Below are 71,921 nucleotides of genomic sequence, written 5' to 3' on the forward strand. Positions count from 1 at the left end.
GAAGGTGGGGTAGAATACAGGATGGTCACGGCGCCTGGCAAGGCCTGCATGTGGCGGTGCATTGCTGGCCCAGCGGGTCACAACTCATACTGCTGGCCCGCAGATCTCAGGACCCCACCTGCAGGCCTGCGGAAGCTGGCGGCCAGGGCCCAGGGACCCTGTTCTACCACCAAACAGACAAGCCCCTCGGCCTGTCGTGAAGGACCCAGAAAACTGTGACCTGGAGCTCACCCAGTGGAGCTGTGCTCTGGGGGAAGAGACTAGAAAGAGTGCCTGAGACGGCCCCGATGAGAAGAACCTACCGCCGATGATGCGGACACTGCAGTGTGGCTGGGAGGGGGCCTCCAGACACAAAAAAGGGACAGGAGAAGGAGGCAGCGCAGGTCCCTCTTCAATCAGGGACCGCCCCGCTTCACTCTCCATCCTCGCCGCCACCGCCACACCACGGGCAGAGGCGGAGGCGTGCTCATCCGCCAGCAGGGACCTGGCCGTGGAAGCCCCCTACCCTTGCACTGCCACTCCCCTGCAGCAGGGCTAACTCCCCTGCAGAGACGCAGGCTGGGAGGGAGGAGACCTCAGGCATAGGCTCGGCCCGCCTTCTCCTGGGAGAGAGCCGGGAATCCAGGAAGAGGCGCATGGGCTTGAGATGCGGCTGAGCGTCCGCCTTCTGGGACGGCCGGCCAGCCAAGGCCGGCAGCGCCCCCTGCTGCCCGTATTGAGCTGTACACACTCAGGGAGTACGGAGGAGAGAGATACAGCAGCGAGCGGGGAGCGGAGGTTCCGAGGCCGAGGCTGACAAGGAGGATGGGAGGTGAGGCAGAGAGGTGACCTGGGCAGGCAAGGGGGCTCAGCAGGAGGCCATCCCTGGTCTGATGAGATAGTTCCATTGTCCCCAGTCGTAAGAGAGTTCCCAGAGCTTAGCAGAAGTCCGGCTGAGGCCGTGCTCCCTGGGGTTAGAATGGATGGGATTGGTGAGAATGCAGTTGTGAATTGGGGTCGAGGGGTGGTGGTTGGTGGACTGGTGAGGTGGACCCCCAAGATTCCCACCGCCACCCCTGGGGAACAAGCCCCTCCCTTGAGTGTGGGCAGGCCCTGTGACTGTGACGGGCTACCACCCCCATGATGATATCACCTTATATGGGAAAAGGGATTTCGCGGTTAGAACGCAGTACCCGACTCAGCTGACTCTGAGTTAATCCAAAGGAAGATGCTCCCGGGTGGGCCTGACCTAATCAGGCGAGTTCTCAAAGGAGAGCAGAGCCGTAGCAGGGTTCTTCTGCCGGCCGGGAAGAGGCAAGCTGTGAGAGGAGGGCCGTGTGCCAGGCACCTGGGGGCAGCTTCTAGAAGCTGAGAGCAGTCCCTGGCCAGCAGCCAGCTAGAAAAGGGGATGTCAGTTCTACAGCTGCAAGGAAATGACTTCTGCTAACAACCACGTGAGTTTGGAAGAGGACTCGGAGCCTCAGGTGAGATCGCATCCCTGGCTAACATCTTGACTCCAAGGGGGTCTCACCTGGGGAGAGACCCTGAGCAGAGGATGCAGCCATCACAGACCTGGATCCTGACCCACCGAAACTGTGAGATGATAAATGTGTTCTTTGAAACTTCCAAGTTGGTGGTAATTCGTTGAGCAGTGATAGAAAACTAATACAGAGGTGTAAGGTGTAACCTCAGAGGGGAGGTGTGGCATCTTCATCGGGCCAGACTCACAGCGCTGCATGGCCTGTCCAAGGCCAGCTCCTCTGGGGCAGCCTGTGTGGACCTGTGAGCTGTCAGCCCCCAATGAACGTGATCTCTCCTCAGGGCATCCCTTTACTGCACGCTGCAGGCCATGTGGACTCAAACACTGATCTCTCCTCTCCCCTTTAATGAGGCATTTATAAATATATTTTAATAGTTACATTAAGCTCTCTCCTAAGCAATTTTGCAACAAAATACAGCTTTGAATTTGGGTGGTTTTTTTTTTTTCAAGGATACAATACTCTTAGTACAAAGCATTGTTATAAAATGTGCAAAGTAAGGTTACTATGATTTCAAAAATCAGGCTCCCCATGATTATCAGAACCAGTGGAAGAGTAGAAGCCCAGATAATGCCACACATAGGCCACTGCACTATTGTCATATTTCACTCAAGGCTCACTCAGTAAGTATTTATTCAGCATCCAGATGTGCCAGGCACTGTTGGCAGAGCTGGAGATGAGGTGATGAAGACCAACACAGAGCCCACTCTCACAGAGCTTAGTAAGAGGAACCAGACAATAAACATACAAATAAATTAATTAAATAACTTCAGATAGTGAGAGATGTCATGAAGAAGATAAACAAGATGCATTCATTTCCTATGGCTGCTGGTAGCAAATTACCACAAATGCAGGGCCTTGAAACCACATAAATTTATTATCTTACAGTTCTAGAAATCAGATTTCTAAAATCAAGGTGTCCTCGGGACTGCATTCATTCCGGAGGCTCTAGGGGAGAATCCTCGCCTTTCTTAGCTTCCAGAAGCCACCTGTGTTCCTTGGCTCATGACCCCTTCCTTGCACACCAAGCGTTTGCTTCTGTCATCTGTTTTAATCACCTCCCCTTCACCCTGTTCATGAAGGAGGGATTCCTACCCCAGGGTTATGGGGATGGATGAACACACAACACCCAACACAGGACAGATGAGATAAAAAGCAGTTTATTGGTCACACACACTCACAGCCCGGGAGAGGGGGATACTGCATACCCTGCAGGGGCACATGGGGGTTACACTCAGAACAGAGTGAACAAGCAGGGCGGTGGAAGGCAGGCTCTGTAGTAACAAGAGGGTGGGGTGGCCCCTGGTTCCCACGGGAGAATGTGACGGGCTTGTCTGAGTAATTCTACCAGCCGGGAGGGAATGGAAACCCACTACTCAGGGGTAAGCAGGAACTGAGCCTGATCTGTTTGATAAGGGGGCGGGGGGGCTAGGTGTTTAGCTGGGGGACCTTATCCATAGGAACAGAGTGGGGAGGGAAACTTGCTGTTGGGCCATAAGAGGACCACCAATTTCACCAGATGTCAAGACCACATGATCTCGAGTCTCATTTTATGTCTTACACCACATGGTCACATCTATTGTCAGGAAGTGGTTGAGTCAAAATTTCAACCTGTATTAATCTGACTCCAGAGCTGTGGTTCTAACCACCTCACTGCTCATCCCTCTTGCCCTGTGAACCGTGGCAGCCAGTGTGCAAAGATGGCCCCCAAGGAGCCACACCCGCCAGCATCAGTGCCCTGGTGACGTCTGCTCCCACACTGAGTCTGCATTGCCGCTAAGACTTGACTAAACCAATAGAATATGCTGAAAGTGACACTGTGCCTGTTCTGATCCTAAGAGGCCCTGGCAGCCTCTGCTTCTGCCCTCTTGGCAGCCAGCTGCTGTGTAAGAAGTCCAACTACCTCTTGTGGAGAGAGGCCACACGGAGAGACCCTAGAGGGTAAGATCCCTCCGTGGAGACAAAGGCCACAGGGAGGAGCACCAAGATGGCAGAGACGTCATCTTGGAATGTTCTAGCAAAATAGAGCCCGCAGAGACTGTACTGCTAGCCAACCTCATGGAGCAGAAGAGCTGCCAACTCACACCAGCCAATCCACAGCCCAGCGTGAGAGAATACAGTGGTGGTTGTTTTAAGTCACTAAGTTTTGGGGTGATTTTTTACTCCTACATAATTAAAATTCCAGTTTATATCTTCTCTTAGCTAACTTTATAGCAGTACCATTAGTGAAGCATAAATACTTCAAACCAGTGCTGTAGTAAGGAATACGACCTAATTCTCTCTGGGTGAGAAGAGCACTTGGGTGAATATACTCGTATATCAATAAAAAAGGGTGAAGAAGGACCTCTAGCTGTATTGCGTTTTTCATCATATATATTCACGTCTATGGATATTTTTATAAAGGTGTCCAGTGACTGCTCGCTCACTCTTTGCATATTTCCCATGTTTTAAAAAATATATTCTGTCCTAATGTTTGATTATTCTGAAGCCTTTCAAGAGAGAGTTACCTCATAGATGTCCTTCCAGAAAACACCAAATCATGAGCTAAACCGATTAGCTAACCTAGACCTGAGGCGATGTGTTAGGCTCTTTGTACGCCTCCGAAGAAAGATGGCCTGTGATTCTAGATGGTGCTGTCATTGTGCGGTCCCTGGTCTAAAAACATTCTAAAAGCCAGAGTAAGTGTCTCTAAGTTTTTTCAGATGCTAAAGCTGCTGGTCATCAGTGGTCCTCTCACCTCTTACATGGTTTGCGATGCAGTGGCGTTTTAAGGCCAAGCATTGTATTAAACTGAATAGGACCTGCTCACAGTTTCCTCTCATCACCGACTCAGGTCCTCTCATGGGCAAGGGAGAGCCTGGGATACGTCACCCCTGCCCCATCATTTAATCCCCCCAAGAAAGATATTCGAGGCTGACCCGCTGATGTGTGTTTATGTCTCGCACCATCAGAGATGTGCTTTCCTTCTTTCAGAAAGAAGTCTTGAAATGCTTATGTGGATCAGGCCCTTGTTCCCTGCACACGTTTCCACCCAGCCCTCTCTCAGGAACTCCAGAATTGCCTATCCGGCAGGGCTCATTGATTTCCCACCCGCCCTCTCTCAGGAACTCCAGAATTGCCTATCCGGCAGGGCTCATTGATTTCCCACCCGCACTTCCAGATCTCAGCCCTGCCCACCCAGTGACAAGCTAGGGCCATGGAAGGCGGCCTCTGTCTTCTTATCCCCGACTTCAGTCACTTTTGCAAGTCCCGATCCCTCTCTGTTCTATCTTTAGGATGTGCCCCCTGTGTTCCTACCCCATCAGACGCTCACCCTTTCTCACTTTATTATAGGCAAAGCCTCGCCCATCCATTCTCCACACAACAAACAGCTCGAGTGAGCTTTCTAACACGTATGTCTGATCTTCATACCTCCTTCATCTTCATCCTAAAGTCCAAACTCAGTCTCCTAAGGTGCATCCATTTACACTGGGAATTCTTTCTCACCTCCCGCAGAGACAGCAATCACACTGGGCATCTGCGCTTCTCTGGACGTGCGTGCCATACTTCCACCTCTGTCTTCACCTGCGATGCCTTTCTCTGACTTTCCAGCTTCTAGTTGTTCTCAGGGAACTTCTCAGGCATCATGTCCTTTGGGATGACTTGCCTGCCACTTGCCTGTCCCATCAAATGGAACTGTGTGTCCCTGGGACTTGCCTGGCGGTCCAGTGGTTAAGACTCCGAGCTCCCACTGCAGGGGTGGGGCATGGGTTTGATCCCTCGTCGGGGAACCACATGTCCCTGCTCCGGCTCCTGCAGACCCACTGAGTTCCCAGCACGGCTCTCACCCCATTGATCTAGACCCCAGTGGTTGGCCTCCCTTCCAACCTCCAGCCAGTTCGCCAGCTCTTTTGATTTATTTGTCTCTGGTTTCTCAGCACCTAGCAGAGGCTTGGAATGAAATCATCACTCAATAGCTATTTGTTGAATGAATTGCTTACAACCCAGCTCGAACCCTTTTCCTTTAACTCTGTATGGATGTAGTTCCCTCAAGCACTATTGAGTGGGCCGTGTCTGTGTGGGAGGCCTCCCTTATTTCCTCGTCCTTCCCCTGCCCCCGCCCGCAGCCCAGCCCTAAGCAACCAGCCATCTACTTCCTGTTTCTATAGATTTCCCTATTCAGGAACTTCATACAGACAGAATCATATAATATGTGATCTTTTGTGACTGGCTTCTTTCACTTAGCATAGCATTTATTAGGTTCATCCACATTGTAACATGTATCAGTACTCCATTCCTTTTTACGGTTGAATAATATTTCATTGTATAGATATACAGCATTCTGTGTATCCATTCATCAGTTGATGGACATTTGGGCTGTTTCCATTTTTTGGCTTTTATGTATAATGCTGCTACAAATGTTTATGTGCAGTTTCTATGTGGACAAATGAAGTTTTGTTTCCCTTGGGTAGATACCAAGAGTAGAATGGCTGGGTCATATGGTAACTCTATGTTTAAGCATTTGAGAAACTGCCTTTCTGGTTTCCAAAGCAGTTGAACCCTTTTATACACCCACCGGGAGTGTAAGAAGGTTCTGATTTCTCCACATCCTTGCCAAAACTTATTGTTTATTGTTATCTGATTTTTTCATGCTGGTCATCCTAGTGGCAGAAGTGACATCTCATCGTGGTGTGTGTTTGCATTTCCCTGATGACTAGTGATGTTGAGCATCTTTTCCTGTACTTATTTGGCCATTCATTTTGATTTGAGAGAAGGGGATCTCATCTTGCAGAACATTCTACCATCTCCCTCTCCCTCCCCCTCTTCCTCACCCTGTATCCTCCTGAATCCCACCCACCCACAAACGCTCACCTAGGTCCAAACTACATAGAGTGGCTTCCTCTTCCTCTGAAGGCCCTGCGCCAGTCAACACAAGGTCCAGGGCTCAGGGTCTGCCACCCATGGGCTCACCTGATAAAGGCTGGACTTCTGACACCAGCTGCTTAGATGAAAATTTCTCTATCTTGTTGCATCTGTGTAACTGGAATATGGGAGGGGCTTACTAGGAAATAACTCTTGGTATTTACATGTGTTTGAATGTGTGTGTTTCCTGCTTTGGAGTGTTACAAATTCACAAGGTGAAGAGCTACTCCAAAATTTCAGAGCGAAGGAAAGAGTTTGGTGGCATATGTTGAAATTCTGGACCCCCAAAGAGCTCACTTTTTGTAAGGATGTACTTCCCTTAAAGTAAAGCAAGTGGTTTTCTAAAGAAGGAGACTTTGGAAGATGAGAACCTCACCCATGCCTGACAGTAGCCATGGTGAGATTGTATGGAAAACTCAGAAATTCTAGAGCCACCTTTCTTAAGGCAAACTGCCTGGCTTAATAAGGAGTATTGTGACCTCTGATCGTGTGGTCATCTGACCAGCCTTGGCTGAGTTCCAGTCTCAGGCCAGTGCCCTTAACAGCTCTTTGCACTTCACTTGTCTCGGTAGAGAATAATCGACAGTATGTCCTCAATGTACTCTTGTTGATTGATGGAGGGACCAAGTCATCGGGTGGGGTCAGGTGAGTGAGTACAGGGGACGGGGTTGGGTGGGGCATGGGTTTTCCTCATTGTCGCACAATGTGAGCTCCACCCAGGTAGCCACTAGGGATTATTAGGAGTGACCAACAACAAAAACTCTATGGTAATTCTACACCTGTATGAAGGACAGGACATGCCCTGAAATGAAAAGACCAATCTGAGTTTTGGTCTCTGTTCCTGGTTGGTTCAAAGAGATGAGAAACTAACAAGCTGGGTGACTTTGTCAAATGGGCAAACCACCCTCAGACTAGTTTCTGCACCTGAATTCATTCATTCATTCATCTCTGAACAGTTATTGAGTACCTGCTAGGTGCCCAATACAGGGCAAAATGATGGAGCTAGAGATGAGTCAAAATCCTTATAATCCAGACAGGATGAAACCCAGCAGGACCCTGTGGGACCCTCCCGAGTACAAAAGCCTTTCTGTGTCCCCCATTTCTTGTGTGTAGGAAAATGGTTTCAGCCTCTTAGACCTTCCCTGAGTTCCAAAGGGCAGATTCAAACAGTCACTAATTAGAGGAATGAGGCAATGCAGAAACAAAGGAAAAGCAGTCAAGAAACAGTAGTGCAGGGATGGGGCAGGGTCCTGGTTCCTCCTGGGGGATATACATGGCAATATGCCTCTGAGTTCTTCTATTGGAACCAAGGCCTCCACCCATGAGGACTCCAGACTGGTTGGAATCAGAAGGCTGAACACCAGCCTGTTACCTCACCACCAGCCAATCAGAGGAAGGTCACATACGCTGCAGCCCACCCCCAAATTTTGCCATTAAAAACTCTTCCCCCCAGATCGTTGGGGACTTCGGGCTTTTTTAACATGAGCTGCCTGTTCTCCTTGCTCGGACTTCCAATAAACTTTTCTCTGCTCCAAACTCTGATGTTTTGGTTTGTTTGGCCTCACTGTGCATCGGACACACAAACTTGGGTTCGTCAACAAGGACTGAATGCAAGAGGAAGGATTGGGCCATTCGACCTAAGGGGACCCGGGAAATGTTCCTTCAGCAACGTGATGCTAATGTTGACTCTTGGCAGACAGGAAGGACTCTGCCACATGGATCAAAAAAGGAAAGGTGTTTTAGATGGTTGGCACAAAAGCAAACTCATAGAAATGGAGTGCTTATCTCGTCTGTCCCCAGCTCCCAGGGCATCAACATTCCCACTCTTACCGAGGTATGGGACTTCCAGGTCCACACCCACTGGTTGGTGATAACACCAAGTTCAAAGCCCACCTTGGGATCTAGTGCTCCCCAAGGCTTACAGAGGTTCCAGATTATTATTGAGCTCACTCCTCCTGGAGTCCAGAGTGTAGCTGAGGTGTACCTTGACTGAAGAGTAACAGATGCTGCCCATCATTAGCTTGCAGAAGTCATGGACACTCCGACTGCAGAGTGGGGGCCTGTGGGGATGAGGTCGTAGTTCAGGGGTGGGTTCTCTGTCTGGGTTTGATCGTGGAGCACTAGCATGGAGCCCATGGACCTAGAGCTTTCTTCTGTGTACCCACCTGTACGGTCCCAGGCTCTAATGGCTCTTTAAGACTTCCCTGTTCTCACCAACCACACCTCTTGGACCCAAAGACTGTAACCCTTCTCATCCACCTCCACCCGGCCCTCAGGGTCCTGAAACTTATTTTGCAGGCCCTGAAACCTGCAAGAGCTCATGATCTCATCTTCTTTCTCAGACAGTTAAGTATCAACCTCTAGGACAATAACAAGAGTGGAGTTCAGGAGATGGGCATTTCCTCCCAGACCAGTGGGTGCCTGTGCACACTTGCATGCTAAGAAACCCCTTTCCCATTCCCCGTAGAGCTGTGAGCAGCAGTCCTCAAGTTCTACCTGGGAAGTTGCTCTCATCTTCTCCTGAAGCAGACGACTTTTGTGTTTAAGAATGTGGGGGACCTTTTTCCATTGCTTTTTCTTTGGGCAGTAACTTACTATAGCGGGTAACCCTGACTTGCCTGGTCCTACTCTCTGCTGTGATATGTATATGAGTTCCTGATCCCCCTTCCATGAGATTTGGGATGGCCTCCACTGGTCAGCTCATGTGTGCTTATTGGGCAATCCAACTTCCATGGCAGTGCAGCTCCTACCTGGCATTTACACATGCTTATCCCACTTCGCTAGAGCAGGAGACAGCAGTGGCAGACCAGAACCGGTCCTGTAGCTTTGGGTCAAGGGTGCCTGAGTCTGGAGTGATGCCCCCGAAGTCTCACCTCCCTCATCCACTCCCAAGCAGAATTTGGCAGGCAACACCTAATGTTAAGAAAAATTAAAATTCTCATGCCTTTGTCAAAGCAGGAAGTTACAACTTGGAGCCAGAGAGACAGGGAGTCAGGGTACCATCCTCCTTGATGTTCACATTTCAAAGAGACGGCTCCAAGGCCCCCAGGAAAGACGTCTCTGGGGAGTCAAACTGGTACAGGGTTATTAGGTTTTTTTGAAAGTCTTACACACATCTCAAAGAGATAGAGAAAGGATTGTAAAGGAAACACCCTAAGAAAGGGAGGGAAGGAGTTCTCTTTCCCTTTTGGCACCAGGGAAAATCTTTTCTTTCCATTTGTAGTTACCCTTACACTGCCTAGGGGAAAAGGAGCAGGCGAAGATCTGCTGAGGGGCCGAGCTGCCTGGGAGGATGGTCCCCCAAGCGGAAGTGCCCCTGTAGTCCAGGAGGACTGGCCCTCCTTTTCCTGTTTGCTGGTTGCTTCACTTCTCGGGCCACTGGTCAGTCCGGGGGCTGCTGTCTATCGAGGTCTCACAAGCACCCTCCCAGATCCGGGTTCCCACATTTCCCTTCCTCATCCCCATCCCCATTTCTCTGTCTGAAACCTGCCGTATGCTGCATGGAGTGACCTTGGAAACACAAAAGTCTTTCTTCTTTTTGAGCCGCTGGAATCTGCAAATAGTTCACGAAGGTGTCACCAGGTCTTGGGGAAGTGAACTAAAACTCTGGATACCTGGGACCCTCCCCAGACTGATTAAATCAGAACCACTGGGCAGATTTTGTTTTTGGTTTTTAAAAAATATTTATTTATTTGGCTGTGCCGGGTCTTAGTTGTGGGATGTGGGATCTAGTTCCCTGATCAGGGATCAAACCCAGGCCCCCTACATTGGGAGTGCAGAGTCTTAACCACTGGACCAGGAGGGAAGTCCTGACTGGGAAGGTTTTAAAGCTCCCAAATCTTTAAAGGATTCTAAAGTGTAGCCAAGGTTGAAAACTGCTGGCAGGGGCAGAAAGTGGAGGGATCTTTTGTGTATTATTAGGGAGTCCAGACTGGAGCCTTTTGAGAAAGGGAAGACCTTTGAATTTTCGTAGGGAGAAGGATAGTACTGATAGATTGGGGATTTTGAAAGATGCTCTGGCAGCCGTGTGAAGGGTGCACAGGAGAGGAACAAGCCCAGGGGACCAGGTAGGAGACTGTTGGGTGATCCAGATGAGAGCCTGGGCTGGAGTGGAGGCAACAGGACAAAGAAGAAGACCCTCAAGGTCGTCCTTTCCCTGTCTCTCTGCTCTTAGGTTTCCGCAGCCTCTAAGTCAGTTTCCAGAAGAACAGGAGTTAGCGTTCACATCTAGAAGTGAGGCAAATGTCCCCTCATGAAGGGGCAGAAACATCTGCTTATGTCATCCATCAAATTCAAGTGTAAGGTAATTCTAAGAGAGCAATGATAAGGGAGAGAGATTCTGGATAATTTTATCTGTTCTCAATTGTACGTGTTTTTGTAACATGGTTACATTACGTAGGCATAGGAAAGCCAAATTCATGATAGTGAAAAGCATCGTTAAACAATTTCTTCTCGTGGTTAACATTCTTGTGGCAGATTTGAAGTTCCTGGGATGGAATGCTGGAGATTAAACCCGGGACTGCTGTCTTCAGTTTTCTTTGCCTTGTTTCTAACGGTCTGTGAAGGAGAATGACCAGTTTCCCAATCTACTTGGCAGTAGAATTCCCTAAAATGGAATAGTAGAGCCGTTAGTGTGGGGCTTAAGTCCTGGGAGCGGGCTGAGGTTCACGGAAATCTCAGGTGTGATCTAATCAGTCAGTATTTCTTCCCAGTAGGGGGCAGTGTTTGCTGCTCAGTCCTCCACAATGATGTAAGGTGCCACCTGCAGGGACTGACTGGTATCTTCTCTTCCTAATTCATCCTGTTAGTTCCTGTTTCCAACCATTGCCACAGGAAAATGTTTCTCCTGTGTGAGAATTCAGCAAGAATGATGGTTGCATCTCTTTTTCATCTGGAAAACCTCGATCTACTTTTGCATTTTCCTCTTATCAGACATTTCGGCGACCCTTGCCAGTTAACCACTCCCTCCTTCTGGAGACGCTTTATTTTCCTGACTCCCAGGATGGTGTTTTTCCTTGCTCTTCCTCCTACCTCTTGCTGTTCCCTCTTAGTCTCCTCTTCTGCTTTACTCTCCGGAGAGACTGAATATACAAATGGACAATAGTCAGATCATATATAAAAAGAGAACTCTGGGGGGGGGGGGGGGGGGGCTTCCCTGGTGGCGCAGTGGTTGAGAATCTGCCTGCTAATGCAGGGGACACGAGTTCGAGCCCTGGTCTGGGAAGATCCCACATGCCGCGGAGCAACTAGGCCCGTGAGCCACAATTGCTGAGCCTGAGCGTCTGAAGCCTGTGCTCCGCAACAGGAGAGGCCGCGATAGTGAGAGGCCCGCGCACCGCGATGAAGAGTGGCCCCCGCTTGCCGCAACTAGAGAAAGCCCTCGCACAGAAACGAAAACCCAACACAGCCATAAATTAATTAATTAATTAATTATTTTAAAAAAACTTAAAAAAAGCACTAGGCTTCTACTTTCTTAAAAAAAAGAGAACTCTGACCCACAATCTGCAGCAACCTGTCCAGGAAACCAACCCCTTGACTACAGTAACCAGCCCCGGAAGCCAGCCTGCTGTCAGTCCGACATGTAGGCAGCTAGACTGCCATCTCCAGTAACAATACAGGAAGTTCATCAATAACTTCTGCAACAACTGACCCCAAATGGCCAGGACTTAATAACTGACAGCTTTCCAATTTTTGTCCCCGCTTCCAACTTAAGGCCAACAGAGAAAGCCAAATATGCACCCTAAGCATTCACATAGGATGCCCCGCTCTAATTACCCCACCTCCAGCTTCCCCAGGCCCACAGCCTCAAATCAGGGACACTGAAGCCGTCCCTTTCTTCCACTACGAGGTTTTCCCGCTCTTCTGCCTGCCTGCCAAAATGCAAGTGATGGTGGCCAACTCCCTTGCTGCAGAAAGCTCTGGAATAGCCTTTGTTTTTCTCATTTGGTTCCACACTCCTCTGTGAAGCTCGAATCCCTGGAGTGTCTCCAGACTTGAACCTCAGACCTCTCTTCCCTAGCTACCCTTTCTCCATGGGGGTCTCGTCACGTCCCCTGGCATGAAGTACCATCAGTATACGGATGACAACCAAGTGTATGTCTCCTGCCTGATTCCTCTCTGAGCTCCAAATTCAATATACAAGCGCCCACTTCTAGACTTGGACTTTGAAAGGCATCCCAAATTTCCCATGTTCAAAAGACAAACTTCCTAAATTTCTCCCTCATCTTTACCATCTCAGCTCATGACACCAACCTCCATGCAGCCACTCAAACTTTGCTGTCAACCCTAGCTGACGTCCTACATGCCTCTTCTCATCTGTTGGAGTCCTGGGCTTTGCCACATTATTCAGAGCCATTCAGTGACTTCTGAGAGCTCAGCCTCAAAACGTTTCTCTCTATTTTTTTGTTGTTCTCCCCTCCCCCACTCCTCTGCTACCAGCCGAGTTCAGACCCCATCATATCTCACATGGTCCGTGCTACAGAGTGAATGAACAAGCAGCTGGGTTGCTTTCTCATCGACCTCCAATATCTGACTGTTCCCAGTGGTTCTAAAGAGCCTTGTCAGCAGATGTAATTTATCTTCCAGGAAAATTTGAGATTACATTTCATGAAAGATTTGTTATTAACAAGGGGGTGGTGAAATGTAAAGGTAATTAATCTTTGAGTTAGGCTCTTCATAAAAAAAAAAGCCAAAAGTTTCCATATTGCAAAAGATTTACACATCCATTCATCCTCAGAAACACTGAGGCCAAGTATTGACCACAAAATACTTATTAATTCTCCTATTATTAGGAGATATTATTAATATCTCCTATTATTATTAGGAGATATTATTAATATCTCCTGTTATTGTTCTATATGGTATTGGTTGCATGTTCTTATACACCTTTCTCTCTCTCTCTCTCTCTCTCTCTGTATATATATGTACAAATATATGCAAGTGTACTAGGAAAAAGAATAGAGGTTAAAATCATGATTACCCACGTAGCTGAACCCAACTATATCACAACTTTACATCTTGCAACATGTATTCCAGATATTTCATATTTATAAAACATTATAAAGACCCTCCACACCCCACTCCTTCATTCTATTTCCATTCTTCCCTCTGCAGAGGCAACTGCTATCATGAGTTTACTATTTTTGTTTGTTTTTGTACTTAGACTAAATTTTATAAGTCTGTAAGTAAGATATAGTTTGTTTTACTGATGTTATGTTTTTTAAATTGGTATATTTTAGGTATTATTTGGCAAATTACTTTAAAAATTCAACATTGTTTTTTATGTTTACCCATGTGGAAACATATTCTGATTCATTCTTCATGCATCCTTGTTTCCTTTCCATCACTGAGGTTTATTGAGTTGTACAGAAAAGTAGACAAATAATGAGCATCAGCTCAATCAATTTTCATAAAGTGAACATATCCATGTGACCACAAACTGGATTAAGATATTGAATATTAATTACACCCCAGAAGCCTTCACATGACATCACCTGGCCATCATCTGCTCCACTTCCCCAGAGAAAACATTTTCCTAACTTCTTACACCATAGTTGCCAGTTTAAGAACTCTGTATGGAAGGAATCAGAGTTTGTAGACTTGTGTCTGACTTCCTTTGCTCAACTTTATATTCGAGAGATTCATCTATGTTTTTTGCATAGAGGTAGTTTGTTCATTTAAAATTTTCCCTTTAACAGACTATACTTTTAGAACCATTGTAGACTGTCAGAAAAATTGGGAAGATAGTACAGAGAGTTCCTATATACCTCATCCAGTTTCCCCTATTACTAACCTCTTACGTTAGTATGGTACATACTAATGTAACCAATATCAATACCTTATTATCAAAAGTTCATAATCCATTTCGATTTTCTTAATCTTTACCTAATGCTCTTTTTTTCTGTTCCAGGATCCCACATGACATTAGTTGTCAGGCCTCTTTAGGCTCCTGGTGGCTGTAGCAGTTTCTCAGACTTTCCCTCTTTTGATGCCCTTGAGAGTTCCTATGAGGTCTGGTCAGGTATTTTGTATGGTGCCCCAATATTGGGATTTGCCTGGTGTTTTTCTCATGATAAGACTGGGGTTTAGGTTGGTGGGAGCCAGATCACAAAGGTGAAGTGCTATTTTCATGACACCACAGCAAGCATATGTACTGCCAACATTATTGATGACTGCTGATAGTGGCCTTAGTCACCTGCCTGAGGTAGCGTTTGTCCGGTTTATCCCCTGTAAAGTGACTCCTTTTCTCTCCCTTTCTATGTTGTACAGTTTGGAAGGAGGTCATTCTGCACAGCCCGCACTTACAGAGTGAAGAGTTTTACTCCCTCTCCTTGGAGGCAGAGTATCTACATAAATTCCTTGGAGTTCTTCTGTATGGGAGATTTGTCTCTTCTTCCTCATTTACTAATTTATTCAATCATTTATTTACATCAGTATGGACTTGTGGATATTTACTTTATTTCCTGGGTTATAATCCTTTGACCCCTGGCACTCTTTCAATGGGCTACTGTGGTCCTTTGTCCTTTGACATACCGGTCGATGTTTTATTTTGTTTTGTGTTGAGCTCTTCCTCACTTTCAGGGACTACCAAGTTATCCAGGCTCATCTTGTATATGTCCTGCCTAGTCTTAGAATCAGCCATTTCTCCAAGGAGCCCTGGTTCATCTTATTGGAGAACGGTGTTAGAAACCAAAATTTGGGTACTAAGCCATGCTTGTTGATACTGGGGTGTCATTTCTTGTTAGACTTCTCCGATGACAGAGCAAAAAATATATGTGTACTAAGTGGTGTATATATAGTGTAACTATAAACCCTTGTATATGTAACCATCTGTATCTATATTAAGCAAAGCATGAGTTCGTATTGATATCTCAAATCCATTACTACATGGATCCTACCCTTGTTTATCCATAAACTCCCATTCTAATACTGAGAAACCTGGCTCCACCATCGGCCATACGTTGATGTGATTGTTCCAGTCTAGTATACATATATAGCTGTATCAGAATTGTTAACCAGTACCCAGAGGGAAATAGCTTTATCCACTAGTGTACAGAGCTCATATGCAGTTCCTTTTGCCTTTAGTCTTAGAGGTCTCACTCATTTCCAAAGACACTTAGGTCAACACCTCTCCCCACCCCACCTACCCATCCCTTTCAGTGAGGTTGTTTCATGTTTGTAATAGTTAACTTGAGAACTGCAATAGTTAACAAGTTAGGGCTTCCCTGGTGGTGCAGTGGTTAAGAATCCACCTGCCAATGCAGGGGACACGGGTTTGAGCCCTGGTCCGGGAAGATCCCACGTGCCACGGAGCACCTAAGCCCGTGCGCCACAACTACTGAGCCTGTGCTCTAGAGCCCGCGAGCCACAACCACTGAAGCCCACGCGCCTAGAGCCCGTGCTCTGCAACAAGAGAAGCCACCGCATGAGAAGCCCGCGCACCGCAACGAAGAGCAGCCCCTGCTCGCCACAACTAGAGAAAGCCTGCGTGCAGCAACGAACACCCGATGCAGCCAAAAATAAAATTAAAAAAAAAAGTTCACTAGTTAACTTCTGTTGTCACAGTCTGCATTCCTTCCTGAGTTCCCCCAACTTCTTAAATGATTTTTTAAAAAATTTGCAGTCATCAAATTTCACTCTTTGTTCTATAGATTTTGACAGATGCATAGTATCTTGTATCAACCATTACTGTAATTTTACTGCCCTAAAAACTTACATTACAACAATTTTACTGCCCTAAAAATCCCCTGTGTTATTCATCCTTCCCCCCTTCCTCCTGAACCCTGGAAACAACTGATCACTTTACTGTGTCTACAGTTTTACATTTTCCAGAGTGTCATATAAGTGGAATCATACTATATGTACCCTTTTCATACAGACATCCTTTACTTGGCAATATGCATTTAAGTTTCCTTCATGTCTTTTCATGGTTTGATAGTCATTCTTTTTATTGCTGAGTAATATTCCATTGTATGGAGGCACCACAGTTGGTTTATTTGTTTGTTTAATCAGTTCCTGATAAAAGTGTGTTAAAATTCCACCCTGTTCATAGATTTGTCTTTTTCTTCTTTTTTGTTCTACAATTTTTGCTTTATAAACTGATGATACATTTAGTACATACAAATATAGAATTTTTATATCTCTCTGATGAATTGAGTCTTGTCATTATGAAATGCTCCTCCTTATCTCTAATATGCTTCTTAGTGTATTTTGTCAGTTATTAGCATACTTATGCCAACTTTATTTTGTTTAGTGTTTGCATGGCATATTGTTTTCTGTTCTTTTGCTTTTAGCATTTCTGTACCCTTATATTTAAAAGGTGTCTCTTATAAAGCACATATAGCAGGCTTTATGTTTTTATCCTGCCTGATAATCCTTGTCTTTTAATTGAAGTATTCTGTCTTTTATATGTAATATAATTACTGATGAATCTGGGTTTAAATCTACCATCTAAATAATTATTTTCTGTTAGTTTCACTTGTCTATGTTCCTTTTCTTTCTTTCCTTTTTTGGATTACTGAAGTTTTTATTTCATATTTCCCCATAGTTAATTTATTATCTATGCATTCTTTCATTATTATTTTAGTGACAACACCAGAGATTACAACATGCTCCCCATAATTAATTTATTATCTATGCATTCTTTCATTGTTATTTTAGTGACAACACCAGAGATTACAACATGCTCCTCATAATTAATTTATTATCTATGCATTCTTTCATTATTATTTTAGTGACAACACCAGAGATTACAACATGCTCCCCATAATTAATTTATTATCTATGCATTCTTTCATTATTCTTTTAGTGACAACACCAGAGATTACAACATGCTCCTTGAATTATTAAAATCTTTATTTTGCTTTCAATTTTAAAGGATATTTTCTTCGGGTATAGAATTCTAGGTTGGCAGTTATTTTCTTTCAGCACTTTGAAAATGTCATTTCTTTTTTTCTGGAGGGGGAGATTCTATCATTCCTTTTGAGAAATAAGACATATATTTTATTGGTGATTCTTTAAGTTATGTATCTTTTTCTTCCCCCATCTCATTTTAAGATGTTCTCTTTGTCTTTTGTTTGCTGCATTTGTATTATGATGTGCCTACAGGTGACTTTCTTTGAAGTAATTCTGCCTGACGTTTTTAATATTTTTTTAATCCGTGGCTTGATTTTTTGAAATCAGTTTTGGGAAATTCTCAATCTCTACCTCTCCAAATATTTCTTCTGCTCCATTTACTTTCTTCTCTACTTCTAGGACGCCAGCTGCACTTGTGTTAGTCCTTTTCCCTATATTTCTTATACTCCTTTTTTGTACTTTCCATTATTTTTTTTTCCTTGTGCTTCACTCTAGATGTTTTTAACCTACTTCTTCTAATTCATGAACTCTTTCTTTAGCTGTGTCTAATCTACTACTAAATCTATTCACTGAATTGATATCTTTTTATAGATTCTAGCTTTCTGCTGAAATTGTATTTATTTATGAATTAACTTTGGGAATTTATTTTTTGCTGGAGAAATATTTCATCTAAATATTCAAATTATGTTTCTCAAGTGGCTTTTCATTTAGTTGATCCTTTCTATTTTTCTTTGTTCTCTTTTTTGTTAATTTCTGTTCTTGGCTTAAATTTTAATTTATTCTACTTCCTTTAGTGTAGCTCATAGTTTTGTTTTGTTTTTTTTTGCCACGCTGTGCAGCATGCAGGATGCTGACCAGGGATCAAGCCTGTGCCCCAGGTTAGTTCCCTGACCAGGGATCAAACCCATGCCCTGCTGGCATTGGGAGCATGGAGTCTTAACCACTGGACCACCAGGGAAGTCCCTCCTCTTTTGCTTTTGAGTTAAGTTTCATTTATTCATATTATTTTTCTTTTTAAAAATGTATTTAATGCTATAAATTTACCTCTAAGAACCACTTTATGAACCCAGAGGTTTTCATATATAGCACTCTCTATGTCATTTAATATCTTATTGTTTCTACTGTGTTTACTTCTTCAACCAATGAGTTAAGTAGACATATATTGGTTTTTTGGTTCTCAGATATAAGGTTTATTGACTATGTATTTATTATGGATGCCTAACTTTTTTAAAAAATAAGAAACAGGATTTGTTTTTCTATCAAATCTCTAATCCATGCTCCAGCCAATGCATGGAGCGTAAATCAAGCCCCATGTAGACTCTTGGTAAAAACATTTGTAACTTTCTACAGGGCAAAAAAAAATCAGCTTTTTTTTTTTTTTTAATTGGAAAAAAATTATATTTTGGAAGAACTCACTACATAAGGTGACAGAATTCCAAAATCAAATTACATGAAAATATACATCGCAATTTCTTTGTACAATAGGTGAGAAAAATCTGCAGTATAGAGAATAGAGGCAAAGAAATATGAAGGGCTGAGGAAAAGGGTATGTGGGTAAACAGCATTTTAAATAGCAAACCCAGAAGTTAAGTAGAAAGCCTGTAGCTGTGCATGATTTATTCATCCAATATTCACATTAGGTAACTGAGGGCAAAAATAAAACCAAATCAGAATTTTTTACTGTTTGGGGTACATTTCAATAATTTTAAATCTGAATTGAATTCAGAACCAACTCTTTTTAGTTCTTGGGGATAATGACTGAATTCAAGAGCTCTCAACAACGAAAACATGTTATTGAACTATCCAATCCAAGAGATGGATGCAAGTAGAATACAAAAGGGACAAAGCACCTAGTGACAACCATTCCTCTGAAGTCATCATTAAAAATCAAGTAGTTGCTTATTGAGTGTTTCAGTATTTGCACTAAATGATTTGAAAACTTCCTGGTAGACTGAAGAGATAAAAGCAAAGGGAAGTGTGTCAAAACGAAGAAGATACAAAGTTTAGTAAGTGAAAAGAGTTTAATGAAGCCTCAATAGTTTACAGGAAATTAAATGGAATCTTTTAATCCTAATTGCTTTTTATCTGACATGCTTTAAGGAGTCTTTTAGAACTGATAAGAAACAACGAATAGGGAAAGAAAACCTGCTAAAATCTTTTTAGAATTTACATGATTCTTATTTTACTACAAGAAAGCATTATTGGGTACAAGGTATGTTTGTGGATGTACATGAACAGTATATGTATTTTCCGGATCATGTTGTGCTATGTACAGGTCTTTACAATTCTTCCTGAAGGTTAAAACAGTTCTTTAGAATTCAAAATGCATAATCATCTGTAAGTTGGCACTTGTTAGGCTCTTGTCAGCATTGATACTGACATGTTTTATTGCAGCCCAGTTCCAGCCAGTGTTTGCCAAATTGTTACAACAGAAGTCCAGCAATAGGTGGGTAGAGTGCAGGAAAAACAGTGCCATGTTTCTCAATCGGGGGACCCTGAAATGAGTGAAGTTACAGCTGTTGAATAAATGTCACTCAAAAGCAGTCTCTTGCTTTTTCTTACACAGCGGGCAACCTTCCTTTTGAATTCTCCATTTCTGTCTTCCCTCCATTCTTTCGCAGCATCAACATAGGCAGGTGAGACTCCATTAGGGTCTGGCAGCATAGAAATGACACTAATCATGATGGTTTCCACGGTGTGAATAGGCAGCCAGTGTTCCTCTGGCTTTTCATAGCCATATTTATCTTCCCCCGGCTCGTGAAGAATAGAAATGCATGCATCACCATTTTTATCAACATTTGGGTGCCAGATTTCTGTAACGAATTTCATTTTAGGAGGCCCAAGGGGATAATCTTTTGGGAAAGTGAGATGAGCCTGAAAAACACCACCTTCATAAAGTGTATCTGGAGGACCAATAATGACTTTCCATCGATAGAGAGCACTGTCATCTATTCAACCTGCTGAAAAGCCTTCCACTGGATTTTTGTTGAGTCCTGCCAGCAGTCTTCGCAGTAGCAGTGCCAACTGCAGCTCCCTCATCCGCCCCGCCAAGGGCCCGGGCTGGCGCCGGGGCTTCCGAAGGACTGGGGACAGGCTCTGGGGCTGCTGGAGCTGGGTGTGCTGAGGAACCCAGGTCCACACGACGGGAGCGCCGAAGCCCACGGAGTCTGCTCGCTTCTGCTTTCCTCACAGCGCCTCACGCCCGGAAGGGGAGGGTGTCCGTGCCGCCGCGGTGCGCACAGGGCAGCATTTTTTTCTTTTAAAGAATATTCTAGATGTTTTTGTGGAGATGAAAAAGTTCACATTTTACATGGGTCTGTGCTCTCTTCGTTTATGTGCTCAAATGTTCCCTCCCTGCTGTCACTTCTGCACGGAGAAGGCATGGATCATCGCTCTGCAGCTGCACTAACGCTTCTATCTCCACGTCGCTGCACTAACGGTCCTATCTCCACGTCGCTGCACTAACGCTCCTATCTCCACGTCGCTGCACTAACGCTCCTATCTCCACGTCGCTCCATAGTTTGGTAGCCTGGAACCATGGTATGATTTCACTTTATAATGCCCCAAGAGCAACTGGAAAGTTCTGAATTAAAGTCTTCAGACCTTTTTTGAGTGCCTACTCTTAAATCACCAGGAAGTGATTCTGCTGGTTCTGAGAAACATAAACGGTGCTGGGAGAGGAGTTTTCCTCTGAAGTGGCAGGAGGATGTTTTCTAGGAGTCAAGGGAACCAATTTCTCCTCTGCTTAGACTACTTTTGGTAGGTGTGGCTCTCAGGCCCTGGGAATGGATGCTGTGCTCTCTTCTGACAGGTGCTGCCATGGAAGAACCAAGAGCAGTAGATCCAGGAAAAGCTGACATCCTAGTTCAAAGGCTGCCAGGCAGAAGTATTCTCACTTACTCTTACTTACGGGAGAGTCAGTCTTTTGTTCTATTCAGGTCTTCAACTGATTGGGTAAAGCCCACCCACCTTTGGGAAGGGCAATCTGTTTTATTCAGTCTAAAGATTTAAATGTTAATCTCATCCCAAAACACCCTCACAGAAACACCCAGAATAGTGTTTGAACAATTATCTGTACACCATGTGGCCCAGTCAAGTTGACACATAAAATTAACCATCACATCATAATATTAATATGAATACTACTAACATGTTAATTACACCTGCTGATTTTCTCATATTATCCTGTGTTAAACCAACCTGGCATTCCTGGATAAACCTATCTCTATTGTGATATAGTGCTTATTTTAGAATTGCTGGATTCAGTTTGCTAATACTGTATCTAGCATTTCTGCATCTATTTTCAGAAGTGATATTGGCTTGTGATTTTCCTTTTTTGTCCTTTTTTATCCGGTTTGGTATGAGTGTTCCAGCTTCATAAAATGAGTCAAGGATTTTTGACTGTCCTTCATATTATATTTCTTCACATGTTTTAGAGTTTTGATTTTTAGGCTCATTTTGAGTGGGTTTTTGTTTTTATTCTTTTCATTTTTCTGCTCACCTGCCTCCACCCCACCCAATGAGCTTTTCCCTGATGATCATTTTGTGATAGCTTTCACCTGGACTCTGTGACTTCATCCTGGACCAGATTTTATAAAGGCAATTTGGGGTTTCTGTCCCATAGTGATTGTGGGGACATCCATGCCATCATGAGGCCAGCATGTGACTAGGCTCAGTTTTTGGCTGGGGCTTGGGTCTCCAGCCCCACATTCCTAGACTCTCATTCTTCTAAAATATTGGTCTCCAGGCAATGGAAAGCCATGGGGCTCCCACCCCAGTTCTTGACTTAAGCAATGTACTTAGTTCCTGTCTGCCATCTTGGGTGTTTGTGTCTTGGGTTTATCCCATAGGAGCCAAACTCCCTGCTGATTTTAGACAAAGAGCCCCCTGGGTCAGAGGCTTCCAGGCGTTTTCTTCTGCCTCTGTTGAGCCAGATATCTCTTTTTAGCTTTCTATTTTTATACCTTATCTGTCATGGCTTTGTGTTCAGGCTAAAGGATGGATCAAAGCAAGAACTCATTGAGCTGCCTTGTTCAAAACACTCTTCCCTATCTTTCTTATTTTCAATTTGCTGCCTTGTCTCACAGGGATTTAAAGAAACTATTTTACTTCATGATGCCAATGCAATGAGTCAGATAGAGCAGGTATTCCTATCACCCCGAGTGACAAATGAGCAAAACAAGAACAGAGAGTTCAAGTGCTTTAGTTCAGGTTTAGGGAATAGCTGGTTACCTGCAGAGCCTGTTCCCCCAGAGCCCATCCCAATTTTACTTTTTACTCATTCTTGCTGCCAAGAGAAATAGAACACTGAACGATCATGACATTCATTAAAGACAATTCCCTTGACCAATTTTTCAATGCTTTTGATACCTTGAGCATTTTGTAACTTCAAGAATAGTATCAGAGGAGAAAATGTCTGATCTGCTGTCACGGCCCTGGATTTTAATTTAGATAGTGTCATTCCCACTTATTCCTCCCATTTACCTTCCTTGTACAAATTTCCATGCTCCAAAATTCAATTCAATTCAGTTCAATTCAGCAAATGTTCATTGAGGCTCTGTCGTGCTCAGACACCACCAGGTGGTATGGTCTGGTCCATGACTGGTCCGGAAAGGGGCGTCCGTCAAATCACACATAGATGAGCAACTAGTTTTCCACTCAAGAAATATCTAGGAATCTCTTTCCACATGCCAAGCTCCTTGCTGGTCGTAGTAGATGACTGAAAAGCAAGTCCCTTGGTAGAGCCTGTCCCTTGGTAGAGCTTACTGCTGGAGGACAGCCGACATGGTCATTGATTACTGACATGTGAGGCAGAAAATGAAGAGTGGTGAAGTGGACCATGCAAGGATGGATGAAGAGGGTTGGACTGGGCCAGGAGATCAGCCCAGAAACTCTTGTGAGATTCCTGGTAAAAGTCAATACAGACTGGCCTTTGGTAGGGGCTTCAGAAATGAAAAGAAGTCCTGAGATCACTGTTGGGGGTGGAGGGCGTAGTCATAGGTGACACCCTGGTGCTGTTGGAACCTGCACAGCGGTCCCCAGCAGAGAGAGAAGATCACTTCTGCCAGAGAGAGAAGATCACTTCTTCCAGAAAGTCTTTGGGTGTGTTTGTGGGAACATGGGGGAGGTTAGCAAGAGAAAGGATATTTTAGCTCTAATCTGCAAGATGGGTGAATTTGAACATATATTTGATTGGGTGCTCTACAACCTACCCATAGAGGAACTCAATAAATACTGAATTGAACTGACTAGTCATCCACGGAAAAGATTTATTTATTGGGAAAAATTGTAAGGAAAGGGATCCGAGTTTAAACTAGGACACTACTTAGAATAAGGATTCAGTTTGAAAATAAAGATTGTTATCAACCAACAAGGACCTACTGTCTAGCACAGGGGACTATACTCAGTATTTTGTAATAACCTATAAGGAAAAGAATCTGAAAAGAATATATAAATATAACTGAATAAGTGTGCTGTACACCTGAAACTAACATGATATTATAAATCAACTTTACTTCAATAAAAAATTTTTAAATAAAATAAATGACAATTTTAAAAATTAACAAACAAAAGACTGTTATCAAATCTTTTCACTGTTTACAAATTTTGCACTTAAAAACGAACTTTTTGGCCAACCCAATATTTTGGAATTTGCTTTTCTAAAGATTTCCTTCGAATATTTTTCCTCTCATCCCCTTTTGAGTCATGCCAGACACCACCCCTGATTTCTTCACTTTTTCCTTCAATCCCCGTGGAGGACCTGCAGAAACCCACATGAATCCAGACTTTCAGTCTGAGGTCCTGGTTGAAATAACACAGAGACCATGACAATGGCTGTGGACAGTCAGTTTCTAAAAAAAAGTGACCTTCACACACATTCCCAGAAAGGCTGCCTGTGCTGGTTTTAAATTCAGGCTTGCCAATGCATTTCCATTTCAGGCACTTTGGCCACAAGAGTGCTTCTGTGTTATCAGGAATTGGAGGTACACTGAAATAATCTCAGACATGCAAAGAACTGAATAGATGCTAATCTCACTCCTGCGTCTCCTTGTTCTTTGGCTGAGTAGAACAGCCTGCATATTGTTACCTCCGTGATTTTTAAATCCACAGCATTTAAAAGGATTAGACATATGTCAGTGTAAACTGGACGGATTGAGGGTTTTTTTTAAAACATAAGGACTATGCTTGTATTCAAATGTTAAACACTGTATGTGTAGATTTAGTGTTCTTTCTTAGCCATAAATAACATTCCAGGCAGTAATTAATTTATCCATGTTCCTATCAGCACAGCATTATTCCAGGACATAAAGGGGTGGAGAGAGGTGGGGGGCGGGGGCAGAAATCAACACTGTTATTTCTTTTGGAAAAGCTTTCTTAATTGGATTTGTGCTCTTTTCATAACAAGGTGAAGGCTGTGGTTATTTGTCAAATGCAAGGGCAGCTGGGATGCCTGAATCCATGGATCTGTAGCCAGCTACGTCGTCTTCTTTGAATGACTGGAGGGTGACAAAAATTAGTGCAAGTGCCCCCGAGACCTGGGCAGAGGCAGCTTAAGTGACTATTTTAATGGACAGTCTTGCCGTCCACCCACCAGGCAACACTCAGTGGCATCGTGCACTGTAGAGACCCGTAGAATTGATGCCATAGAGTTGAATTTGTTTTATGGGAAAGACAGTCCTTGCCCTAAATCAGCAGTTCCTAACACAGTAGCCAAGAATCATCTAGCACATCAGGGGTCCATAAGTCTGCGGAATTGTAGCTAAAATGTTGCACACGTGTGCATTTGGGGTAAGGGTTGGGGAGAGCCATAGCTTTTCTCAGATTCCCAAAGGAATCCTGAAAAATCCAGAACCACTGCTCTAAAAGGACAAACAGAACATACACACCTGAAACAGCCAAAAAGCACGTGCAACACGACATCTGAGCAAGGCCAAAACAAGTCAATGAGGAAGTGAGTGCCCAGGTGTGCAAAGTGAAGGAACAGCCAGAGAAAGGGCATTGCAGGAACTTTTTCCTGGAAGGGAAGGGCCTAGAATAAAAGTGACAAACTCAATACCTACAAACCAGGCAGGACATTCCATAAGCGGGGCCTGCTGAGTGTCCTTGTCAGGGAGAGCTTGGAGTTTGCATTTTTCTGGAAAGGGGCTGGTGCCCTCAGCTCCTGCCGCTTTTTCTTATGCCAAATATGGGCATAAGTTTCTAAATCCACTGGGTTTTATGAGAGAAGCCAAAGTCTAGGTATTTAGTATAAGAGCTCTCAATTTTTTAAATCTAAAAAACCAATTCAAAATTAAAGCAAACAGGGACTTCTCTGGCAGTCCAGTGGTTAAGACTCCGCACTTCCACTGCAGGGGGCATGGGTTTGATCTCTGGTCAGGGAGCTAAGATCCCACATGCCGTGCGGTGCAGCTAGTCTAAGACTAGCATTCCCTAGTCTTAGACCTTTGCTGAAGATCTGGGATTTGAAAAAGTCCTGAGCTCCAGCTGGAGGACGATCATCAACCTCTGGTCTGTTAAGCTGGAAGCAGAGGGCCGACCCCACGAACAAGGGCCTGGAGCAGGGAGAAAAGATGGGCAGTGCACAGAGGATGGAGGTGCCTCGTTCACTGGCCCGGGAGCTCAGAGGAGCAGAGCACTGGGAAGTGAGGTTGGGGAGCTCGAATGGCCTGTAGGGCCCCAAGCAGGCTGGGAGTGGTTTCTTTCTGGAACAGGATCGGCCCTCAAGAGGGTTTTAGGAGAATGCCAGGAGAATGCCGTGTTTGGGAAGGATGCATCTTGTGTGCAGGACTCCCACCTAAAGAGGAGTCCTGGGAGGAAACTGAAGCTGGCTGGCCTCCTGTGACCAAGTGAATCAGGCGGGAGATGTTGGCTAAGGAAGGGGGACAGAAAAGATGCGAGCATTGAGTGGCCAGTAGAGAAGACGCAAACACGTCCAGCCATCTGCGTGGGATGGTGATGGAGCTGGGGCGGCACTGGGGGGGCCACGCCCCAGGCAGCAGGGCCGGGCTCTCTTCCATCATTGTGTACCTCCTCACCCGTCACTGGGGGCAGGATGGGGACTTCAGTGACCTTCCTCCTCCTTGTCTTTCTCGTGAGGAGGAAGTATTGCAATTTTCGCGTACTACGGCACCCAGGTTATGCTGTGGCTGCTCAAGAAAAGTTGCTGGCTTTCCAGGTGTTTCTCACTGACAGGTGAGAGCTGCCCTCGAGGATACTAGAAGCTGTGCAGTAAGGGTCAAAAAAAAAGAAGGAAGGGGTCCTAAGGGAAAGGAATGTTCCCCAGGCTAACACAGGGGCATCTGGATGCCAATGGAACAGCAGCCAGAGAAAACGGCAAAGAGCTATCGGCATGATCCTGGGCTCCGTATGTGCATCCTGGGTGGGTTACAATGAAGACAGTCCTCTGGTGACGGGGCCTTTACTTCTCTGGCAGCATGTGGAAAGGGTTAGGAACATGAGCAGGAATTCCAAGCTGCGAGTTGAGATTTGAGGTTTTCCTAAGAAAGAACGAGAAGCGGCTGGAGCTCTGGCTTTGGATGTCACCTGCATTGAGGTGGGAGCTCATGGAAGACGACGATAAACCCACCAAGAGGAGCAGAGCCCACATTTGCCATCCCCTCTCCCAAGGGACAGTTCCCAGTGAGGGGACCAAGAGGAATGCAGAAGGTGGAGGAGCCAGAGAAAAAAGGGAAATGACCCAAGGACTTTGTCGCTCTGTTGTTATGTTTGTTTAAGACCAATCACACCTGTATGACGGGAAGAGGCGAGAATGAAATAGTAAAAGGAAAAGGAAGAGGAAGAGAAAAGAAGCCATTTCAAGTTCTCCAAAGGCAACAGAATACAGTCTCTTATCCGTAATTGTGTTTTATCATTACGAATAGGGAATGACAACAACGGTATCACTGCAATAAAATAATTCATCACACGTGGGATGGAGAGAACCAGGGAGAGAAATAAGAATATCACCACTCATTAAGACTCTGTGCTTGCTTCCACTGCAGGGGGCACGGGTTTGATCCCCGGTAGCGGAACTAAGATCCCGCATGCCGCAAAAAAAAATCACCACTCACAGAATACTTTACTTTTTTTTTTTGGCTGCGTTGGGTCTTCGTTGCTGCGCGTGGGCTTTCTCTAGTTGCGGTAAGCAGGGGCTTCTCTTGTTGCAGAGCATGGGCTCTAGGTGCGTGGGCTTCAGTAGTTGTGGCACACGGGCTCAGTAGTTGTGGCTCGTGGGCTCTAGAGCGTAGGCTCAGTAGTTGTGGCGCACGGGTTTAGGTGCTCCACGGCTTGTGGGATCTTCCCGGACCAGGGCTCGAACCGGTGTCCCCTGCCTTGGCAGGCAGATTCTTAACCACTGCGCCACCAGGGAAGTCCCTACTTTACCTTTTTGAAGACACTTCCAAACACACAGTCTGCACAGTAACTGGGAGACAGGTGGGCAGACATCGACCGCCCCATCCCCTGACAGGCGGGTCTCTGCAGTTGGTCTGGAGCACGCTGTCCATGCATGTTTACCCGGCCCATGGGTTATTACTGAAAGAGTAGCACATAAATTCTACAGGACAAACATTTTTGCTTCAATGATCCATTTTTTCCTTCCTGGTGGAGTCCTTTTGTGGAAAGGTGAGCAAAAAGATACTAAATACATACAGCACGACCTTGAGGGGGTAGAATCCAGAGAATTTTCAGATAAAGTTTATGTATTTTTTCCTAAATATTAAAGAATATAGTTATTGCAAAAAAAAAAAAAGGAAAGGAAAACATAGAATGTATAAATAAGAAAATAAATACCATGTAAGCCCATCACTAGCACACAGTATTAACATCATGATGTGTTTTCTTACAGTCTTTTGAAATAATGCATAGCATCTTGTATGTACAATTTAGGGTTTTGTATTTTTCACTTAACATTACAAATATTTGTAAACATTATCTTAATGACCACATAAAACATTCCAGTATGTAGAATAATATTCTATCATACGTACCATAATGTAACCACTTTTCTATTTTGAGACATTTAGATTCTAGTTATTTTAAGTAAAACTACAAAGAACTTTTCTATGCATAAAGTTTTTCTACAGTTCAGATCCCCTCCATAGAATAGATTTCACACAGTATAAGTACACATCAAGGCTATGGACATTTTAGAACTTTCCAGAGTGGCTGTGTGGGTTTAGACTAGCACCCGTGGTGCAGGGGAGCGCCAGCTCTGCCTGTGCTAGCTGGGCTGCGTCCTAAAGTGCCACATCCAATGGACCCCTTCCCAGAGCCTTCAGTGGCCTCCTCCCCAAGAGAACCCCCAGGTGGAGGCTCAAGCGGAAGTGACTGGCCCAGGAAGACTAGGGGGGTCCGAGAAAATGTCTTCTATCTCTAGGTCAGGAATCTAATTTCTCTGTTCCCTGCCTGCAGACCGCAAGCCTAGACCTTATTCCCCAGGGCTTTCACAGGACTGTCGTTTGGGAATTGCCCGTCTCACGCTCGCCACTCCCCTACCCCCTCCAAGCTGGTAGGCAGCTGCTGTGAAATTTGCCTGGAGGTTCCTGGGGCCAAGGCTCAGTTTGCTCCTGGCGGCCTGAAAGGCTGTTCCCACTGCCCCAGGAACTTCGGAGCTGGGGTGCCAACGCGTGGGTGGCTCCAGCCACCGACACCTGCGCACTGGGACACCTGTCTGTCTGGTCCACAGCTGCACCCCCAGCTCAGGACGGGACACCTGTCAGTAGGTGCTCAATAAATGCTTGCCGAATAGATGCATGGCCACTGCTGGGGTTCAGGACGCAGCTGAAAGGAGTCTGCTGGGGCTTTGAGCTTATTTGAAGTTCTTGTTTGGAGATGTGTGAAGGAGTGTTTGGCGAGTGCTTGGCCGACAGTGGGGGTCTCCGGGACGGACTTCTTTTGGCCACTGCGGCTTCTTCCTCAGGAAGGTATATCTGGCTGGCTGGCTGGCTGGCAGTTCTTCTACAGACTCTCTGCCGGCTCTGCACTTACCCCGCGTGCAGAGCGCTTGCTGGAGACGCAGGGTGCGGAGGATCCGGGGGGCCCCGGGGGCCGCGGGCTCGGCGGGGACGCGCGGGGACGGGGCGGGGCGCCCTCTGGCTCCGGAGGCCCCGCCCGCCCCGCCGCGCACTTGCCCGCGGAGCGCGGGCGCGGCCGTCGGTGCCCTGCGCTTGGCTGCCGTGGACCCCGCTGCGCTCCCGGCTCTCTCCGCGCCCCGAACCTGGTAAGTCACGGGCTCCTGCCTCCCGGCTCCTCGCCCGGCGCGCGATGCCCCAGGCCGGCGACCCTGAGCGGGCTCCAGGCACCCACTCTCAGCCCCCGGGCCACAGCGGGCGCCCCCAGGCAGGAGGCGCCGCGACCCCCTTAGTGGGAGACAGAAAGGTGGCTCGGCCTCACGCCTCCTTTCCCTCTGCCTTCTACACTTCTAGAACGCATGCCTAGAAAATCGTCTCACCACCAAACAACGACAACATTTTCCCATTATTATTAAATTACAGTCGTTCCTGGAGAAAATTGGGAAAATACTTAAAAGCATCCAAAGAAAACTAAAACCGCCCATGATCCCAGCCCCCCGCTTGGTTTCAAAGACCTCCAGATGGGGCAATATTTGCAAACACACCCGGCCTCAAAGGGAATCTTTTGTGGGTTTTTTTTGGACCAGAAATATTTCTTGGGCCTTGGCATCTCCCCAGGGAAAAGGCATGGGACACGCAAAACGTTACTGGTATCTGATCTTGATTGTAGTAACTTGGGAAAATGTGGAACTTTTAGAAGAAAGTGGACCCAGTAGCAGTCACGTGATATGTACTGAGTATATCACATGTTAATCCACCCCACCCCATCCCCGCTCCCTGCCCCCGACCCTCGATTTTTCGGACTGCTATATGTGAACTGTTTGAGTCCACTTTTAGGTTAAGAAGGAGCTTCCAGCTCCATTGAGGAAGGGCCTTGTCAATAACCACAGGTGTCGCTTACGGTCACCATGGTGGGGAACTTTGCTGTGATCACACCGTTGCTTTAATTCATGTGATGAGTGAATTGCCAGAAGGCACTGTTGACTCTGATCTATGGGTTCCTAACCAGGGGGCGAAACCCCTCTGCACGCTCTGCTCTGTTTCATGCTGCTCAACAGAGATGAACTGAGGATGGCTCTGAGGAAGGCATTCTCAGTTTCCAGAATATTCAGGTATGTCTTGCTTTTGACAGGTTATTCCAAAGTGGATTGTTTTGAAAATAAAGTACCCTGTGAAGACATCAGAGGGATTCACTCCTGTCATCTTAAGTCTCTGAAGGCAGAGCTGGTGAGACAGTTTCTGCGTGGTTCGGGCTTTCCGGTAGTTGAGTGGGACATTCACTCACTCATGCATCCATGCATGCATGCCTGCATCTGTGAGTATTTCCTGTGCTCCTGCCACATGCCAGACACTGTTCTAGTCTTCGGGATACATGGAAACAACACAGGCAAAGATCCCTGCCCTCAAAAGCTTACATTTTGATAGGGAAGACAAACAATAGACAATGAACAGAATAAATAAGAAAAACTATACTAGGTTCAGGTGATCAAGTACTATCGATAAAAAGGAGAGCAAGATAAGAGTTACGGGAATTGGGGAGGATGGGTGAAAATTATGCTGTATTACTGACACTTACTGATGGCTTTAAACCTTTTTAGGAATAAGGTGGGTTGCAGATATATATAGTTATTAATATAGTTATACGTAACTATATTAAAAATATAAATTTTAATATACAAAATAAATAATGCTAATAAAATAAATATACATAAAAATAATGTAAATTTTATTATATCAAAACAGACTACGTTGAAAGAGGTTTTCTTTTGGTTACACCAAGCTCTTTCCAGAGTGTATTCTATTTTGTTGATTATTTGCTCTCACATTCACATTGTAGTTGTATTAAATTTAATACTTTGCATGCCCATTTAATTCAGCAAACCCATATGGACTCATTCTGGGGGCTGGAGTGAGGACAAGGTGAACGATACAGTCTCTGATCTTCCTGAGCTCCTGGAAATGCATAGACAAGCCTACAAATGATTACAACACAACTTAGAATCTGAGCGGTACAGACTGGGCACTATGAGGGCTCAAAGCAGGGGACGGGACCTCTGGAAGGGGCTTCACAGGTTGGCATAGTGTGCTTTTGGAGGACCAGTAGAATTTTGGCAGGCAGTCATGGTGGTCATGACTCTCTTGCAGAGAGAGCAACAAAAGCAAGAGATAGGAAAGTTGTGGGCTTGTTTCATGCCTCCCCAGTCCCATCATCCCCAGTTTTCAGATGAGGAAACTGGGGGTCCCCAAATTCATTTAATTTGCTGAGGGTGAGATTCTTCCTTCTATGTGACTTCAGCTCCCTTCCCAGAGTCTGGGAATCCTGCTGCCATCCATTCTCCATGCCAAAATGCTCATCCTTTTTCCCATATTGAGTTTGACCGGGTCCCTCTCATCAGCTCCCTGGTTCACATTTCCACCCTTCACACCCCAGAGCTCCTCTCTGTCACCCACAGAGAGGTCTGGGACGCTCTTAGTCCTGTGACCAGACTCAAGAACCACACCGCACATCCAGCAGGGAGGAGGCAGAAAGCCCTTTTCAGATCTTTGAGGACAGTCAAATGCGGTGCCTCTATATAGGTTTCATCCTGACTTTTTGAGACCTTGGCCACCTTAGTGATTCCTCTCCCAGGAGAGAGGAAGGTGAGAAGCCCAAGACAAAGCCAGCTGACTGCCTGGAAGAGTCTGGGCCCCTCTTTGCTTCTTTGCTGCTAGGAGGTAAATATATCTCCAGAATTTGGACATTGTGTTTCGATAAAGATGAAGGCAGTTGACAGTTATTTCCAAGGAGAATTGGCTCACAGAATTCTTGACTCAGTAAGATCATATTCCCCCAAATTAAGCTTATCCATAATTGTTTCTACCCTAATTCTGCTTCCTGAAACAAAAAATGATGATTTCAAAACTGGATGCTCTTTTGAGGAAATGCTGACAAGAATGGCAGGAATGTCATCCCCATCCCACCTAGATAAGCAAGCTACGGTACCGTCTGGGAGCCGCGAGGAGTAGCTAGGACTGAGCCAGGGCTGGAACTCGGATCCCTGACATTCCTCGTTCCCTGACTTGCCCCCAGAATCTGTCCCTCTCAGCAGAGAGCTTGGAGTCAGCCATGAAAGCCTTGCCCTTTCAGTAAATGCGTAAGAAAGAATGAGAGGTGCGGTACTAGGGAATCTGTTCTAAAAGCCTGTTATCGGTGCTGATATGAGACGGATCTGGAACTCCTGGGAGAAAGGCAGAAGGGGCGGTGTGTGCCGGGAACAGCGTGACATCACCTACTTCCCCCTCTCCCCTGGGTGCAGTTGGAGCGTTTGCAGGAGCCCGGGGTGCTGGAGGCCCACTTGCTGTCCTTTTGCAGCTCAGCTCGGCTGCCCACAGTCCCGAATCCTGAGTGATTTTCAGTAGACCAGCAGCTCTGGGACTAAGCTTTGACAGAAAAAAATTGCACTAACCTTCGTTGGGGGCAGTGTCTATGCCTCCTGAAGAGGCTCAAACCCAGGCAGAAGCAGAAACTTCTAGACCCCCTCCCCACTTCCTTCTTTCTGGGCCCAATAAGGCCAGTTTGAGAATGTTTAGCACAGGCTGAGTATCAAACTGGTTGTGTTTGGAGCTGGACCTCCCTGGTTCCTGCTGCTTCTTCCTCCTCCAGCCCCCTATTCCCTGTGCGAGCTACAAAAAGCTGTGGTTCTAGCCGGTGGGGCAGAGGGGTCTTCTGATGGCATATGTAGGTCAGAAGCCAGTTCCCAATTAGGTAGACTCAGTTTTACCTGATACAAGTAGCCGGCTCCTTGGTTCCTTTGAGCTTAAATACAGATCTGCCTTCTCTCTGCAAGGTCCTGAGAACTCCTTTTTCTATGCTAATAAAATGTGAGTCCATGGCTAAAAGATTAAAGTTTAGATGTATTTTTGATCAGAGACGTGACCTTGGGCAAGTCAGCTCACCTCTGTGGAAACCAGTTTTCTATGAAGTTAAGACTGTTGGATCAGCTGGTCTCCAAATCCATTTGAGTCCAACGGTCTTAACTGTGGCCACTGGGCAGTGCTTTGGCATTATAATGGATGTGAACTTGGAGAATGGGACATAAACCCACAGCTGTTGTGTGGATTGGGTTCTGTGTCGTTTACACCATGCTGATTATTAGAGGACGTTGCCAAACTCATTTTGTGACTCATTACGCAAAAACACCATGTGACCCAGCATGCAGGCCTTGGGGGCACAGAAGGCATTTAGCAAAAGCGATACAATAAATCAAGTGTAAAGTCAGCAAAAGATTTTTCGTTAAAAATGCAGAGTTGTTATTTGAAAGGCAGTTAAGTAACTTGGCTTTTCTGGTCCAGCATAAAGTTATGACAGGCTTATCATAATTTGAGGTGCCAACGTGAGTTAGGACAGGGACAGCTGAGGTCATGGTGATGACTTGAGAATTTCTTTCCGCAACTCCTGTTCAGATTTTCTCAGGGACATGCAAGACTGAAAAAGAAAATCTGAAAAACAAACAGGATTGGAAAATTATGCTATGAAGTTATTATTTCTCTTCTTATATAATTCTTCCGGGTACTCTGCAGCACAAAAGACTGATTGGTTAATTTCCTAAGGGCCCACATCATAGCCCAGTGGTTCTCAATCTTGACTGCAAAGTAGGATCACCTGAGAAGCTTTGAAAAGTCCCAATGCCAGACAGGAACCCAGACCAAGGTCTGTCTTCCTCTTCTTATAAGGCCACCGTCCTATCAGATTAGGACCTTACCTTTATGACCTCATCTAACTTAATTGCCTCTGAAAGACCCTACCTCCAGGTTCAACTGCATTAGGGGTTAGGGCTTGAACATATGACTTGGTGGAGAGCACAATTTGGCCCATAGCATATAAATTAAAAGGCACACGTACGACACAATGTGTGTATTAAGGGAACTCGTTCTGGTGATCACCTATGGAGGTAGGGACTGGCAGTGGTGAATAGAAATAAAAGTAAATCAATTTATCATTTGATCAGTCAAGAGAGGGCATTATGCAGATCCCAGGTGGCACACACCATGACGGAGTACTCCTCCGTCATACTCTGGTAGGGCACCCCTCTTACTGAGATTTTAAAAAATTGTGTGGGAGGTGTGTGTGGCGGGGGGCGGGGGGTTTGGGCCAATACATATTTTTTGATTTCAGGTTGCACTTTTCTTTTAGAAAGTTTTCCTGGGAAGTTTACTCTCCCACAGTGAAACCTTGACTATCAGGATGATCCTGTCTAACGCCACGGCTGTGACACCCTTGCTGACCAAGCTGTGGCAGGGGACAGTTCAACCGGGCAACAACACATCCAACCTGGCCCGCAGGTCCCTGGGCCATGATGACGGCAAGCTGGCAGCACTCTACATCCTCATGGTGCTTGGCTTTTTTGGTTTCTTCACCCTGGGCATCATGCTAAGTTACATCCGCTCCAAGAAACTGGAGCACTCCCATGACCCGTACAATGTGTACATCGAGTCTGACACCTGGCAGGAGCAGGACAAGGCGTACTTCCAGGCCCGGATTCTGGAGAGCTGCAGGGCGTGTTATGTCATTGAAAACCAGCTGGCTGTAGAACGACCCAATGCATACCTTCCTGAGATGAAGCTGTCATCCTGACCCCGAGACTGGTCGGAATTGGACAAAGCCTCCCTGATGATCTGATTTTTCCAATTACATGTTCCTTATATTCTTTATTGCATGAGTATAATTCTTTTTTTTTTTTTTCTATCATAAGGGGTGAAAGGTGGGTTAGTAACACTATATTTCTAAAATCACTTTCCTTCTATAATAGGCTGTGAGCCATTCCCCAGTATGTGTGCCTGCCTTGTTAATTTCAGCAACATCCCTGAGATCATGGCCTCTGAGAATAAGAGCTGTATTTCCCTGACTCCCTTGCAGCTAGCAAGGTCCTGTGTATGAAGTTATGGCCAGTAGAAGTGGGAATGATGAGTGCAATTTCCCAGTGAGCCTTGAAAAGGAAAGGATGTGTCCTCCACTCCCCTTTCCCCCTTCCCCGTGGCTGGGACACGGATGAGGTGGTGAGCCAGCTTTGACTCTGGAAAAGGACAGTGTATTCACAGATGGCAGAGCAATAAGAGTCTGGGTCCCTGGGCCATGGCATGGGGCAGGGTCTGGTCAATCACCAGCTCAGACTTTAGAGGAAAGGGAAACTAACTCCGATCTTCCTTGGGCCAGTGTTATTTTCATTTTTGTTAAAGTAACAGAATCAATATCTTAACGAATACGCCTTCCTTATGGGACTGAGACCAAAGGCATAATGTTTCCATATTTGTTGCAAGCACACTTCCCCACTTGCTACGGGACAAGACTTACTCTGCCCTTTTCACTCATACCCTCACCATGGTGGCTTTATCCTCCCCTTCCTCTCCTGTCTCCTATTCCCCCCCATGCCCACCCTTCACACACACCCCCCCCAAACACATGCTCATACCCACAGGCACACACATGCACACAGAAACACACAGAGAAACACACACAGATACACAAGGACACACACACACACACTACCTACTCACATAGCGCAGTTGAGATGCAGAAGGAAAAAAATCCTGCTTCAGAATGTGTACCAAGGGGAAGGTACTCAGTTTTCATGGCAGGAGGGAGGGCTGCATCCACCACCTCAAGAGCTCAGGGGAAGGCGTGGGTGTGGGCAAGGGGCAACACACGGGACTGAGGTGGCAGGGCCTTTTGAGGTAACGTGCCCGTCGTGGTTGAATTGTGACCCCCCCCAAAACATCCTCTTAGCCCTTCAAGTCCTAACTTGTGAATGCGACCTTATCTGGAAATAAGGTCTTTGCAGATGTGATCAAGGAAAGTAAGGTCATTGGGGTGGGCCCTAATCCAATGTGACTGACATCCTTATAAGAAGAGGGAAATTTGGGCAGAGATAGGAGTGATGCAGCTGCAAACCAAGGACCACCAAGGATTGAGGGCCACCACTGGAAGCTGGGAGAGGAAAGGAAGGATTCTCCCGGACAGCTTTCAGAGGAAGCAGGGCCCCAAGACCCCGTGATTTCAGACTTCTGGCCTCCAAAACGGTAAGACAAGGGGTTTCTCTTGCTCAAAGCCACTCAGGCTGGGCTAGTTCGTTCCAGCAGCCATGGGAAGCTCACGCAGTGCCTCTCCCCTGACCACCCCGCCAGAGACAGTGCTTTCCTCCTGGCCCTTCTCCTCACAAGACAGAGATTCCCTTGGAAACTTCCCTCCCAACTGAGAGGTGGGGAAGGGATTCAGGGGTGGAGGCAGATGGTACCAGGGACTTGCTCACGGCAGTGGAAGGAGCCTCGTGAGCATGGCCTGGCCTGAGGGACTCAGAGGACGTGTGACCTGGGTCTCAGCCTTCTTCCCCGGCTGCCCTCGGTCACCTGTGCCATCCTGGACGCTCGCCTGCCTAGGCATTGCTTAAGAGGGTGGAATACTTAAATAAAGCATACTTGTTAGAAACCTGCACATAATATAAATTAGAAGCAACACGGAAGCATCGCTGGCCATCCTCCAATAGACGAATGGGGCCCAGTCCTTGCTTCATGTAATAGACAGCGATTCCTTTGTGGGGTTGGGGGCAGGGCTCCCAATGGGACATCTCTTGGGCAGAAGCCTGGCAGAGTTACTACAGTCCTCGAGACCAGTGGTTATTTGCGTCAGAGTCCTTTGAAAATCTAATGAAAGCTATGATTCCCCCCAAATTGCACACAGACACATTTTACCCACAATCTCGGGGGTTCTTGGGCCCCTGGAAGCCCACCTATGACTGCTGGCATCTCCTGGCCGCGTGTGACTTCCCTGCTGTGACAGACACAGTTGGCCCCTAGCGAAGGAAAGCAGGCTGGGCGCGAGAGTTTGGAGAGGGACCCAGAGCGCACGTGGTCCACAGCGTGATTCACAGCGGCAGGCAGACTTGGGTGTTCCAGGCACACAGACTAGTTCTTTATCACCGGTTCACTTTCCGCCTGAGATTCCTGCCCCTTTTAAGGCAGAGGGAGATCCCATGAGCTTTAGTCCTCCCCGTCCTTGAAGGACCAGGCATTCAGCTCACTTCCCCACACCCCTCAAACCTCTTATAAGCCACACATGTTCAAATGCTTGTTACCATATTTAAAATTTTGGGTGAGCATTCGTAGAATGCTTGCTTTGAGCCAGGCACTGTTCTAAGCCCTTTCAAACTAGAATCTCAGTGCTCTGTGCGCAATATTTTATGTGTTCATTGAATAGGACAACACGCCTTTTGAGGTATTTAAAACATCTTTTAAAAAAATTAGAGTCTTTTATCATGATGTGTAGTGTGTGTTTTGTTAATACCACTATGATCCTTTTAGAAAGTGGATGTGGGTTCTTGGGGGGGCTCCGGAATAAGGAAGTATGATTGCCCATGGATAAACTCTGCCTTAGACACCCCTGATCCTACAAGTAGAAAGCAAGGGAGCAAAGCCCCAGGTGGAGCTGCAGGCAGACTGCCGAGCGCCCCCTCCCCTATCACCCAAGCCTCCTGCTAAGGGGGTGGGAGGCCGCCACTGGTGCTGAATCCCAGACGTGCTCAGCCAGCCAGCAGCTTGGGCAGACTCTTGATGGACTTGTGAGTTTTTACGAGAAGTTGGAAATCTGGATATTTATTTGAAATCTCCTGATTTTTGAATGTGGGCAACTAATTCAATTTTATCTTTTTAAATGTGTGGGCCAAACAAGCTATGACCTTGAACTGAATTCTGCTCAAAGACCACTGATTTACAACCTCTGCTTTAAGGAGAAAGAATAGCTCTGGGCCAGCCCCAGGCCACACTTGATAGAAACCAGAGTCAGGGAGGGGAACCTGCATCTGAAGGACTGCCTGCCATGGTGGCAGAGGCAGGCGGAATCAGTGACAGCAACCCCCGAGGTGTGGGTCTGGCCAGTGGACCCTCAGATCCCAGCCCTCTGATAGGATGCTGCATCGGGCTGTCTTTACCTGGCACCTCCCATTCAGATGCCAGGCCCCTCACCCTCTGTCCGTATAGAAGAGGGCATTACAGCTCCAATTTTGCTCTGCAGATTCTTGAATCCAGTTGTGGAGTCCGCCCTGGAGAGGTGGATCCACTCTACGAGCAGACAAACCAGGCTTGTCTACAAGACTGAGGGCTGACCGTGGACTGGGGTACACTAGCCAATACGAAGAATGGCATGGCACCTCACCTCTCCTGGGGGCAAGCAGCCTGGCTAGGCGAATGGCTCCAGATTAGATATGCCCCACGTGCAATTCACCAGACAGTTGGCCTTGGAGAGCAAGCTCCCTGAGGTTTAACTAGACCATGGCTGTCACTTAACTGCTGAGAAAACTGAGGCTCAGCGAGGTTCAAGGACACACCCAAGGTCATGGCTTGCCTGAAGGAGAAAGCCAGCAGGAGGTGTGCTTCCCTAACTTCTGCCCTCGCTGACAAGCCAGGGGCTCCTGGGGGTCTGTGAGGTGGGGAAGGAATGACGGGGCTCTGATTTTATTCTTTTATGCACACTAACTCGACTTGATCATTCTTTATGGGATATCATTTAGTAATATCAGACAATTTACTCTCCAAAAGGATCCTCCTGGTTCCCTCCCTTTCTAGGCCCTTTAATGGCTATTGTTGTTCTCCTTTTTAGCCCTTGTTTGTTTAACCTTTTGGTTTAGTTTGTGTCTTTTAGGCTCCAACAGTTTGAAGTAAGGCTCATGATGGCTCAAGGAATTCAGCCAATTCCAGAGGAGAGTGGCCCAAATCCCTACAGGTCCTTGGAACAGTCAGTGAGGGATTTCTATACCTCTAGGATAGGCTAGGGTCTGTGGCCCCCATCCAGCAGGAAGAAGTTTCAGAAGAAGAGACCTTCGGCCCCTTACCCCTTAAGAATAAGGGTGTAGGGTCTCTCAGGGGGGAATGAGACAGGCTGGGACCTGGGACCCTTTGCTGCAGGGTCTTGTACTTGCACCTGGACACACCTCTCCTCAGGCAACAAAATACGAAGAAACTGTATGGGCTGAGTATAACTGCATGCATGCACAGTTAGGGCAAATTCTGGACAAAAGATACAAAGAGACCAAAAAACTCAACTGTCAATTTTGAAGAGCCCACAAGCAGGGGGTCCAGGGCACTGTGCATGCCTCCTGCCTGCAACACCATCTCAGGGGTGGGCAAAGCACCTAAGCCACCACTCTGCCCCGACCCCTGGACACACCCTTATTCTCATCCCATATATGGAACAAGCTCGCCCCCCCTCAGCGAGCAAGCAAGCAAGGGAACCTATTGTTTGTTCTCGCTCCCCCTTGCTGCAGCAGGGGCCCCATAAAGCGTTGCCTGAAAAAAAAAGTATCCTAATACCGTCTGTACCGTATACCTGGAGGTCTGCTTAGAGAGACAGAAGGTAGTCCAGCATCTGAGCGGGGCCATTTAAAAAAAAAGGCAAACTGAGCCAAAAAGAAGCCAATTGCAAATTCTGATAATATGGCTTGAAATATTGTCTTTGCCCTGGCTCTGAACTTCAGTTTTCCCTCAGGATACTATGGTAATTCGATAGTAGCCATAACAAGAATTAGAAATAAGCTGACAGGCAGAGAAAACTGTTATGGATTCCACAATCTCTGACTCTCCAGACAAGCCTGTGTGTGACTTGTGTGTTAATGCGTGTGACTCGCTCCAGAGGATGCCCGATCTTAAATCCACATCAGTAGATGGCTTCTCTATGGGCACATAAATACTAAAAAAAAATGAGAAGTAAATACTAAATCAGATTAAGGGAGATAGCCAAAGGCTATGAGAGCTTGAGGACAAAAGAAATGTACAGAAAGCTAAGGATGGATTGAGAAGGGGTGGTAAATTCTTTAACTGATTCATTGGATACACAAACAAATCTAAATACAGATACAAAAAGGAGTCAGGGACTTAGAGCAATTGGCCCCTCAGTTTCCTCGGTGTGTCCACTTAAGGTCAATAAAGCCAGGTGTCTTAGATATTTCCAGAAATAGGGGGTTTTGTCTGCCAGTCTCCACGGGCGGAGGAAGGCGCCCTGGGTGTGGCTGCCCCCTGGTGGTCAGGTTGAGAATTTCCAATGCACGTGGAGCCCTGAGAACCTGGAGCCAGATGGGTGCCTGCTTGGGGCCGGTGAGGTTCTCCGGGGGGGCTTCAGATATTCTCTGGAGGCTAAACTTCTACTCACTCATCAAGTTCAGCAGGACAGAGCCCACCACGGTCATCATTACAAAACAGGAGGGAGAGAGAGAAGCAGGCCTCTGGAAGGGCCTTGGGAGGCACCTCCTCCGAGCAGGGGCCCTGTGGGCTCAGAGTCCTCAGGAAGTTGCTAGGACCCCTTCTCCTTTCCTTTGTGCTGGAACCTGTTCACCCCCAACCCCCTTTCTAGAAATCTCTTCATCATCCTTTCCAGCCTTTGGGAAACCATCTCTCACCCAGACCTCAGCCCCTTTCCATTCCAGGCCTGTGACCACTCATGCTCTCACCGAAGAGGCTCAGCAAATTTGGGGTGACAGTAACCTAAGTGACCCCGTTCAGATATTGTCACAGGGAGGAGGAATGGGGGAAGTGGTCGCTTGTCTAGGGCCCCCCCATGGGTTTTTTTTTTAAATTTATTTATTTCATTTATTTATTTTTGGCTGCATTGGGTCTTCATTGCTGTGTGCAGGCTTTTTCTAGTTGCGGCGAGCGGGGGCTACTCTTCGTTGCGGTGCAAGGGCTTCTCATTGCAGTGGCTTCTCTTGTTGCGGAGCACGGGCTCCAGGTGCGCGGGCTTCAGTAGTTGCGGCACGCGGGCTCAGTAGTTGTGGCACGTGGGCTCAGTAGCTGTGGCATGTGGGCTCAGTAGCTGTGGCTCACGGGCTTAGTTGCTCCATGGCATGTGGGATCTTCCTGGACCAGGGCTCGAACCCGTGTCCCCTGCATTGGCAGGTGGACTCTTAACCACTGCGCCACCAGGGCAGCCCCGCCCCCCCAACTGGGTGTTGTCCCTCTCACACCAGACAGTCTCCAGAAGCAGGCTCCTCTCAGACTACAGTGATCCAGTGCAGTGGGAGGGAGTGTGAGGAGGGAGGATGGGGGCTGGACTCAGCCCCGGGGGCAGGAAGTCTTCCCCCAGGACGAGGAGGGGGCTCTGGGCTAACTTGGCAATGAAAGACCTTAAGGTAGCATGAGGAATGGAGAATGTGGCTTCTTTGCAGAAAACCCAGGAGATCCATAGAAAAGAACCCAGGTTTCCTAACTGCTTTTTTTTTTTTTTTTTTTTTTTTATTTATTTTTGACTGTGTTGGGTCTTCGTTTCTGTGCGAGGGCTTTCTCTAGTTGCGGCAAGTGGGGGCCACTCTTCATCGCGGTGCGCGGGCCTCTCTCACTATCGTGGCCTCTCTTGTTGCGGAGCACAGGCTCCAGACGCGCAGGCTCAGTAGTTGTGGCTCACGGGCCTAGTTGCTCCGCGGCATGTGGGATCTTCCCAGACCAGGGCTCGAACCCGTGTCCCCTGCATTAGCAGGCAGATTCTCAACCACTGCGCCACCAGGGAAGCCCCTAACTGCTTTTTAAACATAGCTTTTCTGTGAGAATTCAGTGGGCGATCATATTAATTTCCTGTGGCTGCCATAAACGATGACCACAAAATTGGTGGCTTGAAACAACAGAAAGGTATCCTCTCATGGTTCTAGAGGCCAGAGTCCAAAGTCTGGGTGTCAGCAGGGCCTTGCTCCCTCTGGGGCTCTGGGGGAGGACCCTTCCCACCTTTTGCAGCTTCTGGTGGCTCCTTGGCTTGTGATCACATCACTCCAACCGCTGTCTCTGTCTCACTTGGTCTTCTGCTCTGTGTGTGTGTCTTCTCCTCTTCTTATAAGGACATCAGCCATCAGATTTAGGACACCACCCCAGTTGCTACTGTAAACCCAGTTGTGATTTTTCTCAAGTGATGTTTTTACTGCATATTCTCATCCTTCAACCACGGACTTTTTCATTTATTTTGTGGCTGATCAGTCAGGGTCCAATCAGGAAAAGACAAACCTCACTGTTTTGGCGGAGAAATTAATAGGAAGAATTGCTTAAGCAGGTGTTAAAGAACTGAAAAGGCGAAAATGGGAAAACAGGCAGAGAAAACTAGGAGGTCCTAACGGCAGACAGCAGCCAGCAAACAGAAAGATAGGAAAAAGTTGAGGGTCTTGTTACCCTGTCTCTTCTTTGAAGCCTATTGCCCTGCAAATCCTCCCACAGGCTGCCTGAAGCAGGGAACTGGAGGGAAGATTGTTTATTCGGGGCTAAAATGTAAACTAACCCATGGGGGCCTTGGATGTCAGAAGCTGCCTTCCAAGGTTCCATGCTGGACACATGCTAGGTCAAAGCTTCTTGCCTGTTTTACTTTAAAGGGTGGCCTTTCTGATATTTGTGGCAAAAAGAAAAGAAAAGAAAAACTCCAAAGTTTCAGCTATTAAGCAAGTCCTCAAGAGCTGGCAAGACTGAACCCCTCCTGGTCAGGGATGTGTGAATTCAGGGAGCAGCTGAGGGCACGCACACGCGGGCTAATGCTGCATCAAAGGAGGAAAAGAAAGAGAGAGAGCACAACATCACTACATAGTCAAGTCAAAGGGAAGGAGGGAGGCCCACGCAGTGCCAAGGAGGACACGAGGGAGAAGGTGCATTTTCCCTGTGCCCATGTGTTCACAGGACCTTTGGGAGAAATTGAAACAGGTGTGGAAATTTTGTTTTTTGATGCAGCCAGAGGAGGATGAGAACATTTGATGGCTGCATTTTTCAAGCTGATTTCTTGGATCAAAGACTTTGGGGCCTTATAGAGCACTGAGGTATTCAGGGTGTCACTTCCCCCAGCTCATAAAGGTCACAAGATGTCAGGACACACTGAACTTGGGAAAGACTCAAAGTGGATGTACTAACAGGGCAAACCACAGCCATTGACCCTGTGCATGTCCCACTACTGGACAGCGCTCAACTCCGTCGGACAGCAGACCACAAAACGCACATCACCAGTAAGGTACAGAATCATTGGGTTTTGGAGACAGAAGGAACGTTCTAGACTAGGGTTTGGCCAACAATGGCCCACAGACCAAATCTGGCCAACCACCTATTTTTTGTTGTTTGTTTTGGTTTTGGTTTGGGGGTTTTTATGTTTGTTTGTTTGTTTTTTTGGCCACACCACAGGGCTTGCTGGATCTTAGTTCCTCAACCAGGGATTGAAGCCGGGCCACGGCAGTGAAAGCGCTGAGTCCTAACCGCTGGACTGTCAGGGAATTCCCCTGTTTTTGTAAATAAAGTTTTATTGTAACACAACCACACATTTATTTACATATTGTGTAAGGTTGCATTCCTGCTACAGAGGCAGAGTTGTGTTCTTGTGACAGAGATCATATTGAATCACAAATCCAAAAATATTGACTATTTAGCCCTTTACGGAAAAAAAGGAGGCTGACCCCTGTTCTAGAACGATCCTGAATTTTTTGATGACTTGGCCATACTTGGTAACGTTGACACCATAGGGCTCAGGGGATGCACATTCTGGAGCATGCAAGTACAGGAGCCAGAGGTGAGAGGCAGGTAGGCACTCTCTGGGGTCAAACTGAGGCAGGCCCAGTTCTTCCAAGTTTTGTCTGTTAAGCATGGAATACCAGAATTGGATTTTTTTAAAAAAAATCAATGACTATTGAGTTATGTACTTTACATTTTTTTTAATGCTTTTGTGTGCATTATGTGTGAAATCCACGTATCTAACTATTGTTCTAGAAAACACAAGCAGCTCCCGCGTGGCTGTCTCATCAGCGCCTTCTACTGAAAACCCTTGAGCTGGTCACCCAGGGAATCCGTCTGGGACAGCTCCCTGGGGATGGCCTGCTTGTTATAGCAGCCTCTCGCCACAGGGTGGCAGAGCATCCATGGGTACCTCGGAGCCCTGCCCCGCAAGAATCCCGGAGTCCAGAGTCTTCAGGGGCCTCTTGGAGCCCCTTGGAGAGAGAACGTCTAGTGGTGGTAACATCAGGACAGCCTACACTGAACTACTGAATCAGTAATTACCGGGGGCACAGAATCAGAGGGAGAATGAATTACTGAATTTCAAAGGGCTTTTGCAATAAAGTCAGGGCAAGCTGCACATACATAGTTTTCACACCTCTTGTGATTCTCTCTTGTGAGGCAGGCTATTTCTCTTACACAAGGGAACATTTCTACAAGAAGATGCAAATCAGGGACAGAGATGGACGTCTAGGGGATTGGATTTAAAATGTTTGGAAGCAAGACTTTCAAACATACTAGCATAGAAACAGCTGATTCCATGTAAAGAGTTGATGTGTTCATTGCAAACTCCTCACTCTTAAAAAAATAGATTTGCCTTTTCAATAGGTAACAGACACATAGTAAAAAACAAACAAACAAATTATTTAAAAGGAAACTGCCCAGAGGACAATAATAGGATTCTTAGGTCTCTTTTCAGAAATATTCTTTGCATATACAAGAATATACAGCTTTTACATACAAATGGTGGACAACACACCAATCTACATCACGCTTATTTTTTTTCCTACTTATCAAGATTTTGAAGATTGTTCCTCTTCAGTACACGGACATCTGCCTCACTCCTTTGAATGCTTGACTAGGATCCCATCGCATGGATTTCGGTACTGTCCTTACCAGTCCTCTCTTGATGGACATTTAGATGGTTTCCAGTCTCTTGCTTGCAATGACCAGACCTGTACCTATGTCCTGGAAATATGCTCCCATCACACCTAAGTCCTCCAAATTCCCAGAAGATGACTGAGTGGTCAGAAGGTATGTGTGCTATAAAATTTTAATAATGCCAATTATCCTCAATAATAATAATAAAAACTGACTTCTACGAGTTGTCACTGTGTCGGACACTGTTCAGACTGTTTTGTATACCGTGGCGAACACACTGTGGATGGATAGACCCACTTTGCAAATGATCTTTACTTGTCTACCAGTAGTAAATGAGGTCTCTTTATAATTCTGATTTGCATCTATATTGTTATGAGCGAGAATGAGTATATTTTTTCTGTTTAAAAGACACTGTTACTTCTTTTCCTTTTTTTTTTTAATCTTTTTTTTTTTTTTTTTTGGACTTCTTTTTCTGTGACTAGCTGTCCATGTGCTTTGACCATCTTTCTGTTGAATGGCTGACCTGTTTTATTTAATGTTAAAAAACTTTTAAATATTAACAAATTTGACACTTTACCATATGTGTTGCTAATGCTTCCCCCAAGTTTATCATTTATTTATCTCTTGTCTCGATTGATAGTATTTTGCTTTTGCCACGAAGGCTTTTTTTTTTTAAATAAATTTATTTATTTATTTATTTATTGGCTGCGTTGGGTCTTCGTTGCTGTGCGCGTGCCTTCTTTAGTTGCGGCGAGCGGGGGCTACTCTTTGTTGCGGTGTGTGGGTTTCTCATTGCGGTGTCTTCTCTTTGTTATGAGCACAGGCTCTAGGCACGCGGACTGCAGTAGTTGCGGCACGTGGGCTCAGTAGTTGTGGCACGTGGGCTCTAGAGTGCAGACTCAGTAGTTGTGGCACACAGCCTTAGTTGCTCCTCGGCATGTGGGATCTTCCCGGTCCAGGGCTCGAACCCGTGTCCCCTGCATTGGCAGGCAGATTCTTAACCACTGTGCCACCAGGGAAGTCCACATGAAGGCATTTTTAATTCTTATGTAGTTGGATTTATCAGTCTTGTCTTTTGTGGCTTCTGACTTCTGTGTCATGCTTGGAAAGACTGCCACAATCTGAGATTATAAAAATAACTCTCCCATGTTTGTTCTAGTTCTTTTATAGCTTTATTTTTAAAAATTATAATTTAGCTCCATCTGGAATTTATTTTGGTATAGCAAAGCAGAGATCCAATTTTACTCTTTCCCAGATGTTTACCCAGTTGTCCCATGCATTTATTAGATAATCAATCTTTTCTACACTGATTTGAAACATTCTCTTTATTTTATACTATTTTCCTGAATGTTTTTGAATCTATTTCTGGAATTTATTCTGTTCTACTGGTCTGTCTGCCTGTTTATATGCTGGAATCAAGCCCTTTTAATTTCTGTGGCTGTACAATATGTTTTAACATCTTGCAGGGATATTTCATTACTGTTTTTTTTCCTATAATTTTCTTGGCTATTCTTGCATGTTCAATTTTACATATAAATTTTAGACTCAACTTGCCTGTGTGAATTTGAATGGAGCAAGGCTCTCAAAGTCTTTGTCTAAATAAGAAATTTAGCAAATTTATTTACCTCACGCTTCTGGTGAAAGAGGAGGGAAGCCAAACAAAGAAAGTTAACAAAGATATTTCCTTTGAGGAAACAGTTATCAATTTATATCTCTTCCAGGGTCAACATAATTAAGTAAAACGACCAGTTCGAATGATAGCTTTGGGGGAAGTCAAGTTTACTTTTCTCAGAGGCAACTTTGAAAATCCTGGGGATTCACCTATTCGTTTGTTGGAATAATACCTGCAAGGATGGGTGTTTATGATGAAGGATGCTGTCTGGTGTTCTCTGCAGCTGCAGGGGAAGAAGGACCATTTTCTCCTTTTGATTTTGCTGTGATTTTTCAAGCCTAAAAGTTGGAATTCTATTCGTTGAAACTGAAAGAAAGATGGGCCTGAAAACACGAAATATATAATTGGAAAGGAAAAGACAAGAATAAGATCATTAACAAATGGAGTAAGGGCTCTGAAAACTTGGCATTCAGTGTAGTTTGGAAAACAAAACAAAATGAGAACAACAAAAAACCAAAAACCTCTGTTGATCTTTTGTTGGGATTGTACTAAATCTATAGATGAATTTGGAAAGAATTATCATCTTTACACAAGTGAGTCTTTCTAAGAATATGAAATATTTGCATTTAGTCAAATCTTCCTTTTTGTCCCTCTTTTTAAAGATTTTCTCTGTATGAATCTTATGCATTTATTGTACTCGTAGGTGTCTTATCTTCTTTGGTTCCAATTGTAAGTAGAATCTTGTCTTCAATTATATTTACAAAGTTATTGCTGTTAATATAGATTCTTGCATATTGATTTTTTTTAGTATTTATGTTGTACCCACTCAGCTTACTGAATTATCCTACTAATAGTTTGCTAATAGTTGCTAATAGTTTTGCAGTTGATTCTCTTTATTTTTCTAATCATACAGTCAATGGTAATTTTTGCCTTCTCTTTTCCAGTTTTAGTACCTCTTGTCTAATTGAATCGAATAATTCCTCCAGTATAATATTAAATGACAGTGGTGATAATGGGTGATTGTGTCTTTTCTTTCTTTTTTTTCCTTCCAGTTTTATTTAGCTATAATTGACATACAGCACCATACAAGTTTAAGGTGTACAGAATAATTAATGATTTGCCTTACTTACATCATGAAATGATGACCACAATAAGGTTACGGAACATCCATCATCTTACATAGATACAAAATAAAAGAAAAAAATATTTTTTCCTCGTGATGAGAACTCTTAGGATTTACTCTCTTAACTTTTATATATAACATGTATCAGTGTTAATTACATTTATCATGTTGTACATTACCTTCCTAGTACTTATTTCTCTTATAACTGGAATTTTGTACCTTTTGACTGCCTTCATCCAATTTGCCTGTCCCCCACCTCTGGTAATCACAAATCTGATCTCCTTTTCTATGAGTCTGTTTGTTGTTGAAGTATAATTGGCCTATAACTATGTTAGTTCTTGGTCTACAACATTGTGATTCAATATCTCTATATATTTCAAAATGATCACCAAGATAAGTCTAGTTACAATCTATCAACATACAAAGATATTACTTATTATTGACTGTATTCCCCACACTGTGTATTTCATACCCATGATTCATTTATTTTTTAACAGTAAATTTGGACCTCTTAATCTCCCTCACCTATTTCTCTCATCCCGTCACCTTCCTCCCCTCTGGCAACCACTTGTTTATTCTCTGTATCTATGACTCTGATTCTGTTTTATGTTTGTTCATTTGTTTTGTTTTTTAGATTCCACATATATCATACAGTAATATTTTAATATTAATATTTGATTTATTTTCTACATAAATCATATAGTATTTTACTTTCTCTGACTTATTTTACTTAGCATAATAGCTTCTAGGTCCATCCATGTTGTCACAAATAGAAAGATTTCGTCCTTTTATATGGCACAGTAATATTCCTCTGTGTTTGTGTGTGTGTGTGTGTGTGTGTGTGTGTGTGTATCACATCTTCTTTATCCATTCACCTATTAATGGGCACTTAGGTTGCTTCCATATCTTGGCTATTGTAAACAATGCTACAATGAACACAGAAGTGTATATATCTTTTCAAAGTAATGTTTTTGTTTTCTTTGGGTAGATATCCAGGAGTGGAATTGCTGGATTGTATGGTAGTTCTATTTTTAAGTTTTTGAGGAACCTCCATACTGTTTTCCACAGTGGCTGCACCAATTTCCTTCCCATCAGCAGTGTACAAGGGTTTCCTTTTCTCCACGCCCTTGCCAACAATTATCTGTTGTCTTTTTGTTAACAGCCATTCTGACAGGTGTGGGGTGATTGTGTCTTATTCCTGACTGTATTGATGTCCTTCTAGTGTCTTACCATTAAGCATAAGTCCAGTTTCTGACTTTAGATATATTTAATTTAGCATATTAGAGAAATATCTATCTTCTTATTTATCAAGATTTTAAAAATCAGGATGGAATTGAAATTGAACAAATACCTATCTATCATCTATAAAGATGAACACATTTTATTTGACTATTCTTGTGGTAAATCACATTAATGGATTCCTAATATTAAACAATTCATTCATAATTGGCATGTCTGCTTTTGTTTGTGGTGTATTATTCTTTTAGTGTACTATTGTGGTCTATTGACTAATATTGTATTTAGAATACTTACGTCTTTATCCAGAAGTGAAGCTGGTCTGTGGTTACCTTTTATCATGGTGGTTTTATAGGGCTAGGTTATCACCGATGTAGTGGCTTCATCAGAAAAATTGGGAAGATTTTTCCTTTCTCCATGCTGTAGAGCTGATTAAAAGCAGCCTTCTTTATCAGTAAAGGTTTAGTAGGATTCACCTGTGAAATCAGCAGAATCAGATTCTTCTCTGGGTGGATGACTCTTTCACAAGTTTTTCAGCATCTTCTATGGTAACTGATATTTTCTGATTTTTAAAATCTCTTTTGGGATCAGTTTTGGTCATCTATATTTTCCTAGAAAATCATTAGTTTGGTCAAAGTGTTCAAATTTATTTGCACAGAATTGAGCAGATGAATTGAGGAATCATTTCTTTGATTTTCTCTATATCTATTGCTATTCCATTCACAATTCTTATTTTGTATATTTGTTCTTTGTCCTTTATTTCTTTATTAGGGTAGCTAATGGTTTATCCGTTTCCTTCCTCCCTTCCCTCCCTCCCTCTCTCTCTCTCTTTCTCCCCCGCTTCCTTCCTTCCTTCCTCTCTCCCTCCCTCTTTCCCTCTCTCTCTTTCTTTCTTTCTTCCTTCCTTCCTTCCTCCCTCCCTCCCTCCCTCTCTCCCTCTTTTTCTTTCTTCCTTTCTTTCTTCCTTCCTTTCTTCCTTTCTTTCTTTCTTTCTTTCTTTCTTTCTTTCTTTCTTTCTTTCTTTCTTTCTTTCTTCCTTCCTTCCTTCCTTCCTTCCTTCCTTCCTTCCTTCCTTCCTTCCTTCCTTCCTTTCTTTCTTTCTTTCTTTCTTTCTTTCTTTCTTTCTTTCTTTCTTTCTTTCTTTCTTTCTTTCTTTCTTTCTTCAAGGAAGCAGGTCTTAGATGTATTATTAGCATTATCGATTTTCTGGCTTCTAAATTCTGCTCTTATCCTTTTTAATAAACCACTCCCCACCCCCGCTTTCTTTAGGATTATTTTGTTTTCCTTTTTCTCACATCTGGAATTAGGTGTTTAATTTACAATTTTAAAGCAGCCTTATTGAGATATAATTTACATACCATAAAATCTACCCATTGTAAGGGTACAGTTTGATGATGTTTAGTAAATTTATACAATTGTGAACCATTACCACAATCCAGTTTCAGAACATTTCCATCAGCCTAAAAAGTTCCCTTGTTCCTGTTTGAATCAATTCCTATTCCCACCTCTGGCCCCAGGTAACCACTGATCTGCTTTCTGTCTCTGTAATTTTGCCTTTTCTAGAAATTTCATATAGATGGAACATTACAATGTGCGGTCCTGTGGGTCTTGTTTCTTTCACTCAGAATAATACTTTTGAGGTTCATGCATGTTTATTGATGAACAGTGTTCCTTCACAAGGATGTACCACATTTTGGTTTTCCATTCACCTGATGATGGACGTTTGGACTATTTCCAGTTTGGAACCATTATGAAAGGTACTCATATGAATATTTATGTATATTATGTTAATGTATAAATATTTATGAATATTTAGTCTTTGTGTGGACATATATTTTTGTTTGCCTTGTGTAGATACTTAGGAGTGAAACTGCAAAGTCATGTCGTAGGTATATATTTAGTTTTTTAAGAAATTGTCAAACAGTTTTCCAGAGTAGTTGTACCATTATCATTCTCACCAGCAATGTATGAGAGTTCCTGTTGCTCCACATCCTTGCCAACATTCAGTATGGTCCACTTTTTAAATTATAGCCATTTTAGTGGGTGTATAGTGATACATCATTGTGGTTTTGATTTTCATTTCCCTAACGACTAATGGCGTTGAGCATCTTTTCATGTGCTTATCATCCATTTGTGTACCTTCTTTGGTGAAATGTCTGTTCAAATCTCTTTCTGACTTTTTATTGAGTTGTTTGTCCTCTTATTATTAAATTGTAAGACTTTTTCATATATTCTGGATGCAAGTCCTTTATCAGACACTTGACTTGCAAATATCGCCTACCAGTCTGTTGTCTTTTCATTTTCTTAATAGTGTTTTTTGAAGATCAAAAGTTTTGCATTTTGATGAAGTCCATTTTATCAGTTTTTTTCTTTCATAAATAGTGCTTTTAAAGTTATATCTAAGAAATCTTTGCTTAATTCAACATCACAATGATTTTCTTCTATGTATTTGTCTAGAAGTTTTATAGTTTTAGCTCTTACATTAAGGTTAAGCTAAATGATCCATCCTGAGTTAATGTTTGTGTATAGTGTAAGGTAAGGGTCTTAGTTCACTTTTAAAATATGAATATCTGATAGTTCCACTGCCATTTGTTGAAAAGACTGGACTTTCCCCATTTTTTGGTAAATCTATTTTTATTTTTTCTCCTTTACTAATGTTAGCCATAGTGTATAGATTCAGATATGCACTGTTTTTAATTAATTTTCTAGATATCATTTTACTTTTAGTCTTGATTTTCATTTTAACTAAGAATTTCCTGAGCCTTAATTTCCAGTAGCAAGACATATTTTTCAATTTTTTAAATTAATTTCTGTTCTTAATAATTGTTAGTAGAGAATATTTCTACTTTAAAAAAATGTCCTTAAGTGTCCTTACAGCCAAATATATGATTTTTGTGTATGTGCAAATTTAATGGTTCTTGGAAAAAAACCTGTATTCTGTATTTTCAGGACATAGAGTTCAATATATATATATATATATCAAATTAGTTCTGCCTTATTAAATATATCAATTATGTATTTTGATTTCTATAACTTTACTTAAAATATCTTGTTTATTTTTTCTATTATGGACCAAGAGGTAAATTTAAATTGCCTGCTTCTATATTTTTTCTGTCATCTTTTATTTTCAGTAAGTTTTGCTTTATGAATTTTATGAATGCTGTATTATCTGGTGCATAGATACTCATGATGTTAGATGATCAGAGTAGATTATTAAGTGCCTCCTTTTACTTTATTTAATGCTTTATGTATTGAGTTCAATGTACATGATATTAACATGGATATTTCTGCTTTCTTTATGTTTGTATTTACTTTGTGTGTCTGTGCCCATTCTTTTTCTTTTGATATAATTAAGTGATTTAGATTAATTAATAATTGTAAGCTGACTTAGAACATGCCTGGCACATAGTAAGTGCTAATTAAGAGTTTGCTGAAAATAAAAACAAACAAAGCCCTTTTGCATTTCCTGAATGCAAAGTATAATTAGCTATTGTTTGTGTTGATTTTTTTTATCTGCAATATATAGATAGGACAAATTTATTTAGTCTTGGTTTATTATCTGGTTTTAGATCATGCTTTTTGTTTTTTCTTTTTTATAAATTTATTTAATTAATTAATTTATTTTTTGCTGCACTGGATCTTCATTGCTGCGTGTGGGCTTTCTCTAGTTGCAGCGAGCGGGGGCTACTCTTTGTTGTGTTGTGTGGGCTTCTCATCATGGTGGCTTCTCTTGTTGCAGAGCACGGGCTCTAGGCGCACGGGCTTCAGTAGTTGTAGCACGTGGGCTCAGTAGTTCTGGCTCGCAGGCTCTAGAGCATAGCCTCAGTAGCTGTGGCACATGGGCTTAGTTGCTCCATGGCATGCAGGATCTTCCCGGACCAGGGCTTGAACCCATGTCCCCTGCATTGGCAGGCAGATTCTTAACCACTGTGCCACCAGGGAAGCCCACTTTTTGTTTTCAATGCTTTTTTATTTTTCATTTTTCTTATTGTTGTATTTTCTTTGCTTTGCATGTGTGCACCTTCTGACAAGTTGAAATCTTTATAATCTGCTTCTTCCAGTAGGCTTTTTTTTATTAATGTGAAATTCACAAAACAAAATTAACCTTTTAAAGTGTACAATTCAGTGGCATCTAGTACATTCACAATATTGTGCAACCATCACCTCTATCTAGTTTCAAGGCATTTTTATCATCCCAAAGAAAATTTCATACCCATTAAACATTATTCCCCATTCCTCCTTCTCCTAGCCCCTGGCAACCACTAATCTGCTTTCTATCTTTATGAATTTACCTTTTCTCGACATGGAATCATACAATATGTGACCTTTTATATGTCTGACTTATTTCCCTTAGCATAATGTTTCCGAGATTTTTTCATGTTCTAGCATGTACCAGTACTTTATTTTTTTTTAACATCTTTATTGGAGTATAATTGCTTTACAATGTTGTGTTAGTTTTTGCTGTATAACAAAGTGAATCAGCTACATGCATACGTATATCCCCATATCTCCTCCCTCTTGCGTCTCCCTCCCACCGTCCCTATCCCACCCCTCTAGGTGGTTGCAAAGCACCCAGGTGATCTCCCTGTGCTAAGCGGCTGCTTCCCACTAGCTAGCTATTTTACATTTGGTAGTGTATGTATGTCAGTGTTACTCTCTCACTTCATCCCAGCTTACCCTTCCCCGTCCCCGTGTCCTCAAGTCCATTCTCTACATCTGTGTCTTTATTCCTGTCCTGCCCCTATGTTCATCAGAACCATTTTTTTTTAGATTCCATATATATGTGTTAGCATACAGTATTTGTCTTTCTCTTTCTGACTTACTTCACTCTGTATGACAGACTCTAGGTCCACCCACCTCACTACAAATAACTGAGCTTCATTTCTTTCTATGACTGAGTAATATTCCATTGTATATATGTGCCACACCTTCTTTATCCATTCATCTGTCGACGGACACTTGGGTTGCTTCCATGTCCTGGCTATTGTAAATAGTGCTGCAATGAACATTGTGGTACATGACTCTTTTCGAATTATGGTTTTCTCAGGATATATGCCCAGTAGTGGGATTGCTGGGTCGTATGGTAGTTCTATTTTTAGTTTTTTAAGGAACCTCCATACTGTTCTCCATAGTGGCTGTATCAATTTACATTCCCACAAACAGTGCAAGTGGGTTCCTTTTTCTCCACACCCTCTCCAGCATTTCTTGTTTGTAGATTTTTTGATGATGGCCATTCTGACGGGTGTGAGGTGATACCTCATTGTAGTTTTGATTTGCATTTCTCTAATGATTAGTGATGCTGAGCATCTTTTCATGTGTTTGTTGGCCATCTGTATATCTTCTTTGGAGAAATGTCTTTTTAGTTCGGATTGTTTTTTTTTTTCCAATATCTTTATTGGAGTATAATTGCTTTACAATGGTGTGTTAGTTTCTGCTTTATAACAAAGTGAATCACTATACATATACATATATCCCCATATCTCCTCCCTCTTGCATCTCCCTCCCACCCTCCCTATCCCACCCCTCTTTGTTTGTTTTTTTGATATTGAGCTGCATGAGCTGTTTGTATACTTTGGAGATTAATCCTTTGTCAGTTGCTTCGCTTGCAAATATTTTCTCCCATTCTGAGGGTTGTCTTTTTGTCTTCTTTATGGTTTCCTTTGCTGTGCAAAAGCTTTTAAGTTTCATTAGGTCCCATTTGTTTATTTTTGTTTTTATTTCCTTTTCTCTAGGAGGTGGGTCAAAAAGGATCTTGCTGTGATTTATGTCATAGGGTGTTCTGCTTATGTTTTCCTCTTAGAGTTTTATAGTGTCTGGCCTTACATTTAGGTCTTTAATCCATTTTGAGTTTATTTTTGTGTATGGTGTTAGGAAGTGTTCTAATTTCATTCTTTTACATGTAGCTGTCCAGTTTTCCCAGCACCACTTATTGAAGAGGCTGTCTTTTCTCCATTGTATACTCTTGCCTCCTTTATCAAAGATAAGGTGACCATATGTGTGTGGGTTTATCTCTGGGCTTTCTATCCTGTCCCATTGATCCATATTTCTGTTTTTGTGCCAGTACCATACTGTCTTGATTACTGTAGCTTTGTAGTATAGTCTACCAGTGCTTTATTCCTCTTTAAGGCTAAATAATATTACATTGTATATAGAGACCACATTTTGTTTATCCATTCATCCATTGGTGGACATATGGGTTGTTTCCACCTTTTGGCTATTTGAGTAGTGCTGCTGTACACATTCATGTATGAGTGTTTGTTATATACATAGGAGTGGAGTTGGTGGATAGCATGGTAATTTTATGATTAACTTTTTGAGGAACCAACACGCTCTTTTCTACAGTGGATGTGGATGCAGCATTTTACATTCTTACTAGCAGTGTTTAAGGGTTCCAATTTCTCCATATTCTCACCAACACATGATCATTTCCTTTTTTTTTTTTTCTTGTGAAGTTATATCTCATTGTGGCTTCGATTTGCATTTCTTTCATTACTAATGCTGTTGAGCATCTTTTCATGTGCCTGTTGGCCATTTGTTCCACTTGTTATTTTTAAACATACTTTTTTTTTTTTTTAATACTGCAGGTTCTTATTAGTCATCAATTTTATACACATCAGTGTATACATGTCAATCCCAATCGCCCAATTCAACACACCACCATCCCCACCCCACCGCAGTTTTCCCCTCTTGGTGTCCATATGTCTGTTCTCTACATCTGTGTCTCAACTTCTGCCCTGCAAACCGGCTCATCTGTACCATTTTTCTAGGTTCCACATACATGCGTTAATATACGATATTTGTTTTTCTCTTTCTGACTTACTTCACTCTGTATGACAGTCTCTAGATCCATCCACGTCTCAACAAATGACTCAATTTCTAAACATACTTTTTATAATGTGGTTAATCCTGTTTCTTGAACAATATCCATTAATTATCTAATATGGATGAAAATAAAATTGTCCTGCCTATCCTGACCACCTTTTCTGATGATTTTTTCTAAAGAAGTTTCTCCTCCTCTACCTCTTTGTTCCCTATTTCAGCATCTTATTTCTTTCCTTTATGGCTTGAAGTCCAGTTTTTATTAGTTTATTGTTTGCTTATTTGTTTTTTTCTCTCTTCCCACTAGATATAAGCTCCTTGAGGGCCGGGAATCTGTCTTGTCATCATTGTACCTCCAGCATTTACCTAGTACAGTGTCTGACTGGCATATAGTAGGTCCTTAATAAATATTTTTTGAATGTATGTTTGAATGAATGGAACAAAACTAGTCCAATTTTATAAACAATGATTCCCTATATGATAATCATGATAATGATAGATACAAGTACTTATATTTATATCCAATTATATTAGTGTCCAAGCACCATGTCAATAAATTGCCACTGACTTTGTGGCAGAAATTAATCTCTCACAATTCTGGGGGCGAGAAATCCAAAATCAAGGTATCACCAGGGCCACACATGCTTTGGAGGCTCAAGAGAGGAATTCTTTCTCCTTACTTCCAGCTTCTAGTGGCTACAAGCATTCCTTGGCTTGTGGCAGCATCACTCCAATCTCTGCTCTGCCCTCACGCAGCCTTCTTCCCTGTGTCTTTGTGTGTCTTCTCCTTTCCTGTCTCTTATCAGGATGCTCACCATTGGATTTGCAATCTACTTTAATCCAGGATGATTGAGATCCTTACCTAAATTTCATCCACAAAGGCCATTATTCCAAATAAGGTCACATTCTGAAATTCCAGGTGAACCTATCTTTTGAGGGAAGACTGTCTTAGTCTGTTTGGGCTGCCATAAAAAAATACCATAGTCTGGGTGGTTTAAACAACAGAAACATATTTGTCAAAGTTGGGGGCTGGTAAGTCTAAGATCAAGGTGCCAGCAGATTCAGTGTCTGGTAAGAGCTCTCTTCCTGGCTTGCAGGTGTCTGCCTTCCTGATGTGTCCTCACATGGTGGAGAGAAAAGGAGGAAGCAAGCTCTCTGGTGTCTTTTCTTATAAGGGCACTCATCCCATCATGAGGGCCCCACCCTCATGACCTCATCTAGACCAAATTACCTCCCAAAGCCCCACCTCCAAAAACTATCACACTGGGGGCTAAGGGCTTCAACAAATGAATTTTGAACAGACACAATTCAGTTCATAGCAGACATCATTCAACCTACTGCATGAGCTAATCAAGCTCTGTTCTTTCTGAATGTCTCTTGAATCCATGACTTCTCTCCAGCATTACTCCCACTACCCTCTTGCCTGGATTAAGCCCACAGCTGCCTGACTGGTTTCTCTGCCTCCAGTCCTGTCCCTCTTCAACCCATGCTCCACAATGCAGTCTGTGTGATCTAGGACAGGTGACTTTTGTCTTTTCCTGAGCATGTGCTATAGACTGGTTTAATTACTGGACCCCATCCCAATGCTGACTGCCCACAGTAGATGCCTGACTCAGTCTGGCCAATCAGAGCCATTCCCTGGGATATCCCTGGCTAAGCAGGGAGAAAAGTACCCCCTTTCCCATCTGGTGGTGAAACAATGTGGGTGTACGTCTGAGCACCACATGCCACAATACGTGGAGAGAGGCTGAGAAGGAAGACAGAAATGGACCTTCCTCCCTGCATCAGCCCTGTAAGCCAGCTCTATCCTGCCCTCTCTCTTGCTTGCTTGAACCCATAAAATCTCCCTTTCTTCTAACTCTTGTTTAAATTTGGCTCTGCATCCCAGAGCATGGGATCCATCATTACAGACAAGACTCGTGGGACATAATAGTAACACACTTCTGTGCTCCCACTTCTTTAATTCTGCTCTGTGGGCTCTACAAAGTGTGGGGTTTGACCTCCCCTGCCCTATAGTCAGGTTGGGGAACCTTAATTCGGTAATTAAGATCATGCAGTCTCATGTCATAATCAAAATTCTGAGCTCGATCTCGGGTTGAAGCTCCCCCGTCTCCAGCTCAGGCTGCAGGGGCAGGAGAACTGCAGGGGGACAGTGGGGGCAGCCTTCTTCCTTCCATCACTGCTCTTCTGTTTCTGCTCCCGCCTTGTTACTGTGGTGTCTGACCTCCCCAGGGCTGAAGCAAGGGAACCAGAGAGGGAGCAGAACAGTCTTATGTGTCAGTTCTGTGGTGTGAACTAGCAACAGGCAGGTGTTTAGAGCTAATGCCTTCTCTTGTGGGTTCATTTATTCAATCTTTGAAGACTTGCTCATCCTCATCTGACAGACTGTGCAAGGTCAGTGTTCAACAGCGGCCCCATGTGGCAGCTGGAGGCAACAGCGGCAGAGGATTATTCAGACTCTAGTCCTCTGGGCTTGGCTGAGGAAGCCAGGCTGCCCTCCTTCCCTACTCTGGACAAAGTTCCTGGGAGTCCTGGTCAACCTGGGAGGCCTTAAGAGGGAAATAAATATAAGATTTCCTATGAATCAGACAACCAAGGGCTCAAGTAATTAATTGGGAGAAGAAATGAGGTGTGACTGTATTTGCCCCTTGGAGTCCTTCATGTCATCACAATTTATTATCCTTTGTTTACAGCAGAAGTTCAGGTCAGGGAAGTGACTTGACCACAGTCCCTCAATTAATAAGTGAGAAAGCCCCAACTAGAACTTGGGTCCTCCAATTCCAAAGGCTCTGAGCTTTCCTCTGTAACTCCCTGGAGACAGCAGAGAAGAGTAATGTCCCTAAGTGCTAGAAGACGACAATGAAGGTGAAAGGAAGGGCAGGAGTGACATATAAGTTAGAGACTTTTTAAAATATGCAAAACATCTTTTAAAAGTCCTCTGGGAGGTTGTACCCCCTGCAAAGGCAGAAACACCTGGAATCTGTGTTCTTGGCCGTACGACTCCTGGAATCTGTGTTCTTGGCCGTACGACTCCTGGACATCAGCTTTAATGTCCTTTCACAGTGCAGGGTGTCAGACTTGGTTGGTGGGGTTTTCCTCCCACACCCAGAAAATACTTCTTAGAAAGAAGGTCAAGTGTGGATATAGGCATTTATTTATTGACATTTTACAAATACCATTCCTGGCCCCATGAAATGCAAAAGCACTAGTTTCTTTTCTTTTTTTCTCTGTTTTGGAATGTCAAATCCATATCACTGCCACCTTGGTTCCCAATTTAGCCATTCTCTAAGCTGACTGGCTCTTCAGTAACAAAAAAAGCCATGGCCCCCTGGGAGAGTTCAGGTTCGAACGTCAAAGGCGCCAGAGGGTATTGGGGTCCTTCCTCCCAGAGGAAGGAGGATATTTGTCCCAGCTCAGTCAAATATTTACTGGGTGAGTGGCTTTCCTTGACTGCCTTGAGGTTGGTATTTGTCTAGACTGAACCAGAAGGCCAGAGGAGACATACATAAGTGGGAAGGAAATTCTTGGCCCACGTGGTGGTACATTTCACTGTTATGTAAGCATTCGGGAATGACAAATAGTTGGCATCACCCACACTGCATAAGAAGGCAGGCAGCTGCCCAGCCCCTGTGACCATGATCTTGACCATCCCCACCCCAGGCACAGGGCACTTTTCCTTAGATGGTATCATGTGGCCACAGCCATGACAGAATATAGAAACCTTTTTAAAAACAGCATTTGTATTTTTCTAGATAAGCCTTCAACTTTATTTTCCCGTTGCCTATCAGGGCTTTCCATGTTAAACAGCAAGGTGAGGTTTGCAATGAAGTAGAACATACATGCAGAAAAGTGAACACAATGCTAGGACGTGCCCCAAGTTGAACAAACCCCTGAAACAGGACATGACCAGCACCCTAGAGCCCCCCTCCTGCCCCCTCTAGTCACCCTCAACTGTAAGGTACCTATTACCTTGACTTTTAACATAACAGTTTAATTTCAGCCAACAGGGAGGGTTTCAAGGTCATGGATATGTCTCAGCAATGACAGTCTACAAGTCAACCTGTAGGACAAGCAGTCCGGAGAATTCATGGGACTCTGGGTCCAGCTTGAAGGTGACATTCGCGATGTGGAAGGAGAAGGCCTTTGGCACCTACAAGCTGTATGACATTGGGTAAGTCTCTTCTCTGAGCCTGAAAGAGCGTTCCCCTCTTTAACTGGGAATGATACTCCCGCCTTGCAGGAATTCTCAGAGGTGGAATCCAGGAGGAAAACGCCTGGCACAGAGCTATTTCCTAATGTCAGTGCTCCCTTGGTGGTATGGATGAGACCAAAGGCCACCTTTCCTTACATCTCCCCTATTTTTCTGGAGCTTACCCCTCCCAGCGTCCCACACTGACATCCTGTGGAACTGAATGCCGAAACCTTCTGACTTCACAGATGACATACGCTCCAAAGCCTGCACCTCTTGGGCGCCAGCTGCCCAGGCGTGTTCTCCCTCTCCCGAGGCGGCCAGTGCTGGCAGCCTTCCTGTTCAGACACCCTCACAAGGAGCAGCTCTTCCCTACACCCCAGGCTTCCTCCCTGTCTCCCTGGGACCCGAGGATATTGACCCTGCTGCTCCTCCACCTTGCAGGGGAGGAAACTGCAGGAGGGGTGGGGACTTGCCCAGGGTTACACAACAAGGACAAATTGGGAACTAGAGCCCTGACTCCCAGCCCTCCTCACTGCCATTTGCCCCCCTTTTAAAAATTTTTTTAATTTATTGGCTTCGTTGGGTCTTCGTTGCAGTGCGCGGGCTTCTCATTGCGGTGGCCTCTCCTAGTTGCAGAGCACGGGCTCTAGGTGCACAGGCTCAGTAGTTGTGGTGCACGAGCTTAGTTGCTCCGCGGCATGTGGGCTCTTCCCGGACCAGGGCTCGAACCCGTGTTCCCTGCATTGGCAGGTGGATTCTTAACCACTGCGCCACCAGGGAAGTTCCCATTTGCCCTTTATCATGAAGGATCTCCAATCTGCCCCTTCTCTCCTCTCACGGTGGGTGCTGGGAATCCCTGTCTCTGTGGCAGAGCCAGAGGTACCAGGGTCCAGCTATCCCACAGCAAGAGACAGCAAGAGCCTAGATAGAGCTTTGACAAAGATTTACATTTAATGAATGGGTGTGTTTAACACTGTTAAACTTCTTTATATTCATAAAGAATATACAGTGAGCATTCTCCCTCCCACACCTGCCTTCCATCTACCCAGTTCTCGCCTCCCCAGTTTCCTCTTGCTCTTACTTTCTCGGGCATCCTTTAAGGGGTTCTTCAATGCCTATACGAGCAAAATCAGATCTGGATGATTTTTCCCCCTACTTTCTTACATAGATGGTAACATACTCTCTTCTTTGCTGTTTCCATTTAACAAAACATCTTGGAGATCTTTACACGTCAGTACACAAATAGCTTCCTCATTGTTTCATAGCCGGGTAGTATTCCATTGTGTACCTATATTATATTATTGAAATACAATCCACATCCTATGACTGAGACATTCATTGTTACCTCGTGGATGCTAGTGCTATAGAGTTCACTGTTGTACACAGTCTGTTTTCTATTTGTTAAGAAAACTACAGCATCATTGCATAATTCTTGACGGTAATAAATTTGAATAATCAGATTTCTTACAAAAAAATTCACCCACTAAAAGTCTATGATTCAATGGATTTTAGTATGTTCACAAATATCACCAAATCAATTGCAGAACACTTTAATCATTCCCCAAATAAGCCCTGTATACCTTAGTTATCACCCCTTAGTCCCCCACCCCAACCTTAGGCAACCACTAATCTACTTTCTGCCTTTATAGACTTGTCTATTCTTGACCTTTCATATAAATGGAATCATACAACATGTTGTCCTTTGTAACTGGCTTCTTTCACTTAGCATAATGCTTCCAAGGTTCATCTATGTTGTAGCATGTATCAGTACTTTATTCCTTTTTATTCCCAAATAATATTCCATTATATGGATAGACCACATTTTACTTATCTGTTCATCAGTTGATGGACATTTGGACAGTTTCCACTTTTTTGCTATTATGAATCATGTTGCTATGAACATTCATACACAAGTCTTTGTCTAGATATTTGATTGCATTTCTCCTGGGTATATACCTAGGAGTGGAATTCCTGAATCATATGGCCTATTTTAAAATTTACTTATCTATTCCCTCATTGATGGAAATTTGATCAAATTACATCTTAAAAGCCAGCGAGCCTCATGAGTTAGGCAGGTCAGGGCCACATTAGTGAGGATTCAGAGAACAATGGCTGCATCACAGACCCGGCCCAAGTCTTCCGACCTTTTCTCCCGGACTCTTCTTCTCACCCGTTCTAGTTAAATCTGCTTTGATTACAATGTGGCTTGTGATTCAGGGGTGCGGGAAAGAGAAGCCCCGTTCCTCACAGCCTGACCCATGAGCCCATCACCCACCTATCCCTGAGGGGGACCCAACTCCCTCAGCTGTGTCCTCCTGCACAGGCTCGTTCCTGTCTGGATTTCCTCATCCGGGACAGTCCTAGAGGAAGCTGGTGACCCTTGACCATGGAGTTTCCTGGCCCTATGACAACGGGTCTCTGCCACACCTGACAATCAGCCACACCTGCAACAGGTGCAGAACAGGGAATTTCAGGAATCCTCCAGGCTGTAAGCCAGCCTCGGAGAGCTTCCTGCCACCGCTGTCCTGGATGGGACCTGCAAGAGCTGGCGGCTCCTTGGTACCAGCATGTTTTTAAACAACTCTTGTGCTTTGGATCTTCTCAGCAAGCCAAAGCCAGGAAGTGCTTTCTATTCTGAGCCAACAGATGACAGATCGACTTCGATCCTCTGATTAATTGAAGGAGAGAAAATGAGTCCAATTTCTCTCTGCTAAGTTTCTATTTGGTGCTGCCCTAAGATTCTTTGGGCGTCTCGTTGCTATCTTCTCTTGAACCTCAGTGCAGCCTGACTTCAGTAGGAATGTGATCATTTGCAAAAAGAAGTTATTCTCTTTCAATGGCAGCTGCTTATACTTGCCTCCTTAAGAGTCAAGGAAAAGACCACCTCATGGAACGTGAGTATTCTGCTCTGACGCAAGGATGAGCAGAATTTCTTATATATGTCACATTATTAATTTATAAGTGCAAAACAGCACAGATGAAAAGCTTTGTCTCTTCTATAGGATATAGAAGATACCATCTAACTTATACTTTTAAAAAGAAAGGTAAAGAACAATGTACTGCAATAATTAAAATACTGAGTTTCTTTCATGTGGAAAATGGACTGGCTTTCAAATAATTTAATGTTCTGTAGTTCTTAGTTGGGTATATTTTATATGTATTTGAACATATTACATCATTCTATAACAAGCCACAGAAAGGTCTATAAGTTTATACATGCGTTCCAGGTTTAAACAAGTTCTCTTGCCCTAATTAAAGTTTGTGATGTTCTTGTTGGGTTGATTTGTTTTTCAATAATTATGGGAACATTTTCCCTTTCCTTATTTAAGTTCTCAAACAGTTCTATCAACAGCGGTAAAAAATTCCTTATCACTGTACTGTTTCTTATGAGTGACAGATTTTATATAATGAAATCTGTTAATTTGGACTGTGTCACATGTGGTTTGTGCAGTTATTTTTAAATGGTTTCTCCCTTAATCTCAAAGTAATAGATTATTCATTCATTCAACAATTAACTATAATAAAACTACTGGTCTCTCTTAGCCTTGCATTAGCAAAATGAATTAACAAGTGAATATCAAATAGAAAGCACTTATGGAGCACCTTTGGTCTACCCAGCAGGTGATGGGATTTATCCTATGACATGTCTGGATACATCTGTGTTTACATAGAGCAAGAAATGAGAATTTGAACCTATAAAACAGCTGGAAAATGTCTCACAGTACTACTTCTCTGATGTTTATCATTTCATTTTCACTGGCTCTCCTAGCAGACAAAACAGTTTTGAGTTAAACAGCAATTAAGATCTTAATCTTCTGGTCTTGGAAGGGCACACAGTGTCTTTACCCAGGAGCACTTCACCAAGGAGACCAGGAAAGTGCCCACTTGTACTCTTCCATTTTTAAATTAATTTCTTTTTGAAAATAAATACACATGGTACAAAATGTACAAAAGGGCATCTGTGAAAAGTTCGTCCCCTGTTCCCAGTTCTCTTCCCCATGGGCAACCTCAGGTACCAATTTCTGTATATTCTCTCAGAGATATTTTACACGTATATAAGCTTCAAGCAAATAACATACCCTCCTTTATGCATAGGATCATATCAGCTGTATCACTATACACTTTTTTATTTGTTAAGATTTAGTACCAAGAAAATTCTTTGTTACTTTTTATGGCTGCATAGTATTCCACTGCATGGATGTTCCAAAATGGATTAAACCATCTCCCAATTGATGCTATTCAGGCTGTTCTTAAGCATTAGTCATCACAAGCAATGCTGCAATGACTAACCTTAAACATGCATTGTTTTGGACATGTTCCAGCATATTTTTAGGATAAATTCCTACAGGTAGAATCGCTATGTCAAAGGTAAATACATTTGTAATGTCAATAGACCTTGTCAATCTGCCTTCCATATTGGTTGTATAAATTTACACTCTCAGCAGCAATTAAGCAAGGGCCTGACAACCCTGCAGACATATCCAGTGTATTCTGAGACATCATGAGTTTGCAAACCTGATAGATAACAAAATGTCATCTTGTTGCAGTTTTAATTTGCATTTCTCCTATTATGAGTGATACTGAGAAGCTTTTCTTATGTTCAAGGTCCATTTCTTTTTCTGACCTAATTGCCCATATCCTTTGCATATTTTCTACTGGGGTTTGGACTTTTTCTTATAGAACTGAAGCTTATTAAGAAGTTTAGTGGCATAAATTGCCATTTTCCTCTGGTTTGTCATTTGTCTTCTGGTTTTATAGTAGGCAATCACTTTAAAATTTTCTATGTAGTTGAATTTAACATTTTCTTTCTTTCTTCTTTTTTTTGCACCTCTGAATTTTTGTGTTATGCTTAGAAAGGGATATCCCACTCTGAGATGATAAGGGGGAAAAAATCTACCATGCTATTTTCTAGTACTTTAAATTGTTTCTTTTTTTAATGTTAAAATCTTTGATTTATCTGGACTGTTTTGGGGCATGAGGTGAGAGACGTGAACTCACTGCTATCTTGTTTTAATGCTCCTTATTGAATAATCCATCTTTTCCTTCCTGATTACAAATACCCCTTTATTATCTACCAAATTCCAATTCCAACTCTACTGATGTTGTTACTCTGTTCCATTGGTCTTCCTGTCTCTGTATTATGTCACACTGTTTTAGCTATTGTAGTTTTATAGGGAGACTTTTTAGGGAAAGCTGTACTTGGTTCTGAACAGCCCCTTATGCCCTTTGCAAAGCCCAGTAAGCCCCAGCTGGGCTGTGGGCAAATAAAGCACTCATTCATTCAAAAAATAGTAAACATTTTTCTGGCTGGCTAGGTTTAAATTTCTGGCTAAACTAATTTCCACTCGTCACTCTTTCAGAGTTTTCCTAATTAGGAGAACTTTTTCAGCATGCAGAGTTTGTCTATTTCACAAAGAAATCCTACTGATCTTTTAATTGCAATTATGTTAGTTTTACAGTTGATCTTAGGGACAATTGACATCTTTATGATGCTGCATTTCCTATTCAAGAATTTGGTGTTTTGAACTCTCTTGATTGTTAAAAATATATTGACATGGGAGTTATTCAGTTTTCCTGGGTCTCCCCCATGTATACATGTAATTAAACTTTTGTGTGATTTTCTCCTGTCTAAAAAGAATATATTGACACGTATGTTGTTAGGCTTCTGCCCATTGAACAGAGAAAGCCTCTTTCAGCAGTCTCATTTTCCCACTGATGTGAAGACACTGCTATTGTCTTGGCCAGGCAAACTTCAGCCCAAAATGCTGGGTCTCATCTGGACCTCTCTGTTTCTCAGGGGATCAGGGAGCCCCCAACCAGACTCAGGCCAGCCCTGTCCTGGGGCACCTGCTGAGGGACCACTTGGAGGGAAGGAACAGCACCAACTCCACCAGGGCCCTGAAGCTTCCAGATGGGACCAGTGCCGCCTGGTATATCCTCACCATCATTGGCATCTACGGAGTGATTTTTCTCTTCCGACTGGCCAGCAACGTCCTCAGAAAGAACGATAAATCCTTGGAAGATATTTATTACTCAAATTTGACCTCTGACCTTAAGAAGAAAGGGCTCCAGAGCAGGGCAGCCAAATGCTCTTCACTGCCCGTTACCAACAGAGCTGTCCTGCAGCCCAACCAGGCCAGCCTGAAACAGCAGCCCCACACCGAAATCCAAGGAATCCCTTGAAAGTCGAGGCAGGCCTCTGTAGAAGAGGCCCAAACTTCTTGCTTTGGGGAGCAGCTTTGGGTTTAACTGGAACCTTGAGAGAGGAGTCGAGCCCTTTAGTGGGGCTGGAAGAGCATCACTGAGCCACTGGTGGATGGGGGTGTGACCAGAAGCCAGCATCCTGTTTCCTTCTCAGGCTTTCTGGTGCTTTGAGATAAGCAGGGGTAGTGGCTTCCAGCCCAACTCAACCTTCACTGGAAAAGCTTGTGCTCCAGGAAAGGGCATGGGACATCCAGTGTTCTTAGAGTAATCTGGGAAACTCTTGGTATATATGTGAAGGTGGCCTCTTGTCATGGAAAGAAGGCTGAAATTGGAGTCAAATCCCTTGGATGAAAATTCAACTTCTAGAGGGTCACATGAACTTTGAGTGGCTAGTGGCTCATCTGGAACTTGTGAGGGTTGGGATATATGGTCCCAGAGGGCTATTCATTCTAAAAACTCTGACTGGAATATCGAACCAAAGTTGTCAATATCAACATCTTCATTTTCAGAAGTTCTTCATTTTCATTGAGAGGGTGGGGACCATTAAAAAAAGCATTAGTTTTGGAGTCAGAAGAACCAGACTCTAGTCTGAGTTTGACTATTGACCACTTTGTTGTCCTTGCACACATCACTTCACCCCTCTGGACCTTAGTTTCCTTACAGATAAAGTGAGGATAGTGATGCCAGTTTTCTGCCAATCTTACAAAGTAGATAATCGCTACTGAGATCATGCATACGAATGTATTTTGGAAAGTAAAATAAATATGTAAATATAAGCCCTGTTGCGGTGGTGGTGATAATGGTTGATGGTGGTGGTGGTGGTGGTGGTGGTGGTGATTGATGTTGATGGTGGTGATGGTAGTATTGGTGGTGGTTGATGGTTGGTGTTGATGATGGTGGTGTCAGTGGCTGATGGTTGATGTTGATGGTGGTGGTGGTGGTGGTTGATGCCTGATGTTGATGGTGGTTGATGTTGATGGTGTTGGTGTTGGTTGATGTTGATGTTGATGGTGGTGGTGGTGGTTGATGTTGATGTTGATGGTGGTGGTGGTGGTTGATGTTGATGTTGATGGTGGTGGTGGTGGTTGATGGTGGTGGTGGTGGTGGTGGTGGTTGACGTTGATGGTGGTGGTGTTGGTTGATGTTGATGGTAGTGGTGGTGGTTGATGTTAATGTTGATGGTGTTGGTTGATGTTGATGGTGGTGGTGGTGGTTGATGTTGATGGTGTTGGTGTTGGTTGATGTTGATGGTGGTGGTGGTGGTGGTTGATGCCTGATGTTGATGGTGGTTGATGTTGATGGTGTTGGTGTTGGTTGATGTTGATGGTGTTGGTGATGGTTGATGTTGATGGTGGTGGTGGTGGTTGATGTTGATGTTGATGGTGGTGGTGGTGGTTGATGGTGGTGGTGGTGGTGGTGGTGGCTGACGTTGATGGTGGTGGTATTGGTTGATGTTGATGGTGGTGATGGTTGATGTTGGTGGTGGTGGTGGTGGTGGTGGTTGATGTTGATGGTGGTGGTGGTTGATGTTGATGGTGGTGGTGATGGTTGATGTTGATGGTGGTGGTGGTGGTTGATGTTGATGTTGATGGTGGTGGTGGTGGTTGATGGTGGTGGTGGTGGTGGTGGTGGCTGACGTTGATGGTGGTGGTATTGGTTGATGTTGATGGTGGTGATGGTTGATGTTGATGTTGATGGTGGTGGTGGTGGTTGATGTTGATGGTGGTGGTGGTGGTGGTTGATGTTGATGGTGGTGGTGGTGGTGGTTGATGTTGATGGTGGTGGTGGTGGTTGATGTTGATGTTGGTGGTGGTTGATGTTGATGGTGGTGGTGGTGGTTGATGGTGGTGGTGGTGGTTGACGTTGATGGTGGTGGTGTTGGTTGATGTTGATGGTGGTGATGGTTGATGTTGATGTTGATGATGGTGGTGGTGGTTGATTTTGATGGTGGTGGTGTTGGTTGATGTTGATGGTGGTGGTGGTGGTGGTGGTTGATGTTGATGGTGGTGGTAGTGATGCTACTGTGGATCAGGAAATGACTAGTCTACAGGTAATAGCTATAAGTAATGGCTGTATTACCTTATTCTACAGGAGAACCCATCTGCGTAACAGTTGATGGCCTGTGCTCTGAATCAAGTCCATGAAATTCAAGTTGTACATGTAGACAAAACAGTCACTTTCAGTTTTTGTTACCTTAGACATCAAACGATTCATTCAAATGTTTTACAAATATCTGTTACTTATATTCTTGTCTCTGCTTCAAAAAGAAATAAGATCTTGGGCTTCCCTGGTGGCGCAGTGGTTAAGAATCCGCCTGCCAGTTCAGGGGACATGGGTTCGAGCCCTGGTCCAGGAAGATCCCACATGCCGTGGAGCAACTAAGCCCGTGCACCACAACTACTGAGCCTGTGCCCTAGAGCCCATGTGCCACGACTACTGAAGCCCACGCGCCTAGAGCCCGTGCTCCGCAACAAGAGAAGCCACCGCAATGAGAAGCCCATGCACTGCAACTAAGAGTAGCCCCTGCTAGCCCCAACTAGAGAAAGCCTGTGTGCAGCAACAAAGACCCAATGCAGCCAAAAATTTTTTTAAAAAAAAGATGTGGTGTGTGTAAAAAAAAGAAAAAAAAAGAGAGAGAAATAGGATCTTGCTTACCAGACTGATTAATTTAGAGAGATTGTGATTAGCTGAATTTCTACAAGTGGCTTTCAGTAGGCAAAGAGAAAAATATATTTTGTACCAACTTCTGTGAAGTTTATGTAGTTTGGCTTTTGGAGGGGTCCCCTGGACTACAAATAAAATGTTTTTCCCTGTCTTCAGACAGTGGTCTACAACCAGCCCCATGATTTAATAAAGGTTAGAATTAAATGCCAAGCTTTTTTTTTTTGAGAGGATGAGATAGACTTCCAACTATTTTTCTTTTTTTCATATTTTCCACATCATCATCTCACAGGCTCTCCAGCAAAAGTGTTGGTTTGTTTATATAGTTAGGGCTGGGCTTCATCCATATATTTGAGATGCTTACAGGGCAGGATAAAACAGTAGACACAAAGATAGATAAAAATGTGATCCACGGTGACTAGGAATGCAGAATGCACTAAAATGGGAGCAAAACGTCAGAACTTAAGTGAATCTGAAGGTAAAATACATACGCTCTTGTTGGTTGCTTCCTCATTATGCATTTTTCTCTTCCTTAATCCAACACCCCCTAATTTGCATTTGGGAATCCATATGGCTCTAAGAAAGCTGAAACTACTCCCAGTGCAAGGCTGAAATAAGAGACCGAGGTTAATCTAATCGGTGCATCCTATCTCCAGCTTCACTCCCTGGGGCCAAGCTGGACCCATGACCTAAGTAAGCCTTAGAGGAAGGACTTCCATGGGGAATTCTGGAACACAGATGCCCTCTCTTGTGCTGGATGGTGTTAAACACAGATCTGAGTCTGGAATTGCTGGAGCCATTTTTTCACCGTGAGAAAAGCCAATCTGAGGGCAAAAGCCAACATTAAGAGGAGAACTGAGAAAATTACAGAGGCTAGAGTCCTGAGCAGACTGTGCCCAAAGTCTTAATTTCCCACTGGACTGTTTTAGTTTATGGGCCAATAAATTCCCTTTATTAAGTCCTTTGGAGGTAGGCTTTCTGTCCCCCTCAACCAAAAATATCCTCAATGATACCACTGGAGAAATAATTTCCTGAAGGAAGTGGGCCTTGGAGTGGAATTTGATAAAAAAGCAATGTGATGTGGTAAGGTGGGATCATTTCTTTCACAAAGATTTTTATATTTACAGGATTTTGGGTTTACAGGAAAAACACAGATTTGGTATGCTTATGTCAGCTCCGTAGTCACTTGCAAGACTTCTCGTAACTTGACCTCTCAAAGAGCATTCAGTGAGATTTTGTTCCATTTAATCCCTAACCCCTGACTCTTGTTGTGGAAACTCCTTAGAGGGCTTGTCATGTTAGACATGAGGTCAGGACTGGCTCCAAAGGTATTTCTTAAGGAGCAAAACCCACTGTCTTCCCACTGACACTCAGACACGGTTAGTTACATGGGATCCAAGGACATTTTCCCTGCTTGATCCAACTTTACCCACTTTCTGGGGAGCTGGGCCGAGAGTTTGCCAGGGAGATGTGTTCGTGGGTGGGACTTAGATCCTTGTAGGCTCCATTATAAGCTAGACTGGTGGGACAAAACTTCAGGTATTAAGAATACTTTGTGCAAAATCCCTTAAATCTAAAATGTTTAGGCTCACAGCAATTAATCACTGTCTGGGCAAAACCTATGTAGCTGGACTAGGAGGGAGAGGTTCCAGCACCACAGTGTGTGTTCAAGTCAGTGACTGCGGAAGAGATTTGCATGTTTCACCAACCCTGGTGGAGACAGGAACAGAGTAAACTGAGTCCCAGATTTAGACACTTTTTCTTTCTTTGTCCTATAGTAAGTTTTCTCCAAGATTAGCAGACCAGGTCAGATGAAGGCCTTCCTCTGAAATGGGAATTATTTAAAATCAACGCAGAAGATGGCGGAAGAGTAAGACGCGGAGATCACCTTCCTCCCCACAGATACATGAGAAATACATCTACACGTGGAACTGCTCCTACAGAACACCCACTGAACGCTGGCAGAAGACGTCAGACCTCCCAAAAGGCAAGAAAATCCCCACGTACTTGGGTAGGGCAAAAGAAAAAAGAAATAACAGAGACAAAAGAATAGGGACGAGACCTGCACCAGTGGGAGGGAGCTGTGAAGGAGGAAAGGTTTCCACACACTAGGAAGCCCCTTCGTGGGCAGAGACTGCGGGTAGCAGAGGGGGGAAGCTTCGGAGCCACGGAGGAGAGCGCAGCCACATTGGTGCGGAGGGCAAAGCGGAGATTCCCGCACAGAGGAGCGGTGCCGACCAGCACTCACCAGCCCGAGAGGCTTGTCTGCTCAGCCGCCAGGGCGGGCGGGGCCTGGGAGCTGGGGCTCGGGCTTCGGTGCTAGCCGGGAGGGAGTCCGGGAAAAAGACTGCAGCTGCCAAAGAGGCAAGAGAATTTTTCTTGCCTCTTTGTTTCGCGGCGCGCAAGGAGAGGGGATTCAGAGCGCCGCCTAAACGAGCTCCAGAGACGGGCGCGAGCCGCGGCTATCAGCGCGGATCCCACAGCAACAGGGACGCAGAGGGAAAAACGGAGAGATTCCCGCACAGAGGCTCGGCGCCGAGCAGCACTCACCAGCCCGAGAGGCTTGTCTGCTCAGCCGCCGGGGCGGGCGGGGGCTGGGAGCTGAGGCGCGGGCTTCGGTCGGATCCCAGGGAGAGGACTGGGGTTGGCTGCGTGAACACAGCCTGAAGGGTCTAGCGCACCACAACTAGCCGGGAGGGTGCCCGAGAAAAAGTCTGCAGCTGCCAAAGAGGCAGGAGACTTTTTCTTGCCTCTTTGTTTCGCGGCGTGCAAGGAGAGGGGATTCAGAGCGCCGCTTAAACAAACTCCAGAGACGGGCGCGAGCCGCGGCGATCAGCACGGACCCCAGAGACGGGCATGGGACGCTAAGGCTGCTGCTGCCGCCACCAAACAGCCTGTGGGCGAGCACAGGTCATTCTCCACACCGCCCCTCCCGGGAGCCTGTGCAGCCCGCCACGGCCAGGCTCCCGTAATCCGGGGACAACTTCCCCGGGAGAGCGCACGGCGCGCCTCAGGCTGCTGCAACGTCACGCCGGCTTCTGCCGCCGCAGGCTCGCCCCGCCTCCTCCGTACCGCTCCCTCCCCCCGGCCTGACTGAGCCAGAGCCCCC

General features: G+C 44.4%; 2 protein-coding genes and 1 pseudogene across 2 annotated transcripts; 2 read left to right on the top strand and 1 right to left on the bottom strand.

Moving 5' to 3' along the window:
- Positions 1-466: 466 nt before the first annotated feature.
- Positions 467-20,397, bottom strand: LOC133092909 (ubiquitin-conjugating enzyme E2 G1-like; annotated as a pseudogene).
- A 9,022-nt stretch (positions 20,398-29,419) lies between these two features.
- Positions 29,420-35,018, top strand: KCNE1 (potassium voltage-gated channel subfamily E regulatory subunit 1). Its single transcript, XM_061192880.1, has 3 exons — positions 29,420-29,493; positions 30,477-30,571; positions 34,518-35,018. Exon 3 carries the CDS (start codon positions 34,569-34,571, stop codon positions 34,956-34,958), a length of 390 nt encoding a protein of 129 aa, XP_061048863.1. The 5' UTR covers positions 29,420-29,493; positions 30,477-30,571; positions 34,518-34,568; the 3' UTR covers positions 34,959-35,018.
- A 24,861-nt stretch (positions 35,019-59,879) lies between these two features.
- SMIM34 (small integral membrane protein 34) lies at positions 59,880-66,130 on the top strand. Its single transcript, XM_061192690.1, has 3 exons — positions 59,880-59,926; positions 60,819-60,826; positions 65,745-66,130. Exons 1-3 carry the CDS (start codon positions 59,880-59,882, stop codon positions 66,128-66,130), a joined length of 441 nt encoding a protein of 146 aa, XP_061048673.1.
- Positions 66,131-71,921: the final 5,791 nt, after the last annotated feature.

This window comes from Eubalaena glacialis, chromosome 6, assembly GCF_028564815.1.
Source record: "Eubalaena glacialis isolate mEubGla1 chromosome 6, mEubGla1.1.hap2.+ XY, whole genome shotgun sequence".
Lineage (NCBI taxonomy): Eukaryota > Metazoa > Chordata > Mammalia > Artiodactyla > Balaenidae > Eubalaena > Eubalaena glacialis.

What these genes read in the sequence shown, in the direction of transcription:
- SMIM34 (XM_061192690.1), top strand. Translation starts at nt 59,880, where the DNA reads ATGTGGAAGGAGAAGGCCTTTGGCACCTACAAGCTGTATGACATTGG.
- KCNE1 (XM_061192880.1), top strand. Translation starts at nt 34,569, where the DNA reads ATGATCCTGTCTAACGCCACGGCTGTGACACCCTTGCTGACCAAGCTG.